The sequence below is a fragment of the Pinus tabuliformis genome, chromosome Q, assembly GCF_031772625.1.
Source record: "Pinus tabuliformis cultivar Carrire ecotype Pingquan chromosome Q, CPIR1, whole genome shotgun sequence".
NCBI classification, from domain to species: Eukaryota; Viridiplantae; Streptophyta; class Pinopsida; order Pinales; family Pinaceae; genus Pinus; species Pinus tabuliformis.
Genome location: NC_142296.1, coordinates 228,278,347 through 228,350,435, shown reverse-complemented (window position 1 = coordinate 228,350,435; position 72,089 = coordinate 228,278,347).

The window sequence follows — 72,089 nt, the reverse complement described above, 5'->3', positions numbered from 1 at the left end:
CTTAGCGAGTTACGATAATAGATTTTGCATGATTAGGTAGGTTTGATAACATTTAAATTATAATAATAATGTGAACAATGATTTTGTTTCTTCTTGTGTTTCTGATCATGATCATCATGAACACTAGTGTTTCTACGAGGTCTCACTGCTAATTCTTGTTGGATGAGGAATTATTGGCCTTGGATTCTCCCAACTGGGTAATGGATATGGGCGCTAGTGTTCATTTCCTTATATCCCCACTACCAACTTCTTCTACGAAACTCATGAATATAATTATGTACGTGAGATCAATGGGTTGGACCAAGATATTTTACCTTGGAGCAATTTTTTCTAATTAGCTTTGTTAACATTTCTTATAAATACGATATGTATAGAAAGAATTGCAAACTATGATATCCCAGTTATGTCTGAGATTTGTTTGTACTATTAATATCATTACGCAGGACTGCCCCATTAACTAGCATTTATGCCATGGATTATGCCCTTCCATGGTGATCAATTTTTTTTTGTTATAGACTCTATGAATAGTTTGATTTCTTGTTATCTCGTTATGTTCAGTGCCTTTTCTATCCCTATGATGATACATGTTTAATGCAAGGATTGTCTATTAATAATATTCCATCACCCCATATTAACTAGTAATATTTACTTATTAAATTTTTGCAATGGTTTACAATCTTTGTATCTATGGTTGTAAGGCTTAATATAGTACTACATTGTTCGAGTGTTTTCCAAATAACCTTGGCAGAGAGCTTTATGCCTAGCTCTGCTCAAGGCAGGGACTTGCTGCCTTGTAACTCTTTTTTTTCAAATAAAACAATTTCTAGTTAAGTTATTATTATTTATCATTTTAAAAAGTTGAAATACCACATTCTACCAAAACCAAACTTTAATCAAATTGCTTTATTTTTTCCTTTACCTAATGTCGAATCGATTCTCCATCACTTCACAACTTAATTATTACTTAATATACATTTAAAAAAAAAAATAATGCAGATCCAAAACCATACCATTACTGAGGGAAGTACAGAAGAAACATGAAGTCAATCATTTCTAAGCGTTAGTTCAAGGTTTTGCTGCCGCATCGATCCGCTTGAACCATACACCAGTAGCCAAGCACAAATCGTGAAAACTAGGAGCTATTCCTTTCACTCGAAATTAAGTTTACTCTTAAAACTTATCATATAACTTTTATTAAATAAATTTAGATGTAATGAGATCATATAAATGGAATTGAGACTATAACCCCCTATCTATTACAGAATTCGATGGACATGGACGAGGTTAGACAATTGACCTCGCCCTCCGTCGAATTTCTTGGGAATCGAGTTGAGGATGTCCGAATTTGACACTTCGAAGTGAGAATACTTTGAGACTCATGTGCTCCTAACCCACCTACAATCCTAACCTAACCCATAGTATCCATTATAATTTATGATATCTAATTTAACTGGTTGGATGCCAAATTTATAACTTAAATTTTTTTCAAACTGTTCTTTTTAACATGTTATTATTATAACTACATGTTTAATACAGTGTAGAGCTTAGCAAGGCTTCGAGTCTACTCGGGCCCTTATGGGTAGATTTGATTACATATCGCTTAACAGAACACAGATTCAAACCTAGGTCACAACTCATTGGAAATCGCTGATGGGATATTGCCCTACAATTAGCCTGCTTATAAATCAATGGGTTCATTTTAACTTCTTGGATGAGGGGGGCCTTCAAATGATTCTCCAACGTGCCTGGGTGCTTGGAAGGGGATAGATGTGGCTAATCCCTTATGGAAAATCCAAAATCCTAATATCTCTGGGTAAAATTGGTTAGCTTTCCACTTGAGCTATGGACCTGTCCGATATGATGTGAGTTGCAAATTGTATTAGTCATTTTGTATACTTTGATGACAAATCCTTGATGGCCTTTGATAAGAGGATTTTATGGGTTCTAGTGGAGATGGACTTGGCTAAGGGTTTACCTGCAGAATTTGACATCTCTATGGGGGATTTCTCATTCTACCAGAGATTGGATTACTTGAAGGTTCCTTTCATGTGCTTTTCCTATCACCAAATAGGTCATCTAAAGGCAGCCTATCGGGTTGTCAGGTCACATGGAGCTATAAACTCTGTCCCTGACTTCTCATTGTCAGTTGGTACCTCTCCGTAGGCTAGTGATGATTTGGAGGGGTGGTTGAAACCACAAAGAGGCTTCTAAGGTTACGCATTCCAGTGAACGGGCTAAATTTTCATATGGATTTACTTCTCCTATTGTTGTTTCCCCTTGGGTTGAAGGTGCATCGGTTGGCAGATAAAGATTACAGTGGTTGGGAATAGTGGATTCCTACATGACGAGGTTTCTTTGAAGAACCATCCCTTTATGAAAAATTCCAAAATACTATGGTGCCTCCTTCTAATGGGATTGTTGGGGCCTTTGCTTTTGAGGGTTTGGCAACATGTCTGATAGGGGTCCATCTATTCCCTCCTCTCAGGTTGTTTTTTCTCGTAATGTGGTGGCTAGTTCTCCTACAGATGGCTCAAACGCTACTCGTTGTGTGGCTTCTTCTAGCTTAACTACTATTATTTAACCAATGCATACACAATATATTATTGATTATATGCTCGATAATCTCTTAACCTCTCTCTTGGGTGATGACATTTCTTTATTAGATTGTCTTGCATGCAATTATTTTATTCCATCTCATCTCATTGTTAGTTCAATGGAGAAGCCCCTTTGCATAAACCTACACTGAGCTCCATGGGTTTGGAAAAATCCTCGCTTTTATCTTCTCCCTTCTTATTTGACTCCATTGGTCAACCCCAGTTTCAGACTCTATTCTTACTCATTCAATCTACCATTTGTTGTCTAATTCATCTAATGTGTTTCTATGGAGTAGAATCTAGGGTCTTTGGACCTGTTTCTTCTTTCTTCTCTAAATTTCACAACCATCCCTACCTTCCCTTCTTCTTAGGCCTCTCCATATCCCATTGATGCTTCCCTCCCCTCCTTCCATAATGTCACTGTCTAAAAGAAAAAACCATCTAAGAAGCACTTAGGTCGTGACAATATGCTTCCAGGTACCTACTCACTAATATCCATATCTCCTTGGAGTCTATGAGGGCCCTTAGATCACACCTTCCCTCCACCACAGGTTACCAATGATTCATATTTCTATGAATGTTAGAGGAGTTGGGAGCGCTCCTAAGGTTCATGCCCTTTATAGAATGGTTTTGGTCAATTGTCAATCTATAATCTTTTTCTAGGAAACCATCGTTCCTACTGCTAAAGCCAAAGATGTTCTATTGAGAATATGCCCGGATTGGTTCATTTGTGCGGTGGACGTTGATGGGCATTCTCGAGGCCTTGTTGTTATGTGGAATCCCAGGGATGTCACTCTTATGCCTTTCTCCTCTCTGGAAGGTGTTATTTTGGAAGGTTCTCTAACGGGGTTTGATGGTAAGGTCATTCTTGTTAATTGTTATGTCCCTTACCTCAAAAGAGAAAATTTTTGGAATATGTTATCTCGTAGTGGTATGCTCTGTGCACACAATATTATTTTAACAGGTGACTTAAACTTCACTATATCTGTTAGAGAAATTTGGGGCCAATCGGCTCGTGTCGATCCATTTGCTAAAGTGATTTCCAATTTAATCTTGCATTCTATTTTAGTTGATTGTCAACCCATCCCCATGGGTGCGACCTAGAGAAATGGCAGAACCAATGCAGACGTGGTGACCAAGAATTTGGAAAAAATCCTCCTTGTTGAATCACTAGTTTCTATGGTGGATAAATATTGATCCTAGATCTGTACTAATGTCATTTCATACCATTTTCCTATATGCCTTCAATTTGATTTCAATGACTCAAGGCATAGGACCCCTTTCAAATTCAACCATTCTTGGATAAAGGAGGAGTCCTTCCATGCATTGACTTTTTATTGTTAGCAAGGATGTCAGTGTGATCCCTCCCTTTCTTCTATGACTCTTTGGCATCATAAGATGTCACACTTAAAAGTATATGTTAAGCAATGGCCTGGAAATCACATTAGTGAGCAACAAAGAGAACTGGAATGTATTGAGGCTTGCGTTATCTCATGTTAATCTTATTTTATTTATTCAGGTTTTTCTGAAGCTCTTAAAAGTGATCTATGCTCTCTAGCTAAGAAGAAGGCTCATCTTATTAAAATTAAGGAGGAAAGGTAGAGCTTAAATAGTAGATCCTTTTGGATTCGGGAGGGTGATGGAAACACAATTTTTTTCAGAAAATTTCCTCCCACGGGAGAAATGAAAATGCCATTTGGGATTTGCAAGATGGTGATGGTAGCTGGATTTGTTCCTAGTGGGATCTAGGGAATGCAGCTAGGGTATACTGCTCTAGGATTTTCAAGGACCCATATGACTGCACACTGCAGGATCAAATTAGGGTCTTGCAAGATTTCCCCATGTTTTTCTCTTTGAAGGATTCACCTAGGATTAGTGCTCTTGTATCCTTAGATGAAATTAAGGGTGTTCTTGAATTATTTACTAAAGATAAGAGTCCAGACCCTGGTGGGTGGACTGTGGAGTTTTATTTAGTATTTTTTGACTTGATTGGCCAGGACATGATGAAGGTCGTGGAAGAGGCTTGCATCTCTGGTAAGATTTTAGGGGCTATCAATGCCACCTTTCTTGCAATTATTCCTAAATTCTCAAAGCCAACCTCTTTTGACAACTTTTGATGCATCTCTCTATGTAACCTGATTTACAAGGTTATCTCTAAAGTGGTGTCTAATAGGCTCATAAATGTTCTCTCTTCCACAATTTCACCTGAGCAGTTTGGGTCACTTCCAGGAAGACTTATTCACGATGCAATTGGGGTGGCTCAGGAGGCCATCCACTCCATCAAGACAAAAATTCAAAAGGCCCTGATTCTCAAGATGGATTTGGTGAAGACCTATGATCGAGTTAATTAAGACTTTCTGAGACTCCTCCTCCTACATATTGGTTTGGACCGAAAGGTGATGATTTGGATAATGGGTTGTATTATCTCTATAATTTTTTTGTGTGCTTATTAACGACTCACCATCAAATTTCTTTACAGATTCTCATGGTTTGCAGTAGGGATGTCCACTATCCCCTCCGTTATTCCTTCTGGTCATCGAGGGATTAAGTAGAATGATCAATCAAGCCAAAGCTAACAACATCATTAAAGGTGTAAGGCCATCCAAACACATTTTTATCACTCATTTGATTTTTGTTGATGATGTTCTGATTTTTGGTGATGGATCAATCTCATAATGGAAGGCTTATAATAATATATTCACTTCTTTTTGTGTTTTTATTGGAATGTTGGTTAGCTTGTATCATGTTGGAAATAATACTGAGAGGGTGTTGGCATTATGATGCTGGTTTGGCTCTATGGTACAGGTGTTGTACTTGATATCAACTCACTCAAGTGGCAAAACTCTGTTCAGGCTCTCAAAATGATGGAAAATAAGAGGTTCGCAGGTGCATGGTTCAAAAGGTGCGGACCCACAGGTTCGTCGTCCAGGAAGTGCGGACATACCCGCAGGTTCTCCATTCATAAGGTGCGGTCCCCCAGTTCACTCACTCCAATGCAGAGAAGCGTGCTCACATGGGGTTTCTTATGTTTGGCCCTTGGTATTTAGCCCGTCGTTCATGATCATATGGTTTTGGCTCATGGTTTAGGATCTAAATTATTTGAACCCCTGTTTGGATCCCTTGTATTGGTTTTCGATGGTTTTGTCCCATGGTTTGAATAAGGGCTTGCCTATAAAAAGGAAAAGAGATCACTTGGCTAGACACTTGTGAAATTTGAATATCTTAAGATCTGAAATTTTGGTGATTGGTTTAAAAAAGCTAGATCTAAATCAAGGAGAAAACTTAAGGCAAATCTATTGATAAGTCGTGATCTCTCGGGCGCATGATCAGATCTGTGGATCTAACTATCTGTGGCACATTGGAGAATTGTTAATTTGGCCCTAATCAGAGGTTCGCAGGCGATCCACAGCGTGAGTGCGGGGGTACGCAACGTAGGAGAAGGCGCAGTGCGGGGGTTCACAGTGCAGCAGAAGGCACAGTGCGAGGTACGCAGAACAGAAGAAGGCACGGTGCATAGGTGCGCAGGGAAGCAGAAGAACAAGTTGCGGAGGTACGCTGTCAAGCGAACAGTGCAGGTGCGGATCTGAGCAGAGGTACGCAGGGAAGCAGAACGAGTGGTGTGGAGATACGCAGAGCAATATACTGACCAGGTGCGGATCTGCGCAGTTTAGAAACAGAAGAGCTGTGGGTATTCGCAGGCCTCTATTGGTGAAGTTGCGGACCTATCTTGAAACATTTGTTGGTTGTCTTTTATCTATTGCTGCAGAGTTTTGGGTTTAGATTTCTGGTATTACTTTTCTGTTTACAGCATTCTGAGAAGTTGGGTGATTCATTGGTTGATTGTATAAGGAGATTGGGTGATTTGCATGTACTTGATGATTATTTGATCTTCTTGGATCCAGTTTGAAAATTAATGAAACGTGGTCCTTAAAAGAAGTAAAAGAGCAAAGGGGGTTGTAGCTCCCTTCCAGGAGAGACTGGAAAACGAGAGAGAGTTGTAGCTCTCTGCAAGTTGCAGCCTGCGTACTGGTAAAGGACTGCACCAGTACAAAATCCTTGTAAAAGAAGTTTCTAATTGAAAGAAGATAGAGACATATTGCAGCAGGTGGTTTTCACCCACATTGGGTTTCCACCTTATATCTGGTGTTCTTTGGTGTGCCTATCTATTTTTCTTGTTCTTGTTCATTATTATATGGCACTGACATACAAATTAATGATCAATATCTGAAGAATAAATTAAAGTATAAATCTGGAAGGTATATTGAAAACAATTTAATAATACTGATTCACCCCCCTCTCAGTATTATTTCCAACAATTGGTATCGGAGCAGGTTCTTTAGAAGAAGCTTGATCGCTTGAAGAAAGATCTTTCATCATGAGCAACTACGAGAGGGAAGCATCAATCAGGCCACCGATTTTTGATGGGACAAACTTCGTTTATTGGAAGGTAAGAGTTACTGCCTATCTTCAATCTCTTGGTACAGAAGTCTGGGATATCATAGATATAGGGTATATTTTTCCATCAGCAACTCCTACAGATCCGGCTGAGAAGAAGAAATATGAAACAAATGCAAAGGCGGTCAATACTCTATTAGGATGCCTATATCAATCAGAATTTGTCAAGGTAATGCAGTTTAAATCCGAAAAAGAGATATGGGACAAGATTTTTCTGAGCTATGAAGGAGATGATCAGGTAAAACGAGAAAAACTTCAAACCCTCAGGATTCAGTATGAAAATCTCAGAATGTATAATGATGAAAGTGTGGCTAACTGTTTTCTTCGTGTAGATGAGATTGTTAATTGTATGAAAACTTTGGGTGAAGAAATAAAAGAGGTTGTTGTGGTTGAAAAAGTTCTAAGATCTTTGTTCCCTAGGTTTGAATCTAAAGTTTCTGTAATAGAAGAAAAAGAGAATCTACAAAGCCTTAAAATGTCACAGCTGCACGGAATTCTAACTGCTTATGAAATGAGGAAAGGAGGTCCTTCAGACAGGAGAGAAGCTATCTTCAAGGCTTCAGGCAAAGGAGAGTACTATGAGTCAGGACACGTGTCAAAAGAAGAAGAAGAATCAAATTTTGTCAGAAATCTTCAACGGGGTACTGGTCGTTTCCAAGGTAAGTTACCTTTCAAATGCTTTGCTTGTGGAAGAGTCGGTCACTATGCTGCAAAATGTCCTCACAAGGATAAGATTGACAAAGGGAAGGAACCTGTTAGATGGAACAAGAAATAGAATGCAACTAAGAAAAGTTACTACACTCATGAAGATAGTGACGGCCTATCAAATAGTGACGAAGATGAATGAGGTAATGATTATAAACTTTTAATGGCCTTTGAAGATGATGATTACATGGACGCTATAGATGTAGATTATTTTTATGAAGAGATTTCTCGACTCAAAATATGTTTAGAAGAAAAAGATATGACCATTGATACTCTTCAATTCCAACTTGATGAAAAAGAAAAATCTCTTGAGAAGTTAGAATGTGAAATTGTTGGCCTTAGAAAAGAAATTGAGAAAACAAAGGCTCTTAATCTTAAATTTGTTAAAGGATCTGAAACTCTGGATGAGATTATCAATGTACAGCGTTCTCCACTAATCAAGACAAGTCTGGGTTATAATGGAGAAACATCTCAAGCATCCACCTCAAAGAGTTATCTTGATGCAGCAAGGAGGAATGAGCAAAAGCCCAATGGAGATCACCAAGTAAGGCAGGAATGAACTACATCAAGAACAAAAAAAGACTACCAGGTAAACCAGGGGTAATCCATCTTAAGGGTGAACAAAAGCTACAACCAGCCACAGGTAAAAACTTCTCAATTGGCTTCAAGAATGGATGACAATAGAAATTACAATCATTTGGCTGGTAGATTTGATAATCGCAGAAGTTCCTTCAATGGCCAATGTTTCTCTTGCCATAAATTTGGTCACAAAGCAGCTCAATGTGTTGCTTATAAGACAACCATGACTAGAGAAGCTCAAAAACAAAGAAGTATGACTAGGATTACGAAAAGGACCTATAACAACTTTTCTGCCCTTGAAAATGAAATTGAATGTTCTATTTGTAATAACTTTGGTCATGAAGATTTTGAATGCAAGAGCAGGTTTCAGCAGACAAAGGAACAAGCCTCAAGCACCAGAACATGGAGAATAAAGGAACCACAAACAGAAAGATGTGGGATAGCTTTTTATGCAAAAGGACAAGAAAATATATGGTACATCGATAGCGAATGTTCGAAGCATATGACAGGTGATAAAGAAAAACTTGAATCATATACTGCTTTAGAAAAGGGAAAGAAAGTTTCTTTTGGAAATGATACTCCTGCAGCCATAAAAGGAAAAGGAACTGCTCAGTTGAAAGAAAAGGTAAAAGCTGGAAATGTTTTGTATGTTGATGGCTTGAAGCATAATCTACTAAGTGTCAGTCAGATGTGCGATCAAGGAACAGAGGTAATATTTCGATCAAATGGATGTAGTGTTCGTGATCTTGATACAAGAAAAACAGTAATCAAAGGCAGAAGAACTCCAAATATTCTATACATATTTGAAGAAGGACAACAACAATGCTATTTGAGCAAGGATGATGAACATTGGTTATGGCACCGGAGGTTGGGGCATCTAAGCTTTTCACAAATAAGGAAAGCATGCAAGTACCAGGCAGTTCGTGGTCTTCCAGATATCAAAATTCCAGACAACACCATATGCAAATCATGTCAGTTTGGTAAGCAAACCAAAACTAACTTCCCTGAGAAGGAAGGATCAGCCAGCAGGCCTCTTGAACTAGTCCATACAGATGTATGTGGTCCATTTAGGACAAGGTCACCTCTAGGAGAAGAATACTTTATATTATTCATTGACAACTTCTCCAGGATGGTTTGGTTGGGACTTATGAAACACAAGGACGAAGCATTCGAAAAATTCAAATCTTTCAAAGCCTTGGCTGAAAACGAATTAGATCAAAAAATTAAGTGCCTCAGGTCCGACAGAGGTGGGGAGTTTACCTCAAATGAATTTTTCGATTTCTGTGAAGAACATGGAATAAGAAGGGAATTCTCTACAGCTAGGACTCCTCAGCAAAATGGAGTGGTGGAAAGGATGAACAGAATAGTCCAACAAATGGCTCGTGCTATGCTTGATGAGTCTGGTACTCCCACAACCTTCTAGGGTGAAGCTGCTTTTGCTGCGGTTGTTATTCTCAACAAAACAAATGTTCGAGTGAACAGCACTCAAACTCCTCATGAGCTCTGGTATGGTGAGACTCCTTCGGTAAAGCATTTCAAAATTTTTGGAAGCAAATTCTATATTAAGAATAACGATGAACAGCTTGGCAAACTTGAACCTAGAGCAGATGAAGGCATTCTCCTTGGTTATTCTCCCCACAGCAAAGCATATAAGTGTTACAATAAAAGACTTGGAAGAATTGTTGACAACATTGATGTAGTGGTTGATGAAAAAGGATACATTCATAGGCAAGTAAATTATGAAAATATTGAAGAGGATGAAGACTATTATCCAAATCAGATTGATGATGAAGAAGAACCTCAAGAGGCACCAGAGGAATAGGTAAGGATAGAAGAGAAGACTCCATCCAAGTACATTCAGAAGAATCATCCAGAATCTCAGATTTTGGGGCAGAAAGAGGTAGGTGTACAAACAAGAAGAACAATTGCAGAAGCCTCAAGCTATTTGGCATTACTCTCCTCCATTGAACCACAAAATGTAAGAGAGGCATGCAAAGATGAACGCTGGGTCAAGGCGATGGATGAAGAATTTGAGCAGATCGAAAAGAACAACACTTGGGAGTTGGTTCCTAGACCAAAAGATAAGAATGTCATAGGGACAAAATGGATCTTCAAAAATAAGTTGAATGAAAATGGGGAAGTAATTAGAAACAAGGCCAGACTTGTTTGTAAAGGGTATGCTCAACAAGAAGGAATAGACTTTGAAGAAACTTTTGCTCCCGTTGCTAGACTTGAGGCCATCCGAATGTTCCTTGCTCTCTCAAGTTTTCAGAAGTTCAAAGTATTTCAAATGGACGTAAAATCGGCCTTTCTGAATGGAGACTTAGAAGAAGAAGTGTACATTGAGCAACCAGATGGGTTCATCCTTGGGAATGATCCAAATCTTGTATGCAGACTAAAAAAGTCTTTCTATGGTCTTAAACAGGCTCCAAGGGCTTGGTACTACCGTTTGGACAAATATCTTCATCAACAAGGTTTTTCAAAGGGATCAGCAGATAGCAATCTTTATATAAAAATTGAAAATGACAAATTGCTAATACTTGTTGTGTATGTAGATGATATTATCTTTGGCAGCAATGAAGAAGCTATGAGTCAAAGCTTTGCCTTGGTGATGCAGAAAGAATTCGAAATGTCTTTGCTTGGAGAACTGACATATTTTCTTGGACTGCAAATTCAACAAAATGAAGGCGGGATCTTCTTGTCTCAAACCAAGTATCTCAAGCAGATTTTGAAGAAATATGGCATGGAAGATGCAAAACCAGTATGTACCCCATGGTCACAGGATGTAGCCTCAGTGCAAATGATGAATCAGCAGCATTGCATCAACCAACCTACAGATCTATGATTGGAAGTCTACTTTATTTGACAGGTACCCGACCAGACATCATGCATGCAGTGGGAATAGTTGGAAGATTTCAGGCAAATCCAAAGGAAACTCATCTTCAGGCAGTGAAGAGAATTTTCAAGTACCTTCAAGGAACTCAAAACTATGGCTTATGGTATCCTAGAGACACAAATCTCACACTTCATGCTTATACAGATGTAGATTGGACCGGAAGCGTGGATGACAGGAAGAGCACAAGTGGTGGTGCATTCTTTATGGGTTCCAGATTAGTATCTTGGTTCAGCAAGAAACAGAGTTTGATTGCTTTATCTACAGCTGAAGCGGAATATGTGGCTGCTGCATCTTGTTGCACTCAACTCCTTTGGATGATGCAGACCTTGCAGGATTTTCAGATCACTTGTACTCCACCTATCTCCATCTTATGTGATAATACAAGTGCAATCAGCATTTCAAAGAACCTAGTCATGCATTCAAAGACCAAGCACATACCGATCAAGTATCACTTTCTCAAGGAACAAGTGCTTGAACAAAAGGTCAAGTTGGAGTATGTTCCTTCTAAGGAACAAGTTATTGATATACTCACCAAACCATTTCCCAGGGAGACCTTTGAATACCTCAGGCAAAAGTTGGGGGTTGTTGATGCATCATCTTGTTGTTGATGCATCATCTTGTTGTTGAATCTCATCTGTTTCAGAGATTGTTGGTTGTACGCAAGTTTCATATGGGGTATACGCATACATTTGCTGGGTTGTGGATTGGTCGAAGATCGAATGGCACAGGTTTAGGGGGAGAATATATTCTTCTAATAATGAATTGTTGGCATTATGGTAGAAGATCTTGGAGAAGTACAGAAGGAGATCATGGATGTTGATCTGAATATTGCTGCAATATGTCTCTATCTCTTTCACGGTCATTTATGGTGTATGGTGGATTTTGGTTCTTCTTGAAGAAATTTTTCTTTTTCAGATCTGATCTTTAGTCAGGGGGAGCATGATCAGCAAAGCAAAGGCCTAAGCATGTTCTCAAGGGGAGCATAACCCTTTGCCCTTGATGTCAAAGGGGGAGAATGACATCGAGGATCTTGAGGTTGCCATCAAGTCCAAAGGGGGAGATTGTTGGCATTATGATGCTGGTTTGGCTCTATGGTACAGGTGTTGTACTTGATGGCAACTCACTCAAGTGGCAAAACTCTGTTCAGGCTCTCAAAATGATGGCAAATAAGACGTTCACAGGTGCATGGTTCAAAAGGTGCGGACCCGCAGGTTCACCGTCCAGGAAGTGCGGACATACCCGCAGGTTCTCCGTTCATAAGGTGCGGTCCCCCAATTCACTCACTCCAATGCAGAGAAGCACTCTCACACGAGGTTTCTTATGTTTGGCCCTTGGTATTTAGCCCTTCATTCATGATCCTATGGTTTTGGACCGTGGTTTAGGATCTAAATTATTTGAACCCCTGTTTGGATCCCTTGTATTGGTTTTCAATGGTTTTGTCCCATGGTTTGAATAAGGGCTTGCCTATAAAAAGGAAAAGAGATCACTTGGCTAGACACTTGTGAAATTTGAATATCTTAAGATCTGAAATTTTGGGTGATTGGTTTTAAAAAGCTAGATCTAAATCAAGGAGAAAACTTAAGGCAAATCTATTGATAAGTCGTGATCTCTCGAGCGCATGATCAGATCTATGGATCTGACTGTCTGTGGCACATTGGAGAACTGTTAATTTGGCCCTAATCAGAGGTTCGCAGGCGATCCACGGCGTGAGTGCAGGGGTACGCAGTGCAGGAGAAGGCGCAGTGCAGCAGAAGGCGCAGTGTGAGGTACGCAGAACAGAAGAAGGCACAGTGTGGAGGTGCGCAGGGAAGCAGAAGAACAAGTTGCGGAGGTACGCTGTCAGGAGGACAATGCAGGTGCGGATCTGAGCAGAGGTACGCAGGGAAGCAAAATGAGTGATGCGGAGATACGCAGAGCAGTAGACCGACCAGGTGCGGATCTGCGCAGTTTAGACACAGAAGAGCTGCGGGTATTCACAGGCCTCTATTGGTGAAGTTGCGGACCTATCTTGAAACATTTGTTGGTTGTCTTTTATCTATTGCTACAGATTTTTGGGTTTAGATTTCTGGTATTACTTTTCTGTTTACAGCATTTTGAGAAGTTGGGTGATTCATTGGTTGATTGTATAAGGAGATTGGGTGATTTGCATGTACTTGATGATTATTTGATCTTCTTGGATCCAGTTTGAAAATTAATGAAACGTGGTCCTTAAAGAAGTAAAAGAGCAAAGGGGGTTGTAGCTCCCTTCCAGGAGAGACTGGAAAACGAGAGAGAGTTGTAGCTCTCTGCAGGTTGCAGCCTGCGTACTGGTAAAGGACTGCACCAGTACAAAATCCTTGTAAAAGAAGTTTCTAATTGAAAGAAGATAGAGACATATTGCAGCAGGTGGTTTTCACCCACATTGGGTTTCCACCTTATATCTGGTGTTCTTTGGTGTGCCTATCTATTTTTCTTGTTCTTGTTCATTATTATATGGCACTGACATACAAATTAATGATCAATATCTGAAGAATAAATTAAAGTATAAATCTGGAAGGTATATTGAAAACAATTTAATAATACGGATTCACCCCCCTCTCAGTATTATTTCCAACAGACGGGGGGGGGGTGAATCAGTATTATCAAGTCAATTATTTCCTTTTTCAAATCCAAATCATATACGCTACTTCAGTTAGTGAAAACCGCGTATATACGCAACTACGTATAAGGAAACCCGCATATACCATGCAAACTTATAATTTACTTTATCTTACAAATGTTAATCATTAATCTGTGTATCAGAATCAAATAAACAGTAACCAGAAACTGTGAAATAGAGCAGAAGACAATCACACACAAGAACACAAGATATAAGGTGGAAACCCAATGTGGGTGAAAACCACCTGCTACAATTTGTCTCTATATTCTTTTTAATTAGAAACTTCTTTTTACAGTGATTCTGTACTGGTGCAGTCCTTTACCAGTACGCAGGCTGCAACCTGCAGAGAGCTACAACCCTCTCTCGTTCTCCAGCTTCTCCTGGAAGGGAGATACAACCCCCTTAGCTCTTGCACTAGCCAAGATACTAGTACATAGGTGCTGGCCTACAGAAGGATACAACCTTCTCTTTCTTCCAGGGACCACGTTTCATAAATTTTCAAACTGGATCCATGAACATCAATCAATCATCAAGAATTTCTGCATCAAACAATCTCGTTTTCACCAATTAGAACTGAATCAAGTAGACACTTCTCTGACAGTTGTACCCAAAACACAGTAACAGTAACCACACACCAAATTCTGAACCCAAAACACTGTAGCAATAAACAGAAGTAGCTAGAACACAACTCAAGAGATGTACACTACTTCAATAACCTGAAACCTGCGTGCATACGCTTCTGTGTTTGAACCAACCTACGTATACGCTATTTTTACACACAGAACCTACTGTATACGCGCCTTCGCCTCACTGAATCTGCAATCTATAAAGGATAATTCACTCTTTCAAATATTCAGACATTAATTAACCCAGATAACAAAATTTATAGATCAAGCATGCGCCACATATAACAGATCAAAATCATACAAAGATACTATTATTCAAGCCTTGAGATTATGACCCATCAATAGAATGTATCCTTCTCTTTGTGCTAAGGTTCCTCCTTCATTCAGATCCAGATCTGCACCATAACCCCAATCACCAATATTTCAGATCTAACACTTTATCAGATATTCAATTAATTCAGATTATTCTTTGCCAAATTATCTCCTTCCTCTTTTATAGTCTTAGGCCTTTCACAATACCACGGTCCAAAACCATAATAAAACAATACCATGGACCCAATACTTGGGATCAACACTTCTGACGAGATACCATGGCCCAAAAGCATAGGTTCAATTACCAAGGACTAAATACCACGGACCAAAAGTAAGTTCTCCAATATGTACGCGCTTTTCCTTGCGTGAAAGTGCATGTATACACATACGTGCCTTTGAAACGTCTAACCCGTGTATATACGCGTCTTCGTCTAGATGAACCTGCGTATATATATTTTCCTTCATTCTGAGAGCCTGAACTAAGATTTGTCACCAGAGTGAGTTGCCATCAAGGACAACACCTGTGCCATAGCTCCAAACATGTGCCATAATGCCAACAATCTCCCCCTTTGGACTTGATGGCAACCCCAAGATCCTCAAAGTCATTCTCCCCCTTTTTCATCAAGGGCAAAGGGTTGTGCTCCCTCTGAGTACATGCTGAAATCTTTTCTTTGCTGTGTTGACCATGCTCCCCCTAACTGTGGGCAAGATCTGCAAAAAGATGTTCTTCAAGAAGAACCATGACTTATACATCATAAAAGACCTTCCTATCACTAAAATACTCTATACATACATCCATCACCCAACCAAGTGGGGATCAACCACCCAACCAAGTGGGGATACATCAGAAATTTATATATGACAACCAAGAACATTACATCATTCATCCCAGGCATAGTGGGGAAACCAAAATAGGTCGTTACATGACCTTGACACCATACATGACATAGAGACGAAATATTTAAAGAAAGACTTATGAAAGTCACCAATAACTGATATCAGCAGCATATGTCAATCACTATTCAGATTAGCAACCATGTTTTCCTTCTGATCTCCCTCTGCATTTGTTCCACCTAAGATCAGCAGCTGTGAACCTGAACCAAGAGCTTCTAATGTAATGCCAACAATGCATTATCAGAAGTTTATCTGCTCCCCCTGAACCTGTGCCAGATGGTCTCTGTCAGACCCATATTAGACTTTCTTCAACCAAAATTTGTCCCCACTGATTTCTTTCAAACTGCCATATACGCGACTGTCTCTGCATAAACCAGCATATGTACACAGATCCTCCTCAGGCAACTCGCGTACACCCATTTTTCTCTGAAACAGACGCTTTTCAACAGCAAGATGAGGCATCAACTACTCCCAGCTTCTATCTGAGGTATTCAAAAGTTTCCCTGGGCAGTGGTTTGGTGAGAATATCAGCAACTTGTTCTTTAGAGGGAACATACTCCAATTTGACCTTTTGTTCCAACACTTGTTCCCGGAGAAAATGATACTTGATCGGTATATGCTTAGTCTTTGAATGCATGACAGGATTCTTTGAGATACTGATAGCACTTGTATGATCACATAAGATGGAGATAGGTGGAGTACAAGTGATTTGAAAATCCTGCAAAGTTTGCATCATCCAAAGGAGTTGTATGCAACAAGATGCAGCAGCCACATATTCTGCTTTAGCTGTAGATAGAGCAATTGAATTATGTTTCTTGCTGAACCAAGATACTAATCTGGAACCCATAAAGAATGCACCACCACTTGTGCTTTTTCTGTCATCCACACTTCTAGCCCAATCTTCATCTGTATAAGCATGAAGAGTGAGATCTGTATCTCTTGGATACCATAGGCCATAGTTATGAGTTCCTTGAAGATACTTGAAAATTCTCTTTACTGCCTGAAGATGGGTTTCCTTAGGATTTGCCTGAAATCTTCCAACCATTCCCACTGCATGCATGATGTCTGGTTGGGTACCTGTTAAATGGAGCAGACTTCCAATCATGGAACTATAAGTTGGTTGATGCACTGCTGCTGATTCATCATTTGCACTGAGGTTGCATCCTGTAACCATAGGGTACATACTGGTTTCGAATCTTCCATGCCATACTTCTTCAAAATCTGCTTGAGGTACTTGGTTTGAGATAAAAAGATACCGCCTTCATTTTGTTGGATTTGTAATCCAAGAAAATATGTCAATTCTCCAAGCAAGGACATTTCGAATTCTTTCTGCATCACCAAGGCAAAGCTTTGACTCATAGCTTCTTCATTGCTGCCAAAGATGATATCATCAACATACACAACAAGTATTAGCAATTTGTTATTTTCAATTTTTATATAAAGATTGCTATCTGTTGATCCTTTTGAGAAACCTTGTTGATGAAGATATTTGTCCAGATAATAATACCAAGCCCTTGGAGCTTGTTTAAGTCCATAGAGAGCCTTCTTAAGTCTACATACAAGTTTTGGATCAATTCCAAGGATGAATCCATCTGGTTGCTCAATATACACTTCTTCTTCTAAGTCTCCATTCAGAAAAGCTGATTTCACATCCATTAGAAATATTTTGAACTTCTGAAAGCTTGAGAGAGCAAGGAACATTCGGATGGCCTCAAGTCTAGCAACTGGAGAAAGCGTTTCTTCAAAGTCTATCCCTTCTCATTGAGCATACCCTTTACAAACAAGTCTGGCCTTGTTTCTAATAACTTCCCCATTTTCATTCAGCTTGTTTTTAAAGATCCATTTTATCCCTATGACATTCTTATCTTTTGGTCTAGGCACCAACTCCCAAGTGTCATTCTTTTCGATCTGCTCAAGTTCTTCATCCATTGCCTTGACCCAGCATTCATCTTTGCATGCCTCTTTTACATTTTGTGGTTCAGTGGAGGAGAGCAATACCAAATAGCTTGAGGCTTCTGCAATTGTTCTTCTTGTTTGTATACCTGCCTCTTTCTGCCCCAAAATTTGAGATTCTGGATGATTCTTCTGAACGTACCTGGATGGAGTCTTATCTTCTATCCTTATTTGTTCTTTTGGTGCCTCTTGCGCTTCTTCTTCATCATAAGTCTGATTTGATGTTGAAGGATAGTCCTCATCATCTTCGAAATCTTCGGAATTCACTTGCCTAGGAATGTTTCCTTCTTCATCAACCACTACATCAATGCTGTCAACCATTCTTCCAAGCCTTTTGTTGTAACACTTATATGCTTTGTTGTGGGGAGAATAACCAAGGAGAATGCCTTCATCTGCTATAGGTTCAAACTTGCCAAGATTTTCATCATTATTTTTAATATAGCATTTGCTTCCAAAAATTTTGAAATGTTTTACTGAAGGAGTCTCACCATACGAGAGATCATGAGGAGTTTGAGTGTTGTTCACCCGAACATTTGTTTTGTTGAGAATAACAACTGCAGCAAATGCAGCTTCACCCCAGAAGGTTGCGGGAGTTCCAGATTCATCACGCATAGCACGAGCCATTTGTTGAACTGTTCTGTTCATCCTTTCCACTACTCCATTTTGCTGAGGAGACCTAGCTGTAGAGAATTCCCTTCTTATTCCATGTTCTTCACAAAAATTGAAAAATTCATTCGAGGTAAATTCTCCTCCTTGATCAGACCTGAGGCATTTGATTTTGTGATCTGATTCGTTCTCCACCAAGGATTTGAATGATTTGAATTTTTCAAAGGCTTCGTCTTTGTGCTTCATAAGTCCTATCCAACACATCCTGGAAAAATCATCAATGAATAATATAAAGTATTCTTCTCCTTGGGGTGACCTTTTCCTAGATGGACCACATACATCAGTATGGACAAGTTCAAGTGGCATGCTATCTGATCCTTCCTTCTCAGGGAAGTTAGTTCTGGTTTGCTTACCAAACTGACACGATTTGCATATTGTATTGTCTGGAATTCTGATGTCTGGAAGACCACGAACTGCCGAGTATTTGCATGCTTTCCTTATCTGTGAGAAGCTAAGATGCCCCAATCTCCTGTGCCATAGCCAATGTTCATCATTCTTGCTTAGATAGCATTGATGTTGTCCTTCTTTGAATATGTATAAATTATTTGGATTTCTTACGCCTTTGATCACTGTTTTTCTTGTATCAATATCACGAATACTACATCCATTTGATCGAAATATTACCTCAGTTCCTTGATCACACATCTGACTGACACTTAATAGATTATGCTTTAAGCCATCAACATACATGACATTTCCAGCTTTGACCCTTTCTTTCAACTGAACAGAACCTTTACCTTTTATGAGAGCAGGGGTGTCATTTCCAAAAGAGACCTTCTTCTCCTTCTCTAAGGCACTATATTACTGAATTTTTTCTTTATCACCTGTCATATGTTTCGAACATCCACTGTCGATGTACCATTGATTTTCTTGCCCTTCCGCATATAAGGCTATTCCACATATTTCTGGTTGTGGTTCTTTTATTCTCCATGATTTGGCACTTGAGGCTTGCTCCTTCTGAGTTTTCTGCCGAAACCTGCTCCTGCATTCAGAATCTTCATGACTGAAATTGTTACAAATAGAACATTCTGTTTCATTTTCAAGAGCAGAGAAGTTATTTTAGGTCCTTTTCATGATCCCAGTCATACTCCTCTGTTTATGAGCTTCTCTAGTCATGATTGTCTTATAGGAAACACATTGAGCTACTTTGTGACCAAAGTTATGACAAGAAAAATATTCGCCATTGAAGAAACTCCTGTGATTATCAAATCTACCAGCCAAATGATTGTAGTTCCTATTGACATCCATTCTTGAGGTAGATTGAGAAGGTTTTACCTGTGGCTAGTTGTATCTTCTGTTCATTCTAAAAGTAGATTGCCCCCGATTTATCTGATAGTCTTTGTTCATTCTTGAGGTGAATTGTCCCTAATTTACCTCGTGATTTCCATTTGGCCTTTGTTCACTTTTCCTTGCTGCATTAAGATAACTTTTGGAGGTAGATGGTTCCTACGCTTGAGTTGTTTCTTCATTATATCCCAGACCTGTCTTGATTAGTGGAGAACGTTGCACTTTGATAATCTCATCTAATGTTTCAGATCCTTTAACAAATCTAAGATTAAGAGCTTTAGATTTCTCAATCTCTTTTCTAAGTCCCACAATTTCACATTCTAACTTTTCATGATGTTTTTCCCTTTCAGCCAGTTGGAATTGCAAAGTATCAATAATCATATTTTTCTCTTCTAAACAAATTTTGAGTTTAGAAATCTCTTCATAAAGACCTTCTTCATCTATAGCATCCATGAAATCTTCATCTTCAAAAGCCATTAAAAGTCTATATTTATTACCTTGTTCATCTTCATCACTATTTGAAAGTCCATCACTGTCTTCATGAGTGTAATAGCTTTTCTTATTTACATTTTGTTTCGTGTTCCATCTAATAGGTTCCTTACCCTTGTCAAGCTTATCTTTATGAGGACATTTGGCAGCATAGTGACCGACTCTTCCACAAGCAAAGCATTTGAAAGGTAACTTACCTCTAAATCTTCCAGCACCCCGTTGAAGGTTCTTGACAAAATTTGATTCTTCCTCTTCTTCTGACATATGTCCTGACTCATAGTAATCTCCTTTGCCTGAAGCCTTGAAAGCAGCTTCTCTCCTGTCTAATGGTCCTCCTTTCCTCATTTCGTAAGCAGTCAGAATTCCATGCAGCTGTGACATGGTAAGGTTTCGTAGATTCTCTTTTTCTTCTATTGCAGAAACTTTAGATTCAAACTTAGAGGACAAAGATCTTAGAACCTTTTCAACCACAACAGCCTCTTTTATTTCTTCACCCAAGTTTTTCATACAATTAACAATCTCATCTACACGAAGGAAATAGTTAGCCACACTTTCATCATTATGCATTCTGAGATTTTCATACTGAATTCTGAGGGTTTGAAGTTTTGCTCATTTTACCTATTCATCTCCTTCATAGCTCAGAACAATCTTGTCCCATATTTCTTTTGTGGATTTATACTACATAACCTTGACAAATTCTGATTGAGATAGACATCCTAATAGAGCATTGACAGCCTTTGCATTTGTTTCATATTGCTTCTTACCAGCCAAATCTGTAGGAGTTGTGGATGGAAAAGTGTACCCTATATCTATGATATCCCAAACTTCTGTACCAAGAGATTGAAGATAGGCTGTGACTCTTACCTTCAAATAGACGAAGTTGGTCCCATAAAAAATTGGTGGCTTGATAGATGCTTCTCTCTCGTAGTTGCTCATGATGATGGATCTTCCTTCAAGCGATCAAGCTTCTTCAGAAGGACCTGCTCTGATATCAATTGTTGGAAATAATACTGAGAGGGGGGGTGAATCAGTACTATCAAGTCAATTATTTCCTTTTTCAAATCCAGATCATATACGCTACTTCAGTTAGTGAAAACCGCGTATATACACAACTACGTATAAGGAAACCCGCGTATACCATGCAAACTTATAATTTACTTTATCTTACATATGCTAATCATTAATTTGTGTATCAGAATCAAATAAACAGTAACCAGAAACTGTGAAACAGAGCAGAATACAATCACACACAAGAACACAAGATATAAGGTGGAAACCCAATGTGGGTGAAAACCACCTTCTGCAATTCGTCGTTATCTTCTTTTTAATTAGAAACTTCTTTTTACAATGATTCTGTACTGGTGCAGTCCTTTACCAGTACGCAGGCTGTAACCTGCAGAGAGCTACAACCCTCTCTCGTTCTCCAGCTTCTCCTGGAAGGGAGCTACAACCCCCTTAGCTCTTGCACTAGCCAAGATACTAGTACATAGGTGCTGGCCTACAGAAGGCTACAACCTTCTCTTTCTTCCAGGGACCACGTTTCATAAATTTTCAAACTGGATCCATGAACATCAATCAATCATCAAGAATTTCTGCATCAAACAATCTCCTTTTCACCAATTAGAACTGAATCAAGTAGACACTTCTCTAACAGTTGTACCCAAAACACAGTAACAGTAACCACACACCAAATTCTGAACCCAGAACACTGCAGCAATAAACAGAAGCAGCTAGAACACAACTCAAGAGATGTACGCTACTTCAATAACCTGAAACTTGTGTGCATACGCTTCTGTGTTTGAACCAATCTGCGTATACGTTGTTTTTACACACAGAACCTGTGTGTATACGCGCCTTCGCCTCACTGAACCTGCATACATACCTATAAAGGATAATTCACTCTTTCAAATATTCAGACATTAATTAACCCGGATTACCAGATTTATAGATCAAGCATGCGCCACATATAACATATCAAAATCATACAAAGATACTATTACTCAAGCCTTAAGATTATGACCCATCAATAGAACTTATCCTTCTCTTTGCGCTAAGGTTCCTCCTTCATTCAGATCCAGATCTGCACCATAACCCCAATCACCAATATTTCAGTTCTAGCACTTTATCAGATATTCAATTAATTCAGATTATTCTTTGCCAAATGATCTCCTTCCTCTTTTATAGTCTTAATCCTTTCACAATACCATGGTCCAAAACCATAATAAAACAATACCATGGACCCAATACTTGGGATCAACACTTCTGACGAGATACCATGGCCCAAAAGCATAGGTTCAATTACCAAGGACTAAATACCACGGACCAAAAGTAAGTTCTCCAATATGTACACGCTTTTCCTTGCGTGAAAGTGCGTGTATACGCATACGCGCCTTTGAAATGTCTAACCCGCGTATATACGCGTCTTCGTCTAGATGAACCTGCATATATATCTTTTCCTTCATTCTGAGAGCTTGAAATGAGATCTGTCACCAGAGTGAGTTGCCATCAAGGACAACACCTGTGCCATAGCTCCAAACCTGTGCCATAATGCCAACATATCAATCCTCTTTTTACAACACAATACTCGTGTTGATATTTGTGATACCATTTTCTCCTTCCTTCCATACAAGGTGGCTCATCTGGAACTTGGTCTCACCTATCTTGGTTTCCACCTCAAGCCAAACTGTTATTTTGTGGAGGACTAGATGTGGCTTCTCAAGCGTATTAATCAACATATTAGCAACTGGTGCTACAGATGGTTGTTTCTTGGTGGGTAGATGAAACTAGTGAAATCAGTCCTAGAAAGTATTATTGTTTACTAGCTCTCATTGTCTAAGGTCACAAAAAATTCTCTAAGGAAGATCATACAGTCTATGTTTAATTTTATTTGGGTGGGCCAGAAACAAAAGAATGGCATTCATTTGGTTAAATGGGAGATCTTTTTGGAGCCAAAAGGAATTGGAGGTTAGGTCTTCATGAACCTTCACTAGTTCGTGTAACAACCCTGGTCAAAATTCCATGTAATAAAGTTAATAAAGGAAAAATAATAACCAAGGTCATGGGACACATATTCCGAACTAAATGTTGGAAAAAATGTCTTAGTGCAGTCGTTCATTTGGTTTATAATGGCTAAGAAAATTGGCAAAGGCAATGGCAAAGGATTTGAAAAGGCAAGAGGCAGTAATTGAAATTTTATTTATGAAAATAATGAAAATTAGGAAAAAACGAAGATGAAAGGTCACATGTTGAATGTGAGGAGGAAAATGAAGAAAAATAATGGAAAATGAAGAAAATAGAAACCTCATTAATAAAAATACTTCTCAAGATCAGTTGGTACCTTTTTTCCAGTTCAGTTTTGGAGCTCTCTCTTTCTCTCTACTCTCTCTCTCATACTCTTGGACACTTAGAGAATTCTTGGAGCACTCTAGCGTTGGATCAAGGAAAGCGAAGGAAGGAAAAAGAAGGAAAAGGGAAGCAAATATCAAGCAAGGAAGAGCAGGATCAAGCGACTACAACGGGATTACTTGCACATATCGAGTTGGATGTATGATTTCCTTGCTAGTTTTGGTATGCATGGTACATGTATATTTGTATGTGGTTCTCTTGTTGTCATGGACATGGGTTTTTCTAGGTGTGATAATGGTTTTCAGCCTTTCCTTCCCATTTATGGATAGCCATGGTGTGATGGAGTTCTCTTGTTTTGGTTGAGCTAGATTGTCGGATGGAATCAAAGCTGAGTGGGGTGGTCTCAAGATTATTCATAAGGCCTAGGAATCCCAGGATGGAATACACGGTAACGCCTAGTTGTGAACATCTCTATTGAGCCTAGGAATCCTCGACAGGTGAATGGCAAGATACATGGTAAAGCTCAGAGGTGAATACCTTTGATTGGGCCTAGGAGTAAATCCCAGAAGGTGGTGACCTCGTAGGCTTATGAATCCCTTGACTGGTAATGGAGGGATACATGGTAAAGCCAAAAGGTTGAGGCTGACAAATTCCTCATGGTTTAGGTGGAGAGATGTAGAGGAATCCATGCTTGTTTAGGGCCTAGTGATCCAGTGGGGATTGCGGTAAAGCCTGGTTATATTGATGAGGGTTCAAGCCTAGGAATTCCTCGGTGGGATATATAGTAAAGCCTGAGGAATCCCTGGTTGGTTTTGTTATGAGTGCCACATTCATGCTTGGAATATGGCACAAGGGTGATTGGCTAAAAGAAAGATTTGGTTCAACCCAATCCATGGTTGGGTGGTTCATGGAAGTCCCTGACTTGGTTGGCATATGCATTCATTAATAGAGCTCCTTCTCCTTGGTATTTCATGTATAAATGTATTGGTTCATATGTCATTCTTATGGTTGTTATATCCTTCTTATTTATGTTGGTTATATGTTGGTTATGAGTATGTTTTATGACAGACTTAATGCATGGCTCTCGTCATGTTTTGATTAGAAAATGAATGTATAATGAATATATGACCTAATAGATGATAATGCAGTTTATTTTGATAAGGCATCAATGCTTCTTTACGAATCTCAGTTAAGTATGAGACCCCTATGCTCAGACATGTTGTTTGTAGATTACATATTTGTGACATGTTTGACGAAATTCATTTCATGTCTAGTAAGGGTCAAATCAAGTACTTGTACCAATGATTGCATTAGTAACCTTATTCCAATATTATTTACCATTTCTGAAATTTTCATGAAGTTTTGGGCAGTGGCCTCGGACCTAGCCCTAAAAAAGTGGCTTAGAATCTGGGGTCACTAGCTCAAAACTAGCTGAAAAAATCCATAGTCACTGGTATGCCTTGTTGTGGGAGTGAACAGAAGGCCTCAGTCACATGCATGGCTGGTCATGGGAGAAGTTGAGGGTCCATATCAGTTAAATGTCAACTTGTCTCAGGGGTTGGTCACCTCGAAGGGTTGGTTGGCTCCTGAAGGTTTTGTAGCATGTGTGGAAGGTCATAATGGTTTTGTCTTGTCGGTTCCACTTCCTTAATTATACATGGGACATTGAATTAGATCATAGTAGCCTCTTGTCACATGTTTACCCCAGCGTACTAGTTAATTTGGGTAAATGTGGGAAGCAGGTGTTATAGAGTGGTATCAGAGCATGGTTCACCCCTTGGACTAGATGGGTGGTGTGCATTGGACATGCATACATATCGGTTGCATATGTGTTCCTTATGCTTATGGTTTATGTGTTTGTTGTGTATGCATGGTGGTGGTCATGTTTGCATTTATTTCTCCATGTGAAATTTGATGGTGCTACTGTTGGATGTGTTCATCATGAGTGTATGTCAATTATGCATTAGTTATGCATGTAAGTGCTTACATGTTGTTCTACATACATTGACATGGTGATAGTTGTCATGTGTGAGGTCCTGGTATGTGGTCGGTATGGTCATGCAATGATAACTGGATAATGGTTGATCCACTTTCAAACATTGTATCTGTCTTTGTATGCTTAGAAGTTATCCTTATGTTAAACAATTCAAATCTTTTATCCTCATTTGAAGGATTTGTGTTTGATGAAGATGCAATAGTTTTTGAACTTGAATCAGTGTCAGAAGTTTTACCTGTCGTAACCATGGCAATTATCCTCCTTTCATCACCTGAATCTGAACCTAGATCTTTTTGGACTGCTACAATTTCCTTCTTTTCATCCTTCTCCTTAAGGAACATTCGGGGCTTAAGTTCTAGATGAAGTTTCCAACACTTAGATTCATCATGACTGATTCTCTAGAAATGAGAACAAGTAGGTCTTTCCTTCTGAGCTATCGTTGATTTCTTTCTCTTCGAATTGTTCTTCCCCTTACTGTCATTGGAATCTTTGATTTCCAACTCTTTGGATGATTGCGATGAAAACTTGAATGGTTTCCACCTGATTCAATATGTATTGCCTAAACACACACTTCATGAAAATCATTAGGATTAAACATCAATAAAGTATGCTGCAAATATGAATGTAAATTATCGATGTATTTTAATAAATTTTCACGTGTATCCAATGAAATACCAAAGCACCAATACTTTCTTTCTGAAATACCAAGCGCCAATGCTTTCTTTCTGAACTCCTGAGTAAACTCCCGAACCTCTACCCTTTACCTTGCCTCAGATGTTGCCAATCGATAACAGCTTTCTACATGTATCCTAAAGGATAGAATTGTTTCCTAAGAGCTTTTAAAAACTTAGACCATGAAGAGATGACTTTTCCTTTCTACTTTACATCTATCTAAGTTTTACTTTCCCACCAGATTAAAGTTGTTCCCCCCATTCGAAGTGTAGCTAACTGAATTTTTGTTTTATCATCAAAAATGTTCTAAATACGACAATACACTTCTAACTGATTAATCCAGTTATCTAGCTTTTCAGGATTCATTTCGCCATCATAAATAGGTAACTCAAATTTTACATCAAGTTTCAAAGGAGATGTTTTCGTAGGTTTCTTTTCTGTTTCAAATTCTGCACTGGAAGAAGAAGAATAAGAATGGGATGATGGAGATGATGGAGGTGAAGGTGGTTTATTATCCTTGCCTTTACCTTTGTCCTTCTTCGATGTCTTTTAAGAAGAAGATGCATCTCTCGCCTTCTTGTCTTCATATAGTTCTCCCAACATTTGCTGCATAGTCAAGAATTCTTGCTGAAACTGTTCATCACTCATCTTAGTTTCAGTATTTTCACCTACATCAGATCCTGTCATGGTCGACTTATGAACGACTCGTTGTTTTCCAATCTCTGGATCAATCTGCTCAAGGATTCCTTCTCCTCGTTGCGACTTTGACCTGGTTAACATTCAATGGAAAATTCTACAAACACAACCTGCTCTGATACCAAATTATATGATCTGAAATGATCATAAGTTAAAACTGATGTAGAATTGATTAGCCATTATTGAATTGATTGTTAACTGAAAGTGCGGAAATTGAGAGAACTGCTTGAGAAGAAAGACTTTACGACAGCTGATAAAACATAAGTAAGATGCAAAACAAAAGTGAAAACAGCTAAAACATAGCAATACCAGACAAAAATATTGATTACGAAGTTTTTCCCTGATGGACTACGTCTCTGGGTCTGCTTTCAAGATGGGCGACCGCTTTATTAGGATTGAAACAGAAGAGGTCAATTACATAGAAATTTGACCAAACTGAATGTGTACATAGGCACTTCTGGTCACTATCAAACGATAGCTCTCTAAACCATATTTCCAACGCCTATCACAGTTCCCAATTCTGACTCTGAATGCTCCTGTTACACTGAAAACCAAAACGACTATGACCTCCAAAACCTGCATACAAAATCCAAAACCACCAATGTCCACTTCAATGAGAAAAACCTCCTTTCAAAACCCACCAGGTACATTAAAACCTCCTCAGTCTAAATTTTGGATGAACATGCTACAATCTGGGGATGGTTTGGTCTCTGTCTAGTCATGCAATGACACTTAGGATAGGTTGCATGGTCATTGAATTAATTTGTTTAACAAAACTCTAACAAAAAACCCATAAAATAACATTATATTTAACCATAATCCATTGGCGGTTATGTTGACTGCGCAGAGGTCAGATGGATCATGTGAATAGTGCTATTATCCCGTGGTTACAGCCCGTCGGTTCCGCTAACCGTTTACTGTGACTTTTGGAGGTTGCGGCTAACCCGGTGCTCACGTAGCACTACCACCCGCCTAACCATAACTATCCACCAAAACAGCAAAGATAAACCCTGACTGCACAATGAATGAGTCATTTTTCACATGCTGAGTTTATTCCCCGACGCAGTTATGGTTAAGAGTTGTTCCGATTGTTTACAATCCTCGAGCAGTTTCCAAGCCGGTGGTTAACTTAAACTTCGCTCACATGAGTCACGGTCCTGTTGTGGTTAGGGTTGGCGGTTTAGGACTAATATGTTATTTTCAATGTTTTATATTGTAATGTTTTATGTGTTAACATGGCTGAGAGTTTATGTGTTAGGTTTTATGTATTGCTTAACACATAGATTTAGGTCTAGCACTTAGGGTTAGACTTTAGCATAGGTTTAATGCATTTTGATGCATGGATTTGATAGGTTAGGGTTTAGGATTAGGTTTTGGATTAGATGTAGTTTTAGGGTTTACTACATAGTGTTCATCAAAAACTGATTACCATCATTTGTCACAAAGTGACATTCAACCATACACACATCTTCGTCACAAAGCCACTTTTGCGACGACATCACATGACGACAAACGATATCGAACCCCCTACATCGGATGACACACCCATGTCGATGATCAACCTTGGCGGAACTATCGATGAACACTTGTCGACAACCAGATACAAAACCATCACCATGAAAACCCTGAACCATAAACAACACTGTCGAAGCTGATGACACTGAACTGAATGCTCACGATGACACTAAATACGACAATGAACTTGCGCAACGGATCTAACGAAATCCTCTTAGATCAATCTTCTCCACTTGAAAGCTTTTGGACCTCAAATGTTTGACTAAACAAATAGTCGATGAGGGTAGATCTCCCTCACTTTCCACCTTGCCCTGATGATGTACCAATACATTCAATCAACCACCTTAATGTGATGACCCTGATGATGTTGACCCTGGCACATTTTGATTCGTTGACCTGTTCCATCTATCTGCAAGATGTACAACTTGTGACGATGGTCAAACAACCTATTATGAACATGGCAATTGATTTATTTCCATGAAATACCATGAGTTAGTGATTCATAATCATCTTTGAGAACAGTCTCTACAGGATATTGTTCAATACCATTGACATGTATTAAAAATCTATTTTGCGGAATAACAAAGACAATCAAATATGTTTTTGACATCAAACCAGCTACTTGACTTGACATATTTTCTTGCTTCCTGATTACTAAGTGAACTTGATGCCATAAACCCATCAAACTATAAGGTGAAAATTACTGCAACTTAGTTTGCCTTTGAAAGTATTGAATTAGCTGTTGATTTGTTTGAATCACTTTATCTTCATTCATTAAATTATGTTTCCATTGATTAGCACTTTCCCCTAATTCATAAGTTTCCCTTAAATACTTTGACACTACTTTAGAAAAGGCTTTGCTATGAAAACAAATAGGTTTCCTCTCCACTTGAAAAGAGGTTTCCAAACTGTTTGAAATATGAATAGGTGACACAATGTAAGATAAATTTAACACTGACTTTCCCCAATATTGACCTGTATCCCTGTAACTGTTAATTTCCAAACTTTGACTGAAATGATTCATTCTGACATTAGGAAGAGGAGCTTTAGACATCAACTGTAATTCATGTTGTATTCCCTACTTATGAGTAAGATGTTTGGTTTTACATAGAACTGGAATAGTTTCTATCTCTTTGATCAAACTATCTTTAAGCTGAGACTCATAACCTGAAAAAACATCATGTTGATTTTTATGTTGTTCCTTTACACACATGATTACAAATCTCTTATTTGAACTTATTAATCGCTTCATCTGATTAGCATTAATATTCAAATGATTTTTACTTTGATGTGCCCTGACAATAAATTCAACCCCATCTTTCTTAAGGTGATATTTATGTTCTCTCCTATAAAATACTGCATCACGATCATAAAGATAAGGACTTCCTAAGACAACTCCACATATGTCTACTGGAACCACATCTAATTCCACTTCATCAATGTAATTAGTTGTAATGGAAAATCTTAATCGACACTGTTTGGTGACTTTTATCTGAGTTGATTTATTTAGCCATCCTAATGGGTAAGGTCTTGGATGATTCTGTGTTTCCAAACCCAAACTCTTAACTAAATATTCAGAGATTAAATTCACCTGTGATCCACTATCAAACATTGTATATATCTTTGTATGCTTAGAAGTTATCCTTATGTTAAACAATTCAACTCTTTTATCCTCATTTGAAGGATTTATGTTTGATGAAGATGTAATATTTTTCAAACTTGAATCAGTGTCAGAAGTTTTACTTGTCATAACCATGGCAGTTATCCTCCTTTCATCACCTAAATCTGAACCTAGATCTTGCTGGACTGCTGCAATTTCATTTTTTTCATCCTTCTCCTTAAGGAACTTTTTGGGCTTAAGTTCTGGATGAAGTTTCCAACACTTTGATTCATCATGACCGATTCTCTAGCAATGAAAACAAGTAGGTCTTTCTTTTTGAGCTATTGTTGATTTCTTTCTCTTCGAATTTTTCTTCCCCTTACTGTCATTGGAATCTTTGATTTCCAACTCCTTGGATGATTGCAATGAAAACTTAAAAGGTCTGCCACCTAATTCGATATGTATGGCTTGAACACACACTTCATTAAAATCATCAGGATTAAACATCAATAAAGTATGCTGCAAATATGAATGTAAACGGTCGATGTATTTTAATAAAGTTTCACGTGTATCCAATGAAATACCAAGTGCCAATTCTTTCTTTCTGAACTCATGAGTAAACTCCTAGACACTCCACACTTTACCTTGTCTCAGATGCTACCAATCAATAACAACTTGCTGCATGTATCCTAAAGGATAGAATTGTTTCCTAAGAGCTTTTAAAATCTTAGACCATGAAGAGATGACTTTTCCTTTCCGCTTTACATCTATCTGAGTTTTACTTTCCCACCAGATTAAAGTTGTTCCCCCCATTCTAAGTGTAGCTAACTGAATTTTCATTTTATGATCAAAAATGTTCTGAATACAACAATACACTTCTAACTGCTTAATCTAGTTATCTAGCTTTTCAGGATTCATTTTGCCATCATAAATAGGTAACTAAAATTTTACATCAAGTTTCAAAAGAGATGCTTTCTTAGGTTTCTTTTATGTTTCATATTTTTCATTGGAAGAAGAATAAGAAGAAGGGGATGATGGAGATGATGGAGGTGAAGGTGGTTTATCAACCTTGCCTTTACCTTTGTCCTTCTTCGATGTCTTTGAAGAAGAAGCTACATCTCTCGCCTTCTTGTCTTCATACAGTTCTCAGAACATCTGCTGCATAGTCAAGAATGCTTACTGAAACTTTTCATCACTCATCTTAGTTTCATTGTTTTCACCTGCATCAGATCCTGTCATGGTTGACTTATGAACGACTCGTCGTTTTCCAATCTCTGGATCAATCTGCTCAAGGATTCCTTCTCCTCATTGCGACTTTGACCTGGTTAACATTCAATGGAAAATTCTACAAATGCAACCTGCTCTAATACCAAATTATATGATCTAAAATGATCATAAGTTAAAACTAATGTAGAATTGATTAGCCATTATTGAATTGATTGTTAACTGAAAGTGTGGAAATTTAGAGAACTACTTGAGAATAAAGACTTTACAATAGCTGATAAAACATAAGTAAGATGCAAAACATAAGTGAAAAAAGATAAAACACGGCAATACCATACAATAATATTGATTAAAGAGTTCATCTCTGATGGACTACGTCTCCGGGTCTGCTTTCAAGATGGGCAACCGCTTTATTAGGATTGAAACAGAAGAGGTAGATTACACAGAAATTTGACCTAATTGAATGTGAACGTAGGCACTTCTGGTTATTGTCAAAGGATAGCTCTCTAAACCATCTTTCCAACGCCTATCATGGTTCCCAATTCCGACTCTGGATGCTCCTATTATACTGAAAACAAAAACGACTATGATCTCTAGAACCTGCATACAAAATCCAAAACCACCAATGTCCACTTCAATGAGAAAAACCTCCTTTTAAAACCTACCAAGTGCATTCAAACCTCCTCAGGCTAAATTTGAGATGAACATGCTACAATATAGGGGTGGTTTGGTCTCGGTCTAGTCGTGCAATGACACTTAGGATAGGTTGCATGGTCATTGAATTAATTTGTTTAACAAAACTCTAACAAAAAACCTATAAATAACATTATATTAAACCATAATCCACTGGCAGTTAGGCTGACTGCGCGGATGTTGGATGGATCATGTGAATGGTGCTATTATCCCGCAGTTACAGCCCGACAGTTCCACTAACCGTTTACTATGACGGTTGGCTGTTGCAGCTAACCCGACGCTTACATAGCACTACCACCCGCCTAACCGTAATTGTCCACCAAAACAACGGAGATAAACCCTGACGGTGTGGTGAATGAGTCGTTGTTCACATGCTGAGTTTATTCCCCAACGTGGTTACAGTTAAGAGTTGTTCCGAGTGTTTACAATCCCTGCATGGTTTCCAAGCCGGTAGTTAACTTAACCTCTGCTCACATGAGCCGTGGTCCTGTTGTGGTTAGGGTTGGCGGCTTAGGACTGATATGTTATTTGCAATGTTTTATATTGTAATGTTTTATGTGTTAACATGGCCGAGAGTTTATGTGTTAGGTTTTATGTATTGTTTAACACATAGATTTAGGTCTAATGCTTAGGGTTAGACTTTAGCATATGCTTAATGTATTTTGATGCATGTATTTGATAGGTTAGGGTTTATGATTAGGTTTTGGATTATATGTAGTTTTAGGGTTTACTACATAGTGTTTATCAAAACCTGATTACCATCATTTGTCACAAAGTGACATTCACCCATACACACATCTTCGTCACAAAGCCACTTTTGTGACGATATCACATGACGAAAAACTATATCAAACCCCCTGCAATAGATGGCACACCCATGTCGATGATCAACCCTAGAGGAACTATCGATGAACACTTGTCGACAACCAGATACAAAACCATCACCATGAAAACCCTGAACCATAAACAACATTGTCGAAGCTGACGACACCGAACTGAATGCTGACGATGACACTGAATACAACAATGAACCTGTGAAACTGATATGATTATGTTTATACATGTATTTCACTATTCTAGTTGATATTGTAGATGAGATATCCTCCTCCAAACTATACTGAGGTATGTTGATTATGTTATGTTTTGTTTTAAGCTGACATGGTATACTTGCAGTAAGAAGATCAAAGATGACTATAAAAATGGTAGACTATAGTTCATGAGACTCTCCCTATGGATCAAATGAGCAACATGGTGTTGGACACTCTTCTGACTTAATAGACACCTTGAGAATTTTGAAGGAAGAAATAAGAAGTTGCAAGGCGGATAATGACAAAATCATTCTAGCACAGGAGAAACAAACATAAGTCAATGTAGTAATCCTTCAAAGTTTGTCAAAATTACAGAGAGAGGGACCGCTTCGGATCATCCATGGGCAGGAGGACGAGACTAATGGGGCATATGGGAGTATATCTCATGGTGGGCACAAGTCGTATGGGAGAGGTGATGGACACATGTTCTATTCTAGTTCTGGTTATGACAAGAACTATGATCATCATCATTATCATCCTTACAAGAGGAGTGACAGGGCATATTTTCCAAATGATTTCAAGAAAGCTAAGCCACCTACCTTTGATGGATATTTGAAGAAGTTGGAGGATGCAAAGGCATGGTTACTTGGGATGAAGAAATTATTTTAGCTACATGAGTACACAGAGAATATGAAGGCCAAAATATATATCTTCAACCTCAAAGGGAAAGTAGACATCTAGTGGGAATATGTGAAGTGGGTTAGAGACATCAGGACAAAAGAGTTAAGTTGGCATGAATTCGAGAGACTTTTCTGGAAGAAATATTTGTTAGAGAGGTACTAAAACATCAAAGCCAAGGAATTATATGAGCTAAATATGGGGTCGATGACAGATGAGGAGTATACAAACATTTTTTTGGAGTTATTGAGGTGAGTACCATATCTTAAAGATGAGAAGGAAAATTTTCATATATTTGTCAGTGGATTTCCATTAGCATTTAGAGATTGGATGGAGTATGATTATCCTCGGTCGCTTGAAAAAGTTATTAGGAAATTGAAGCATTGTTATGAGTAGTGAAAGCATAATACAGAATCGCAGCAGGACTAGAAAGGGAAAGACAAAGCTAATGGTAAATGGAAGCCGAAAAGAACAAGGTCTCAGGATGCAGGTGAGAAAGAAAATGTTGCACCTAATAAGAAGTTCAACATAGTTAGACGGGGACATGGGTCACAGCCTAGAGGGTAGAAGAATAGAGGCGATGGTATGGGACCATTGCAATGTTGGATATGTAGCAAGGAGAATCTCAAGAGAGATTTTTCAAAGTATTAGGGTGATAGGCCTCAGATCTACAGTGCACATGAGGCACATATTGTTTGGGATGTTAGGTAGAGTATTCCTCATATCTATGCAACATTGGATAACAAGTAGGTGGATCACCAAGAAATTGTTATCGAGATGGACAGTAAGTTTTGTGATCAGGTTGTTTCTATTTTGAGTGACCCTAAATCTAATTATTGTTATGTTAGTCCTGACCTTGTGGATAAGTGTAGTTTGAATAAAGAATTGCATGCAAAACTCCGGTTAGTGTAGTTGGCCACAGGTACAAAAAAGGGAGTGCGTCACTAGGTAAGATCTTGTGCATTTGAGTTGAATGGTATGCCCACCTCAGCACATTTGAATGTATTTCCACTGGGATCATTTAGTATCCTTTTGCGTATGGAATGGTTGTATCTTCACAAGACTAAGGTGGATTGTTATGATAAATCTATTGAGTGCATGGATGAAAATGGAGAACAAATAATCTTGCAGGGTAAGAAGAAATCTACATCAGTCAAAATGGTTACAGCTATGCAGGCAAAGCACTGTCGCAGAAAAGGGTGTGTGTTATTTGCAATGCATATTTCTAGTGATAAAGGTAAGGATGTTGAGGATGCAGAAGTTATGAAGAGGTACTCGATATTGTAGCAGTTTCAAGATGTGTTTCCAGCAGAAATTTCATATTTTCTGCCTCACAAAGAAGTGGACTTTTCCATTGAGTTGGTACCAGGGGAAGCACCAACATTGAAGGCACCATACAAGATGAGCACACCAGAGTTAGTGGATTTTAAGTTGCAATTGAAGGAAATTCTTGAAAAGGGATACATTAGACCAAGTGTATCGTTGTGGGGTGCACTAGTGTTGTTTATGAAGAAGAAGGATGGTACTCTCAGGCTATGCATTGATTACAGGCAGTTGAGCAAGGTGACAATCAAGAATAGGTATCTGTTGCCAAGGATTGATGAGTTGTTTGATCAATTGAAGGGAGCAATAATGTTCTCAAAGATTGACTTGAGATCAAGATACCATTAGGTATGAATTAAGGAAGAGGACATTTACAAGACAACTTTCCTGACCAGGTATGGGCATTATGAGTTTGTTGTAGTTCCATTTGGTTTGACTAATTCTCTAGCTAATTTTATGTGCTTAATGAATAGTGTGTTGTGTCCTTATCTGGACAAGTTTGTTATTGTAATCATTGATGACATCTTGATATATTATAATAATGAGGAAGAACATGCCGATAATTTAGCAATAGTATTGAGATTGTTGAGAGAGCATCAATTGTATACTAAGATAAAAAAATGTGTTTTCTTTCAGACAAAGGTACATTACTTGGGACATGTTGTTTTCAAAGAAGGCATAATAGTAGATCCAGAAAAGATAAGGGCTATCATGGAGTGGACAACATCTAGAAATGTGGATGATATAAGATCATTGATGGGGATAGAAGGGTATTATAGGTGGTTCATCAGGAAATTCTCTTGCATTGCATATCCTATTACGTCATTGTAGAGGCAAGGTAATAAATTTGAATGGAATGAAGAATGTGCAAAAATTTTTGATCAATTGAAGCAATGTTGACGAATGCTCCAGTTTTAAAGATTGCAGATCTGGACAAAGAGTTTGTGGTGTGTACAAATGCTTGCAAGAGAGGACTTGATGGATTCCTTATGGAGGAAGGATGGGTAGTGTGCTATGAGTCATGGATACGGAATGAGCATGAGAAAAATTATCCGACACATGATCTTGAGTTGGCATTAATCATCCATGCATTGAAGATGTGGAGGCACTGTCTTCTTGGCAGGAGGTTCGTATTTACGAGTGATCATAGTGGATTGATATACTTATTTGACCAACCAAATTTGAATGCCAAGCAAGCTAGTTGGTTGGCCATGATTAGTGAGTTTGAATTTGATATTAGGTACATTAAAGGTAAAGAGAACATGATTGTAGATGCTCTTAGCAGGAGGATATATGTGAATCATATAACATCTGTGAGTTCTTATGGGAAAGGTTTAAAGGATCAGATCTTACATGCATGACAACGGGATGGAAGGTACATGGAGCTTATGCACAAGTTATAGTAGTGTACAGTTGAGCAGGATGTGGACTATCTTCATACAATACATAGTTTGATCTTGTGATAGTTTCATGCAAAGCCGTATTCATGACACCCAGGATACCAGAAGACATTGACAATAGTGAAGAAGTTTTATCATTGGCCGAATCTAAAGAAGGACGTGGCAGAATTTGTGGTTATATGTTTGGAGTGTCAGTAAGTGAAAGAAAAATGTAAGCATCCAGGTGGACTACTACATTCGATTTCGATTCGAAGTGGAAGGGAGGGGGTTATTTCCATGGATTTCAACCACTAGTTTGTTGAGCACATCTAGAAATCATGATTCCATCATGGTTGTGGTAGACAGGTTGACAAAGGTAGCGCACTTCATTCCAGTAAAATCTACATATTCATCTAGTGATGTGGCATAGGTATTCATTAGATATGTAGTGAGGATGCATGGTGTTCCAAGGAAGATTGTGTCAAACAGGGATGATAAGTTCACTTCCAAGTTTTGGAAGTAGTTGTTTGTAGTTTTGGGGACAGATTTGGCCTTCAACACAACTTATCATCCGTAGACAAATGGATAGAAAGAGAGGGTCAACAGGATATTGGAGGACATGATGAGGATGTATGTGATGCATCAACAGAGGAGATGGGATGAGTACCTTTCGTTGGTTGAGTTCACGTATAATAATTGTTATTAGGAGTCAATGAGGATGATTCTGTTTGAGGCACTCTATGGGTGGAATTGTACTATTCCCATCAGTTGGAGTGATCTAGTGAATAGGGTGTTGATAGGACCAAACATGTTGGTAGAGATGGAATAGGAAATGCATGTAATCAAGAAGAATATGAAAGCATCATACGACATGTAGAAAATTTATGCAAAGCGGAATAGGTTTTTTAAGGAGTTTTAGGTTGGGGAATAAGTGTACTTGTGAGTCAAGCCCAAGAAGAGTTCCTTAAGGATTAGATATTGTGCCAAATTGGCACCTCGGTTTTGTGGACTTTTCAATATTTTTGAAAGGATTGGACCAGTATCCTATCGACTTGCACTACATCCGACTGTGAAACTCTAGGATGTTTTCCATGTGTCATTGCTTAAGAAGTATGTTAAAGATGTTGATCATGTGATTGACTGGTCTGTATTGCAGGTGGATCCAAAAGGATAATTCCAGTCGAAACATTAGTGTATATTGGAGAAAAAGATGCTCATGCTCCAGAAATGAGCAATCAAGTAGGTTAAAGTGTAGTCGAAGCACTTTGGGCCCAATGAAGCTACATGGGAGATGGTAGATTAGATGCGGGCTATGTATTCTTCACTATTCATTGGTTGAGCGAATGTTTTTAGTACATGCTTTGGTGTGATGTTTTTGGTATACGTACATATGTATATGGATGTAAATACCACCATGATTTTTGTTATGAAGGTCCAATAAGCGGTATGGGTGTCATGTTGTTATGGTTGTCATGTTGGTTTACTTCTCAACAGTTTGATCATTGTTAATACTACATTGAGCTAAGTTATAAAGCTCCATGGGCAATATGTTTTTCTTTTCAGCGGTCTTACTTGTTGTAGATGTCATTGAACACTGAGGACAGTATTCCCCCAAGGGGGAGGGTTCTATAAAAATCCTAGTCAAAATTCCATGTAATAAAGTTAATAAAGGCAAAATAATAAACAAGGTCATGGGACACGTATTCCGAGTTGAATATTGGGAAAAACATCGTAGTTTTGGTTTTCATTTGGTTTATTATGTCTAAGGAATTGACAAAGGAAATGGAAAAGACTTTGAAAATGCAGGAGGAAATAACTGACATTTTATTTATGAAAGTAATGGAAATTAGGAGAAAAGGAAGGTGAACTATCATAGGTTGCATGTGAGGAGGAAAATGAAGAAAAATAATGGAAAATGAAGAAAATAGAGGCCTCATTAATCAAAATGCTTATGAGGATCACTTGGTACCTTTTTCCAGTTCAATTTTGTAGCTCTCTCTCTCTCTCATAATATTGGACACTTAGAGCATTCTTGGAGCACTCTAGCATTAGATCAAGGAAAGCGAAGGATGGACAAAGAAGGACAAGGGAATCAAAGATCAAGCAAGGAAGAGCAGGATCAAGCAGCTACAATAGGATTACTTCCAAGTATCGAGTTGCATGTATTATTTCCTTGCTAGTTGGCATGCATGGTACATGCATGTGTGTATTTGGTTCTCTTGTTTTCATGGGCATGGGTTTTTCCAGGTGTGACAATGGTTTTCAGCCTTGCCTTGCCATTTTCAGATAGCTATGGTGTGATGGAGTTCTCTTGTTTTGGTTGAGTTAGATTGTCAGATGGACTCAAAGCTGAGTGGGGTGGTCTTAGGACTATTCACAAAGCTTAGGAATCCTGGCATGGGATACACGGTAAATCCTGGTTGTTAACACCTCGATTGAGCCTAGGAATCTTAGACCGATGAATGGTGGGATACACAGTAAAGATCAGAGGTGATCCCCTTGATTGGGCCTAGGAATCACTTGAATGGTAATGATAGGATATACAGTACAACCCAGAAGGTGGTGACCTTGAAGACCTAGGAATCCCTTGACTGGTAATGGCAGGATACATGGTAATGCTGAGAGGTTGAGATGGACAAATTCCTCATGGTTTAGGTGGAGAGATCTGGAGGAATCCATGCTTGTTTAGGGCCTAGTGATCTAGTGGGGATTATGGTAAATCATGGTTGTATTGATGACGTTTCGGTCCTAGGAATCCTTGGTGGGATATACGGTAAAGCCTGAGGAATCCCTGGTTCGTTTTTTTGCAAGTCCCACATTCATGCTTGGAATATGGCACAAGGGGTGATTGGCTGAAAGAAAGATTTTGTTCAACCCAATCTATGGTCGGGTGGTTCATGGAAGTCCCTAACTTGGTTGTCTTATGCATTCATTAATAAGAGCTCCTTCTCCTTGGTATTTCAGGTGTAAATGTAAGGGTTCATATGTGTTTCTTATGGTTGTTATATCTTTGTTATTTTTGTTGGTCATATGTTGGTTATGAGTATGGATTTCATCATTTTTTAATTAGAAAATGAATGTACAATTAATGTATGACATAATAAATGATAATTCAACTATTGTTATAAGGCATCAATGCTTCTTTATGAATCTCAGATAAGTATGAGACCCTTATGCTTAGATTTGTTGGTATGACTTGTAGATTACATATTTGTGACATGTTTGACGAAATGCCTATCATGTATAGTAGGGGTTAGATCAAGTACTTGTACCAATGATTACATTAGTAGCCTTATTCCATTACTATTTACCTTTTATGAAAGTTTCATGAAGTTTTGGGCAATGGTATGTGACTTAGCCCTGAAAAAGTGGCTTATAATCCAGGGTCGTTAGCTTAGAACTGGCTGAAAAAGTCCACAATCATTAGCATGCCTGGCTATGGGAGAAACTGGAAGGCCTCATTCGCATGCATGGAATGTCATGGGAGGGGCTAAGGGTCCAAATTAGTCAAATGTCAAGTTGTCTCAAGGGTTGGTCACCTGGAAGGGTTGGTTTGCTCCTGAAGGTTCTGTAGCAAGTGTGGAAGGTCAAAATAGTTTTGTCGTGTCGGTTCCACTTCCTTAACTATACATGGGGATTTGAATCACATCATAGTAGCCTCTTGTCACATGTTTACACCAGTGGATTGGTTAGTTTAGGTAAATGTGGGACGAGGGTGTTACAGTTCAGTTTAGCCTTAGCCATGAAAAAACTTTGGAGGGTGTTATTAGGTTCAAGCATATGGAGTAAAATTATGGATAATAAATATTTGAAAAATCATTCACTATTTTATTGGATTTGGTCAGCTTGACCCATAATTAATGTTATGAGATCCAACATCTAGAGGGGCTTGATTTCTGAACTCCCATGGATCACAAAGTGGATGGATGTGGAGACAAGGTATGTCTGGGATCTAACCCCTTTATTGGGGAGAGTCCTTTTATAAGATGTCTCTAGATCTAATTGTACAATTGAATGCTCAAGGTATTTACAGGCTTGGGCATGCCTTCTTTTTTGGATATTTTGACTAGAAAAATGGTAGGTGGAAGCATTCCCTTGATCTCATCCTACGAGGCTCTTCAGCCTTTGAGTGGGATGGTTTATCACAAACCTATTCCATAGTGGACTGATGCTCAGAAATAGGGATAACTCTATTGTTTGGCTTTGGAATATCTTCACTAGCCAAGTTATGGCCAAACTGGCATATGAAGCGATTACTGCAAATGCTAACATATTTGGGGTCAGATGGTGGAGTTTCAAAATCGGGAAGTGTTTGATTCCTCTGAAACTCAAGTGTTTCGCTTAGTTGGTGTGGATAACAGGATTTTTTCTTGGGATAATTTGATGCGGCAAGGATTAAATGGTCCAAATTTTTGTACCCTCTGTATGTGGTTTTCGTAATCAATGGACCTTCTTTTCTTTCTCTGTGATTTCTCTATTGCCTTGTGGCATGAAATTCTTTGTGCACTCTGTTACCCACCATTTTGTCGGTGATATCCCTAGGAGAAAATTTTTCTACAAGATGGTCCTCAGTCGGCAGCTAGCAGCCCCTTGTAGCCACCAACTAGCTCATTATGCCATTTCTCCACCACCTAAGCTAGCCATGTGGTCCCTCATCCATATGCAATGATCGGATGTTTGAAGGTGGGCATCCCAAACCTAAAGGTATGCCTTGTAATTTCGTAATTAAGTATTGTAGTTTGCTTATCACGGACACTTCTAGGCATGGATTAATGGGAGGATTCAATGGAAAGAATGGGCTAGGTCTGTGCGCTTGTCCCCTAGAACCATTTTGGATATTAGTCTTGGATTCTAGTCTCGTGGGATCTCTTTTACTGGCCATTTGGATTTAGGGATGGTGTTTGCTGGGAAACCCTGATTTTGGTTGTGTGGTCCCTCTCCCCCATCCACACATATTTCCTGCTTCCCACTCATTATAACCCCATTCATCACTTCTCCCACCTAGGTCCACATTCCTCCACTGGATCCACATAGGGCTAGCTCTCCTATTAAATTACGGTATGTTCTATGCTTAGAGAAGTTTACTTATCTTTCTTATTATTATCCACAGATTAGAAATCACTTGTACATAAGTAAAGTGCATATAGAACATTAAACGATCAATAGAAAACAAGCCAAGACAAGAGACACAAGATGTGGAGGCTACCCATGACAAACCCTAATATGGGGAAACCCTTTGATCAAATCTTCTTTGATCTTCAATAATTCAACAGAGAGAAATAGTACAAAAGTCTTATTTATATCAGCAACAGCAAACCCTCAATCAGTGGCATCAGAATCATCAGCATCAGCAATATCATTATCAGTGGCATCAGCATCCTCGGTATCACCGACATCAGCATCATCGGCATCACTAGCATCAACATCATCGGTATCACTGGCATCACTGGCATCAGCATCATCGGCATCACCAGCATCAGTATCATCGGTATCACCAGCATCAACATCAACATCATCGGCATTAGCGGCATCAGCATCACCGGCATCAGCCCTAAACTAGGGCAGTCAATATCTTCCAAACCAGAGGTCAGATCACCTTGATTCTTGTGCCAAAAATTGCAGATTTCCAAGGAGAGTCAGCTTCACCTACTGCACAGTCAAGAGAGAGAATGTTGGTCAACGTTGGTCAAATTTTCAATCTTCAGTTTGTAAACCCTTAGAAAACTGCATCCTTCCTTCCCACGTGAGAGAGAGAGACCTATCTGCGTAGGAGAGAGAGAGAGAGACTCTTTTCTGCGCAGAAGAGAGAGAGAGAGATGGATGAGAAGTGTGTCCAAATGAGGAGGAGACATCATGTATTTATATGCAAACGTTGATGATGAATAGATGTGTCTATTGGGCTTCTGAACCTACATAAGTTGCTGGCTGACTTTAACAATTTGTCCATAATCAAAATAATTTCATATCTCCATAAATACTTATCGAAATCGGATGATCTTTAGATCAATCCTACACCTCTCAATGAGAGGAATCTAGATAAAATATTATCAGCCATGAATAAGGTGATCCTCATGGAGTTTGGCCCTAGTTTCTAATTTTAACACTCCCTCTCAACTAGGGAGAACTCCATCTGCAATTAATCTGACCGTCGCTAATATTCATCCATCAAATGCACTTCCCTGAATAGCTTGACCCCTGCTCTGCTCTACTTTTCTCTACCTTGCTATACTCTGCTCTGCCTTGCTATGCTCTACTCTGCCTTGCTATTCTCTAATTTGCCTTGCTATGCTCTGCTTTGCCTTGCTATGCTATGCTCTGCTCTACTCTATTTTGCTCTGCTTGAACTATGAAGAAGAAGAAGAAGAAGAAGTGATCAAGAATGTATCATACCATCCTCCACTGACCCGAAGTCAGTCTCAGAGTGTGTACCACTAGTCCTAGACCAGTCATCTATTAACCCGAAGTCAGTGTCATAGTGGGTACCACTCTCACTGGTCCCATACCAGTATCATTGATCGTTGATCAATGTAGGTCATCCTAGCATAAGGAGTACAGTAGATACAACGATGCGTCCATCGGTACTACTATGGTCCCTATCCTCATTTCCTTGCTCATTGATTAGATGAGAGGTACTTCCCATGAGTCCTAGACTACATGGGTAGGATGCCTCGACAGGAGAACTAATCATCCTGTCCACAGGAGAGAAAATCATCTTGTCCACAGGACAGCGAATCATCCTGTCCACAGGAGAGTGAATCATCCTATGCCACAAGAGAGTGAATCATCTTGTCCATAGGAGAGTGAATCATCTTGTCCATAGGAGAGTGAATCATCCTGTCCCACAAGAGAGCGAATCATCTTGTCCACAGGAGAGCGAAACATCCTGTCCATAGGAGAGTGAATCATCCTGTCCCACAAAAGAGCGAATCATCTTGTCCATAGAAGAGTGAATCATCCTGTCCACAGGAGAGAAAATCATCATGTCCCACAAGAGAGCAAATTATCTTGTCCACAGGAGAGCGAATCATCCTGTCCCACAAGAGAGCGAAACATCTTGTCCCACAAGAGAGCGAATCATCTTGTCCAGTGGATGCCACGGAGAACTAATCATCTTGTTCCATAGTCACCATGGAGAACACATCATCCAGGCCCACAAGAGAACTAATTATCGTGTTCCATCTGTACCGATATGTTGGAGCCTTATTGCTCCTTGCTGCATCATATCTCAAATATAGTGGTACCTGATATCGATATGCTTCGCGCGTGATTTTCTGATAAATGGATCATGCTCTGGTTGTCACATAGAATCACGGTGGTATCCAATGTAAATTCAAATAGCTCACTGAAGAGTTTTCGTAGCCAGACTGCACAGGAGGCCATACTAGCAGCAATATACTCTGCCTCGGCAGTGCTCAAAGCCATTGACTTCTGCTTCTTGCTCATCCAGGATATCGAAGCAGATCCCAAAGAGAAATAGCACCCGGAAGTGCTCTTTGGTCCACCACACTGCCTGCCCAATCAACATCAGTATACCCAAGTAGTCTCACATCTCCAACAGTGTATCTTAACCCATAAGTAATTGTGCCATGAAGATATCTCAACAGATTATTGGCACCAATAAAATGTATGTGGCGAGCTTCAACCATATGTTGACTCAACGTGTTCACTACAAAGCATATATCTAGATGGGAGTTCACTAAGAACATTAATGCTCCAACGAGTTGACAATACTCGGTGGCATTTTGTAAAATAGGTCCAGATGCACTACTGCTTAACTTTTTGAAGTTAAGCTCCATCGAGGTAGTTACAGGCTTGCATTCCACCATACTGAATCTTTCCAATATCATCACCACATATTTTCCTTGAGATAGGAAAATTTCCCCTGGCTTCTGCCAAACTTCAAGTCCTAGGAAATAGTGCATCAATCCTAGGTTCTTCATTTCAAATTCAGAAGCCAACTCCCTCTTACATTTGTGAATGAGAGGGTCTACACCTGTTAGAAAGAGGTCGTCAACATACAACACCAGTATGAGAGGTTTTTCATCTTCAACCTTAAAGTAAATGTTGGGATCGGCTTCACTCCTAGTGAATCCCAGCTTCATCAAGTAGCTATCGATCCTCTCATACCATGCTCGAGGTGCTTGCTTCAGCCCATAGCGGGCCTTCTTCAACCTGCACACATGAGATTTTCGATCATAAGTCTCAAATCCTTTGGGTTGCTCCATGTAGACCTCTTCTTTGATCGAACCATGCAAGAACACAGTCTTAACATCTGTCTAATGTAGTTTCCATCCTCGTGAAGCCACAAGGGCTATGATCAAGCGGATGGTGGTATATCTGACAACAGGTGCAAATGTCTCGTCATACTCTTTTTCTTTTGGTTCCCTGGTGTTAGCTTCTTGAGAGCTCCTCACTGTAGGAAGATTGTTCACCTTGCTGAGAGCCATATCTTCGTCAAAGGTGACATCATGACTAATCACGACTTTCCTTTGATTGGCTACATATATTCTATAGCCCTTAGTATTTTCACTATAGCCCTTGAAGATTCCTTTCTTTCCAGATACCCAATTTATTCCTTTTCTCTTTCAGCACATGAAAATATACAGGGCTTCCAAAAAATTCTAAAATGAGATATATCAGGTTTCTTATCGATGAACATTTCTTCAAGAGTTTAGGAACCCAATGCTTGATGGGGGCATTGGTTTTGTATATATATGGCGATGTTTGCAGCTTCGGCCCATAGAAACTTTAGAAGTCTTTGATCATGAATCACAACATGGACAACTTCCATAATCATACGGTTCTTCCTTTCCACCACACCATTCTGTTTAAGAGTGTATGTTGTAGTAGTCTCCCTCTTAATGCCAGCCTCTTTACAAAATTCATGTAAGTCATTAGATTCATATTCAGTCCCATTATCAGTCCTTAAGATCTTGATATTCTTTTCGGTTTGATTCTCGATCAACGCTTTGAAGTGTCGAAACTAGGAGAACACTTCATCCTTCTTTTTCAAGAAGTATATCCAAGTCTTGCAAGAATAGTCATCTGTAAAAGTGAGGTAATATGAATATCCTCCGAAGGAGTTCACAGGCATCATACCACATATGTTTGAGTGAACCAACTGTAATATATCAGAGGTATTACTTTGGCTAGAGGGGAATGGTCCCCTTTTGAGCTTTCCTTTGGCACATCCTGGACATACACCTTCTTTCTCTACTCGGAATTCAGGCATCCCTGTCACCATTTGTCTTACATTGGTAGAGCTTTATAATGAAGATGAGAAAACCTCACGATGAGCCCCATAAATGGGTAATTATATGGGCTCATTTTGCCTCCTAACATAGTTAAATCAACCATTCTCTTAGCTTATTTCATGTTTTTAAATTATATTTATGCTTATGAAGTGAGTTGAGTTATTTATGATGCCATGTGGTCTAATATGTGGTTAATGCAGATTTTTGTTGAATTTTGAAGACAAAGTCATAGATTCAATGGACAATTGGCAGCAATAATTTGAAGTGGACAAAGGAGAGGATTTATAGGAGGAATGCCCCTCATTTATTACTCCCCACTTCAAATTCCCCTTCATGCAGCTCGGAGTACAAATAGCCAAATCAATGAACTAGGAGGCAGCTGAGCAAGTGGAGGATAACTGATGTTTATCTCGAGTTTTGGGAGCCAAGCCTCCCTAATTTTAAGGAAGTTGTTGGGAGCTTCAGTTGTATAAGTAGAGAGGCCTAGGGCCTCACTAGGATCATTTTTTGTTGTACCTTTTCTATTGTAAACTCTGCTCAACTTCGAGCTTACTTTTGTGGACAGTTTCATGTAATCCTATTACTGTTTTGATAATAAAGATGAGATCCTTTTTGAGCTAGCACTGGGTTACCTCAGAGGGCTAAAGCTCTTAGGTTAGGGCCCAATCCAAGCAGCCAAGCTCCTCTTTGTTTGTATTTGTATTCTTTGTTTCAGTTTATGGATTAGTTGTTGTTAGATGAATTTCTTTCTTGGTTAAAAATAGGTTGTTTTTGATGGTTTAGTAGTTTGCTTTCATTTGTGTTTTCTATAACAAGTTAAGCAGTGATAGAAAGAAGATTCAAAAGGCTAGAAACAATGCCTTGGCATCTTTTCCTCCCTTTGGGACTATGAATTGAGGCAAAGACCCTCTTTCTGCCCCAAAAACATCGATTTTCCTTCTCCATAAGATTTCTACTGTTTGCAAGTGTGTTAGAAGGTTAATTCTTTGCTTTAGATCTCTTCCACCATGCTCATTTCTATATTTGCAATAATTCTTCTTCCATGCTTTCTTTTCTTGTAGCATTGCTCAGCATTCACTTCCATGGATCATAGTTTAGACTAGCTTGATGCAAAATTCTGTTTTTTAGATGTACTCACTTCCTTGCTTGCTTGATCTTATTGGTTGACTGTTAGTTCTTTTGCAGCAGATCTCTCCTCACAGCAGGTCAACCTATCAACCATCACATTCTCTCTTTGATCCATGCCCTACAGGTCGCCCAAAGTTCACCTCAAATCTGCCTTAGTTTTCTGCATTTTTCCATAGGACTTCTTCCTCTCTCCCAATCATCTTTCCCTCTCCTAGTGATTCTTGGTGGACCCTAGGTGCCCTAACACATCATCCAAACCTTCACCTACCTTTTCCACCCACTCTCACACCCTCAAAACCTTCAAAACTGCTCTCAGCATCCTCCTGTAGACCTCCTGTAGATCCCCTATGTCCTCCTATAGATTTTCATGTAGGCTTTCTTTTGAAGGCCGAGTGTGGGAAAAGCCTCCAAAAGGCCACCCAAGACCTCTTAGGACCCATCCACACCATCCTACATCCCCACAAAGCCCAAAGTCACCCTTCAACACCACCTATTCGCTTCCACCTTCGCACACAATAAAATACATGCCTGTCAATTTCACATAAAAATCCAAAAAGATTTTTTTTGCTCATTTACTTCTGGAAATAGCGTGAGTAGATGTTGTTTACTTCCTTGAGTAGGTAATGGCATTCATTTCATGGTTTTCATAGTTCTTTCTGCAAAAGTAGGATTATTTGGTTAAGTAGGGTTTGCTAGGTCTACTTTACATTTCAGTCTTTTTCCTTTCTGCAATTAAAATAGCCTTTGTAGAGTAAGCTTTCATTTCTTTCATCACATATAGAGCTTCTTCTGGAATCCATAGAAGTTGGCTTGAGCTCCTAGTGATCTTGTGCTAGCTAACCAAGTGACAGCCTACAGTAAGAACTAGTACTTGTGCATACAACACCGTCGCTTTCAAGTTTGTTACAAACTACCAGGTTGATAAGAGTAAAGTAGGTAACCCAAGAGTTGCAGCATTATTGCTGCAATATTGGTGCTCACCATCTTTTTGGCGCAGTTGCTGGGGAAGCATCAGAGTATTTTGTGATTATTGCTTTCTTATATTTTCTATTGCAACATTCTGTTAAATAGTTTATTTTAGCAAAAGTAGAATAGTCATTTCTTTCAGCTTCTGCATTTCCTTGCTTTCCTTTTCAATTCTGCAAATTTCATTTCAGCAAGAGTAGGCTAGTCATTTCTTTCAAGTTCTACATTTCCTTGCTTTCCTTTTCAATTCTGCAAATTTCATTTCAGCAAGTTCATTTTAGTTAGTTGCAATTTGTTTTGTTCAATCCATTTCAGTTTTGTAGGTACAATCAGTGGGAAAAAACAAAAACCAACCAAAAATATTTCCTTTCATGCCTCGTAGGAATAGAGATAATTCAGGAAAATTCTTGCCCAACACCCCCACTACCTCACACAGCCAACCTTCTCTCTTCTTTGTGGCAGTGATCAAGAAGAACCTTTAGGTGAACAACCAGAGATATTTGAAGAACCTATAGGGAAAGAAGAAGAAGAAAACATCCCTCCTGAGCCAATGGCTGAAAACAGAAATGCTAGGGGGAATGAAGAGAGAATAGAGGGTACCTTTCCCATTAGGGGGACCAATGGGGACACCAAAATGAAGAATATAAGCCCTTCAGCCCTACCTCCCTTCCATGGTTTGACTACAGAAGATCCTGACACCTTGTTTGAGTTTGGTGACATCTGTCGAACCTATGACTATGCAGAAGACGAGCAAAAGTTGAAGCTATTCCCTTCTACTCTCAAGGACATAACATTGCACTGGTACATGGGGCTACCTGGCAATAGCATCTCAACTTGGGCTCAGATGCAGCAGGCCTTTAATGACAAGTATCGAGACTACTGTAGGTCAAAAGATACCAAAGAAGAAATCTTTTGAATGACCATGGGAAGTGATGAATCCTTGGAAGATTATGAAGATAGGTTCCAGCTCAGCTACAAAAGGGCCAGGTACACACTTGACCCTGAATCTCTGAAGTTGGTCCTGCTCAAGGGAATTCCGGAAGACCTTCTAGACACCCTCCATCTGCTAGTTGGGGGAGACATTTACCAACTATCTTATGAGGACATAAAGATTGTTTTTAAAAACCATTCTAGAGCAGCCAGAAATAAAGGTAGGGGGAGTCAACCCATAGCCAGTACCTCCTCTTCCAATTCATCCATTAAAGGTGAAATTGGAAACATGCTGGAAGACTTCAAAAGTGAGATGTTGCAGACTCTTGTCATGCAAATGGATACCTTGCATATCAAAAGAAAACGAGAGGAAGCAGAGAGGGCTTTGGCCATCTTTTGTCCTAGATGCACCAGGAAGCATCCTAGGAACGAATGTCCATTGAACTCTATAAAGGTGTGTTCAGTCTGTGAAGAAGATCATTCTACAAATAAGTGCCCTTCCTTGCCCGGACTTAAAGTTGTATACCAAGGGGCCAAATGAGCCACTAAACCACTCTATTTCATGAACCAAAGGAGACTGCATGGACCTAGACCATACCAGCAGGGGATGCATGGGACATCTCAGGCATACTACAACCCCAACCAAGTCACTTCCAATACCTTCTTGGGGCCCTCCTGCTCATCCTTCATGGTCCACACCTCCTCCTTGGTCCTTCCCATCTCAATATGATGCCCAACTAGCCGCTCATTCACTTCAATCCTATGTTCAGCCGCAACTTCAGTGGAATGCATCTCATCAGGGGTGGAGGCCCCAGTACAACTCTCCTCTAGCTCTTTTGCCTCCACCACCTGCTCAACCACAACCATTACCTTCTGCTCCACCAAGGCAACCCAAAATTCCTACCTAGCCGAACCCAAACCCAAACAACAGACAGCCTCAGCAAGTATATAATGGGGAACCATCATGCCCAACTTATGCTGTAGAGATTCAGGAGATTAACCTGCGATCTGGGAAGGTTCTCCCAGATAGCCAGCCTCCACCCAGGGAGGTTGAGGAAGATAAAGAGGAAAGTGAACCTAAAGGAATTCCACCCTTTCCTGAGAGACTATCTGGGACAACACATCCTACCCCAGAAGAAACTGAACTTCTGGGAGAATTGAAACAATTATGTGTGAAGATACCACTTCTCCAAGCCATAAAAGATGTGCTTGTCTATAATAGGTTGATCAAAGAGAAATTCTTTAGGCATCCAAGAAGGTGCAAAAGAGATGCCCCAACCATCAATGTCATAGGACAATTTTTCTACCTGATGTTGGGGCAGGTAATCTGTCTGAAATATCTGGACCCTAGAAGCCCAGTATTTGATGTCCACATCAATGGCACCATGATCCCACACACCTTGATTGATTTGGGAGCCGCCATTAATGTGATGACAAAGGACACAATGCTCAAACTTAACCTCCAGGGATCCTTGAGGAAGACCACGACAATATTACAACTAGCAGACTGCTCCACGGTGACCCCTGAAGGGATTGTGGAAGATGTGATGGTCTCCATTGATTCTTGGGAGTACCGTGTTGATTTCTCAGTTCTCCATCCGAAGCCAAAGCTCACTGGGTATCCTCTCATCCTGGGAAGACCCTGGTTGGCTACTATCGATGCCTACATCAGTTGTCGAGCTGGGAACATGACCATAAAGAACAGGCATATGTCCAAGCAGTTAATCCTATACCCTCCTGCCCAACCCTTGCTAGAACATGATCTACCTCTCTGGTTGGAGGAGGAGGATGAGGATGAGGTCTATTCTGCACCACTTTGTGCATTAGAAACCACCATGGGGGGAAAACTGCAAGATGAGGATGATATGATTGAAAATTTGATTCAGAATCCACCCCCCAGTGTCTTACCATTAGAGGACATAGTGAGAGAAACCCAAAACAACCCCTCAACTGATCTCTATGTGGCTGACCCGACCTCTCTTCGTGTTAAGAATATAGAGTTCGGCCCAGAAAGAACCTTGAAAATCAATCCATCCTTATCCACTTTGTGCAGCTTATTGAGAAAGCATTTAGATGCCTTTGCCTGGAGTTATAAGGAGATGAAGGGAGTGTACCCTTCAGTATGTACTCATAATATATACATTAAGGAATATTGCAAACCAGTCAAGTAGCCTCAAAGGAGGATGAATCCAGCACTTAAAGACATTGTTAAGGAAGAATTGCAAAAATTGCTTGATGCAGGATTCTTCTACCCCATCTCTGATAGTGAATGGCTCTCTCCTTTGGTGCTAGTGCCAAATAAAAATGGCAAGTGGAGAATTTATGTCGACTATCGGGAATTGAACAAAGCCACTAAAAAGGACCATTTTCCTTTACCGTTCATAGATCAAGTGTTAGATGGTCTAGCGAGGAAAAAGTTTTTCTACTTCCTAGATGGGTTCAGTGGGTACAATCAAATTCAAATCAGCCTGGAAGACCAAGATAATACCACTTTCACTTGTCCTTGGGGTACCTTTGCATATCGGGTCCTTCATTTTGGTTTGTGCAATGCTCCAGCCACTTTCCAAAGAGCGGTATTGAGTATATTTTATGAATTGGTTCATGATGCAGTGGAAATATATATGGATGATTTTACTCCTTATGGTTCTGACTTTCAGGAAGCTTTATCTAACCTAGGAAAAGTTCTAGACAAGTGTATTGAGATGAACCTATCCCTCAGTCTGGAAAAATGTGAATTTTTGATGACTGAAGGGATCATGTTAGGTCATGCAATATCTCAACAAGGACTGCAGGTGGACCCCAACAATATTGTCATCATCCAAAGGGTCCCACCTCCTCAAAAGGTGAGAGATGTCATAAGTTTCCTAGGCTTAGCTGGATATTATCGAAGATTCATTAAAGATTTTAGTAAGCTATCCTCTCCTTTGTTTGGCCTTTTAGACAAAGATGTTGAGTTCATATGGTCCAAAAACTGTCAAGAAGCCCTAGATACCATGAAAAGCAAGTTAGTAACTGCCCCAATTCTCAGAGGCCCAAATTGGGCCCTACCCTTTCACATTCACACAGATGCCTCGAACAAAGCAATAGGAGTAGCCTTAGGACAAATTGATGAAAAGTTGCCTTATGCCATATACTTTATAAGCAAAAATTTGTCAAAGGCAAAGTTAAATTACACAGTGACCGAGAAGGAACTCCTCGTTGTTGTGCATTCCTTAAAAAAATTCAAACATTATATTACAAGCTATCAAACCTTCATGCACACTGATCATGCTGCAATTAGATATTTGATGAACAAACCAGATGTAAATGCTCGCATTATTAGATGGTTGCTTTTACTGCAGCAGTTTGATCTAACCATTATTGATAAGCCTGGTAAAGAAAATGTTGTTGCTGACTTTTTGTCTAGAGTAAATTTGCCTGCAGGTGAAGAAGGAATGGTGGATGACCAAATGCCAGATGAACATCTGTTTTCTATTTCAGTACTCTCTCCATGGTTTGCTAATATAGCAAACTACTTGGTTTCAGCACAGTTTCCACCACACTTGTCCTCAAAAGAGAAGAGCAAGATAGTAAGGAAAAGCACCCCTTTCACCTGGATTGGGGGTAATCTCTTCAAACTTGGCCCAGATCAGATCTTGAGAAGATGTGTCAGGGAGGAGGAAGTCTTTGACATTCTCCTAACCTGTCATGACGGGCCTTGTGGAGGTCATTTTGCAGCAAAGAGAACTGCCTTCAAAATATTGCAAGCAGGCTACTATTGGCCCACTCTTCATCAAGATGTGAGGAGATACACCAACCAATTTGATCGGTGTCAAAGGATGGGGAAACCTACTCCAACGAATGAGATGCCCATGCAACCTCAAGTGACCTTTGAGCCATTTGAGAAGTGGGACATGGACTTTGTGGGTCTTATCAGCCCTCCTTCAAGATAGAAACAATACATCATTGTGTGCACCGATTACTTGACAAAGTGGGTAGAAACAAAAGCAATCAAAGCAGCAACAGAGGAAAAATTAGCTGAGTTTTTGAGAGAAAACATATTCTACAAGTTCGGGTATCCAAGAGAATTGGTCACAGATCAAGGCAGTCAGTTCACTTCCAATTTGATTGAAGACCTGCTCACACATCATAAAATCAAGCACAGGACTTCCACCCCTTACCATCCACAAGCTAATGGGTAGGTGGAAGTCACTAACAGAGCTTTGGAAGGAATTCTAACCAAGGTAGTGAGCAGCAGCAGAAAAGACTAGGCAGACAGATTAGTTGAGGCCACCTGGGCCTACAACACAACATGGAAGACCACTACAGGGTTCACACCCTATGAACTAGTCTATGGGAAGAAGGCTTTGCTGTCAATAGAATTTGAATTCAATACACTAAGGATGGCAACTCAGCTGGACCTAGACCTCAGCCATGCACAGAAGGAAAGGTTACTCTAGCTCAATGGATTGGATGAACAAAGATTGCAGGCCCTTCTCCACACAGAGGTAGTTCAGCTTCAAAGGAAGATATGGCATGACAAAAATATCAAGGAGAAGTAATTCCAAGAAGGAGATTGGGTACTACTCTATAATTCAAGGTATAAAGACTTCAAAGGCAAGCTAAGGACAAGATGGCTGGCACCCTACACTGTGGAAAAATGCAATGACAATGGTTCAGTCCTGATCAGAACCATTGATGATGAAGCCATCCCCATGCTTGTCAATGGACATCGGTTGAAAATTTATAAGAATCCCCTCTCCAAGCGAGAGTTCATTGAAGATTTGAATAAGACAATGATGGTAGTGGAGCATGTCTTAGCCTCCACTCCACCCACTCACTGAAGGAAAAGAAAAAAGAAAAAATAAGGACTCGAGTGAAAACCTCCATGAGGCACTTGAAGTTCCCTCATTGGGTTGAAAACCTCTCTTGAGGCAGCCCAATGATGTCAAAAAAACAAGGTGAGAACAAGATCCCTGGGTGAAAACCTCCCTTGGAGGCACCCAAGGCAGGAAATTAGGGTGAAAACCTCCTTGAGGCACCCCAGTTGTTTTAAAAAAAAAAAAAACTGAATTTTAATGTGCATTGCAGGTTTTTAAGAAGACCACAGAGATCAAGAGGAGATGCCACAGAGCCATGACATTCACACCAGCACCTATTTCATCTCCTCCACACTCTTCTCCACCATTTCTGACCTTTCTTCCACCCCACTGTGTTTTTTCCAGAAACTGTGTGTTCTACAAGAGGCTCTATGTTTTCTACAGGAGGCTCCTGTAGGAATTACAGAGAGCCAGAAATGGTTCCAAAAAGCAGTTTGAGGGGCTAGGAAGCTTCATGAAGAACATATAAACCCTCCTACAGCTATCAACCTTCCTTTCCATCCATTCCACACCTGCATCATATCATCATCATCATTTTTTTCTTCCAATCCCATAAAAACACAGAAAAAACCGTTTTTAGTAAAAAAGAGAAAAAAACAAAAATAAGAAAGGAATCAGCACCTAAAATCTCACCTGTATCTTCCCTATTACCTCTCCATCTCCATCAGCATCTCTGGCATCGTCCTCATAGCCCCCAGCACAGAAATAAACTGAAATTTTAAGGGGAGAAGCAGCTACAGGAGCTCCTGTAGGAATTCCTGTAGCAGTTGATCCCATTAAAATCAAGCCACAACAGCAAAATAAGTGCAACCATGAGGATTGAAGGATACATCTGAAGCTTAGATCCAGCTAGAGGATACCTACACAAGACAAATAGCCACACATCAGAAAGCAGAGAGCATGCAGCAGTAGAAGGAGCCAAAATACCTCGCGGCACATATATTCGACTCACAGTAAGTGACTAACCCGCTCCTTTGTTTGCATTTGTGTAATTGAAAGATATGCATGAGTAACAAGATGGTTGAGGTTGAACAAGGAAAAGGTGGCCAGTTAACTTGGCCACCTTCATCTAGTTGACTGCACTCATCTGAAGATGTCACCCACACGTGCGCATAGTCAACTCAGAGAAAGATACCAAGGACAGGTAGTGGAGGGTATGTAAACTCCGATGCAATAATGAGAGGTGATTGCAGGAAGGAACCATGATGACAAGGTAGGTGGGGACCAATGGTCCAAATATGGCCAACATACATTTTTGCCAGCTCACCCCCATCACCAGAAATATCTAAAAGAAGTAATAAGTACTCCTCCTCGAGCACTCTCACCACCTTTTCCCTCATTCTCTCCTCGTAAACTTAGCTGCAACAAACTCCTTGTCACCCCACAGCCTTGAAACCATCATTTTCCATCAATCTCACCCATCCTCCTGCTCTTGGCGTTGTCTACAGGAGCACTTACAGGTTCTACAGGAGCACCTACAAGCAGTTCTATAGGAGGGGCAGTGAGTCGTTTTTAAGAAGAAAACATGGATTTTTTGCTCGATTTCTGGCTTGAGGAGGTAGGTTCCATGCATACCCACCTTGATTATCAGCATATGCAAGAAATTATATCATTTTAAGGAGGAATTGAGTCCATAGAAGAAGAGGAATTACATAAAAAAATTCTGCCTTTTTAAAAAAAAAAACACAGTTTTCCTCTGTTTTCCTATTTCTTCAAAATTATTGTCTCCATATCTACATTTGGTGTTAAAAAGGGGTATAAGCACAGTGACAGGAGGATTCATGAGGAAGGATCCCACTAATTCCACCAGGCTCCATGAACATCCCCAAGTAGTAGCCATATTCACAAGGGCAAATTGGATGAACTTTTTTGAGAGATTCTGAGGGTTTGATGAGGAAATTGCCCAGGAATTTTCCCTCTCTTTAGTCCCTCACTTAAGAACACATGCCACTGTCAATTTCAGAGGTCTTTCCATGGAGATAACCCCTGAATTTATCAGTAGGGTTACTACCCTTCCTCTTGGATTACCTTGGAGCAAAGATGAAAAACCAATTGGACAGGCTACCAAGAAAACTTCTTCCAAAACAATGAACATCCTATAGAAGATAAAAATGGCATTAGAGGGCTAGCATACCATACCCTTGGGATGAGGTTAGCTATCAAATCATCAAATACATTTCCTATGAAGGGAGGTACAGCATAGTCTATGGCTACCATTTTAGAATCCTTCATGAGCTGAGATATGGTATGGACACTCCAACACCCTTGAAACTCAGCATCCCCTATTTCCTCCTGCAATCCCTCATAGACTCCAGCATTAAGTTTAAGGCAGGGAGTCCAAATCAGCTGGCTCACGATGGGTTAATCAAAATTTTAGTGGAAGAAGCCCTCCATACATTCACACTCCCTATAACATGGGAAGTGTTCAGGAACATGACAGTAGAAGATGACATAAAGGCCCTCACCTATGATATCAGTCCTTCTGAGAGTGAGGAAGAAGAACATAAATGGGGAGAAGGGGAAGCAACTGATGACTCAGCATGACAAGAAAAGGAGGAGGAAGAAACTAAGATAGAAGAGGAGAAGGGGGAAGAAATAGAACAGGAAGAAACAAAGCAAGCAGAGATAGAAAAGGAGGGAGAAGAAGGAGAAAAAGAGGCAGCGGGGGCAAAACAAAGTGAAGGGTCCCCTAAGACCCTGGAAAGGGAGGCAGCAGCTGCCCTCATTACCCTGAGCACATCAATTAAGCCAAAAGAAAAGAGAAAAAGGTAGGCCTCCATGTATTTCAAGGCCAGGAAAAGAGGGAAACCCCAGCCATCTTCAACAATGCCCATTATAATTGAAGGTTCACCCACTGTCAAAGGGGAAGAATCTCCCTCTAAAACCCCTATCACATATGAAAGAGGGACTCCTAGATCTTCCACCTGGAAGGTAAAAGTGCAACTATAGGACCTAATAACAGTCCTACTGGAGGCACAGACAATTCTATAGGAGACACTGTCAAAGCTACAGGAGACCCAACAGCTGGAGAAAAGAATAGAAGAGCAGCCAAAAGGGAAGGAGGAAGCTACAGAGCCACAAGAACTTGATCCCCAACCCAGCCTTGCCTCCTATTACCATCTTCTTGAAGGAGGAAGGATAATTCCACAAACATTTGCAATTCCACTATTCTTTGAACTAGAGAAGGAAAGAATAAGAACACATAGGTGGATGCAAATAGCCAAATCCAAGGGAGTTGAGGATGTTGGCCATATGGAGAATAGACTTAGAGAAATGGGTAGAGAGTTAAGTGTTGTCAGACATAGAGAAGAAATTGCAAGAAACCAACTTCAAACTGAAAATGAATTGCTAAGGAGGCAGCTAAAGGAGAAAGAGACCCAGCTAGCATGCATGGCTAGCTTATCCATGGAGGCACTGCAATGTAGAACACCAACAAAATCCTATGGATTATACCTCAAGGACCAATGGCTACAATTTCAGATCAAGACTTTGGCACAAAGAGGCACAATGCCTTTTCAAGATTACAGACAGTTTATGGACCTATGTGATCAAAGCACAGCAGAAGATAAGGCAAAGATGGTATAATTTTACCTGCATAATATGGCCCTCACAGACATGAATGTGTGGGACCCCAATGCTAGGCTAGGGGACCTACAACTAATGGCCATGGCTTCCTGGATGAACCATGAAGAGTTAAGGGAAACAGAAGTAAAAAGGTTAATGATAAGGGAGCAGAATGAGCCATTAATGATTAGAGCTAAGCCATCAAATCCCATGGCTCTCATTAGCACACACCAGTTGCTTGCCAATAATCCTCAAATTTCCCCTAGATATATAAGTGATCAAGCACAGGCCATTGCACATTTTGAGGACATGGAAAGGTTACTTGGGGATGACTGTGTGCATGCATGTATGAGGAGATGGAACACCTTACCACATAGTTTGAAGATCAAGAAATATCTTTCCCCAATGAGGATGAAGGAGGGACTAAGGAGAGTTCCAATGTACAAGCACTCAATGCAAAGGCTGCAGGTCAATTGGATTGGCCTCAAAACGAGTCCACCACTGTTGTTAGGCATGCTAGAAGGAAGGACAGAAGAAGAAGAGTAGAGGCAGTGGGAAGATATAAACAGAAAATTAGGCTTCTATGACAAGGAAGAGGAAACAACATCAAAATCTTGGGATGCTAGAGAGGCCACCAAGGCCATAAAAGATGAGGAGATGGACTAAGTTGCTCAGAGGATGAGCAACACCTTCAGTAGGGAGGTGATGATGAGCCACATAAATGGGTAATTATATGGGCTCATTTTGCCTCCTAACATAGTCAACGATTCTCTTAGCTTATTGCATGTTTTTTTATTATATTTATGCTTATGGAGTGAGTTGAGTTAGTTATGATGCCATGTGGTCTAATATGTGGTTAATGCAGATTTTTGTTGAATTTTGAAGACAAATTCAAAGATTCAATGGACAATTAGCAGCAATAATTCGAAGTGGACAAAGGAGAGGATTTATAGGAGGGAATCCCCCTCATTTATTACTCCCCACTTCGAATTCCCCTTCATGCAGCTTAGAGTACAAACAGCCAAATCAATGCACTAGGAGGCAGCCGAGCAAGTGGAGGATAACTGATGTTTATCTCGAGTTTTGGGAGCCAAGCCTCCCTGATTTTAAGGAAGTTGTTGGGAGCTTCAGTTGTATAAGTAGAGAGGCCTAGGGCCTCACTAGGGTGGGTTTTTTGTTGTACTTTTGCTATTGTAAACTTTGCTCAACTTCGAGCTTACTTTTGTGGACAATTTCATGTAATCCTATTACTGTTTTGATAATAAAGATGAGATCCTTTTTGAGCTAGCACTGAGTTACCTTAGAGGGCTGAAGCTCTTGGGTTAGGGCCCAATCCAAGCAGCCAAGCTCCTCTTTGTTTGTATTTATATGCTTTGTTTCAGTTTATGGATTAGTTGTTGTTAGATGAATTTCTTTCTTGGTTAAGAATAGGTTGTTTTTGATGGTTTAGTAGTTTTCTTTCATTTGTGTTTTCTATAGCAAGTTAAGCAGTGATAGAAAGAAGATTCAAAAGGCTAGCAACAGTTCCTTGGCCTCTTTTCCTCCCTTTGGGGACTATGAATTGAGGCAAAGACCCTCTTGATGCCCCAAAAACATTGATTTTCCTTCTCCATATGATTTCTAGTGTTTGCAAGTGTGTTAGAAGGTTAATTCTTTGCTTTAGATCTCTTCCACCATGCTCATTTCTATATTTGCAATAATTCTTCTTCCATGCTTTCTTTTCTTGTAGCATTGCTCAGCATTCACTTCCATGGATCATAGTTTAGACTAGCTTGATGCAAAATTCTGTTTTTTAGATGTACTCACTTCCTTTCTTGCTTGATCTTATTGGTTGACTGTTAGTTCTTTTGCAGCAGATCTCTCCTCACAGCAGGTCAACCTATCAACCATCACATTCTCTCTTTGATCCATGCCCTACAGGTCGCCCAAAGTTCACCTCAAATCTGCCTTAGTTTTCTGCATTTTTCCATAGGACTTCTTCCTCTCTCCCAATCATCTTTCCCTCTCCTAGTGATTCTTGGTGGACCCTAGGCACCCTAACACATCATCCCAACCTTCACCTACCTTTTCCACCCACTCTCACACCCTCAAAACCTTCAAAACTGCTCTCAGCATCCTCCTGTAGACCTCCTGTAGATCCCCTATGTCCTCCTATAGATTTTCCTGTAGGCTTTCTTTTGAAGGCCGAGTGTGGGAAAAGCCTCCAAAAGGCCACCCAAGACCTCCTAGGACCCATCCACACCATCCTACATCCCCACAAAGCCCAAAGTCACCCTTCAACACCACCTATTTGCTTCCACCTTCACACACAATAAAATACATGCCTGTCAATTTCACATAAAAATCCAAAAAGATTTGTTTTGCTCATTTACTTCTAGAAATAGCGTGAGTAGATGTTGTTTACTTCCTTGAGTAGGTAATGGCATTCATTTCATGGTTTTCATAGTTCTTTCTGCAAAAGTAGGATTATTTGGTTAAGTAGGGTTTGCTAGGTCTACTTTACATTTCAGTCTTTTTCCTTTCTGCAATTAAAATAGCCTTTGTAGAGTAAGCTTTCATTTCTTTCATCACATATAGAGCTTCTTCTAGAATCCATAGAATTTGGCTTGAGCTCCTAGTGATCTTGCGCCAGCTGACCAAGTGACAGCCTATAGTAAGAACTAGTACTTGTGCATACAGCACCGTTGCTTCCAAGTTTGTTACGAACTACCAGGTTGATAAGAGTAAAGTAGGTAGCCCAGGAGTTGCACCATTATTGCTGCAATACTGGTGCTCACCACCTTCAATGCCATAGTTTAGACTGAAGAGATGTGTCACAAGACATGACACCTAGCGGACTTCCTCTAACCTAATATAATGAATCAACTTGAAACCCAAGAGTGAAGGCATCTTTAATATTGTTTTTTTCATACACGTACCTTGCCATCGCTGAAGGTCACCTTGTAGCCTTTGTCTTCCATAGCCAAAATGGACACTAGGTTATTTTTAAGATCAGGTACATATAACACATCTTGTAGGTGGATTGTATTACCTTGATTCAATTTAAGAGAGACATTTCCTACACCTTTCACGGGATATTTCATATTGTCTCCAGGGACAATTTCTAGGTTGGTTTCTTTCTCTATCAGATTTTGGAGAACTTCTTTGTAACCAGTGAAGTGCCTTGAGGCACCACTATCAATAAGCCAATTTCCCAGCGAGTCTGGAGGGGCAGAGGTAGATAGAGCAGCTTGTAGATAATATTCATCTTGCTTATTGTTAACGGTGTTAGATTCATACCTGGAATTTCTTGCCCTTTTGAATGGTTGTCCTCTTCCTTGATTTATGGCACTTCTCTTGCCTTTGCTATTAGATCTACCATTCCTTTGATTGCCATGAGAGGGATTTTGATCATTGTCCTGGTGTGAGTCCCTTCTATTAGGGCATTCCCTTGCATAGTGACTTGCTTTATTGCAAATATAACATCGTCCTTTCTTTCCACCCTTAGGTCCGACCTTTCCTTTGAATTTAGCCCTAGAATTATTTCTTTTCTAGCATTTACTTCCCCCTTGGTCCATTTGTTCCTAGTAGCAACAGATGCATTTGATGGAGGTTCAACAATTCTGCCTCTCACATGGTCCAACACTTCCTATTCTTCTAATGTTAGATTGAGAGACATCTTCCATCCGCGGTAGTCAGACTTCTCTCGGACTTTATCTTCAGCAGGGAAGTGTGTTGAGGACCCCATGGTTTCTTTTGGATAGCTTTGCCAATATTCTCTTCGGTGATTGCTCTTGCTCTTGCTCAAGCTTTGTCTTCACCTCAGCTCTGAAACCATGTAAAATTACGGTATGTTCTATGCTTATAGCAGTTTACTTATCTTTCTTATTATTATCCATAGATTAGCAATCACATGTACATAAGTAAAGTGAATATAGAACATTAAACGATCAACAGAAAACAAGCCAAGACAAGAGACACAAGATGTGGTGGCTAGCCAAGGACAAACCCCAATATGGGGAACCCTTTGATCAAATCTTCTTTTATCTTCAATAATTCAGCAGAGAGAAATAATACAAAATTCTGATTTATATCAGCAGCAACAAACCCTCGATCAATGGCATCAGCATTAGTGGCATCAACATCATCAGCATCAGCAGCATCAGTATCATCGACATCAACGGCATCAGCATCATCGGTATCACCGACATCACCGGCATCAACATCATCGGTATCATCGACATCAGCATCATCGGTATCACTGACATCAGCATCATCGGCATCACCGGCATCAACATCATCAGCATCACCGGCATCAGCCCTAAACTAGGGTAGTGAATATCTTCCAAACTGGAGGTTAGATCACCTTGATTCTTGTGCCAAAAATTGCGGATTTCTAAGGAGAGTCACCTTCACCTTCTGAGCAGTCAAGAGAGAGATAATGTTGTTCAACACTGGTCAGAGTTCCAATCTTCAGTTTGTAATCCCTTAGAAAATTGTGTCCTTCCTTCCCATGTGTGAGAGAGAGACCTATCTGCGCAGAAGAGAGATAGACACTCTTTTCTGTGCAAAAGAGAGAGAGAGATGGATGAGAAGTGTGTCCAAATGAGGAGGAGACATCATGTATTTATATGCAAATGTTGATGATGAATAGATGTGTCTATTGGGCTTCTGAGTCTACATAAGTTGCTAGCTGACTTTGACAATTTGTCCATAATCAAAATAAATTCATATCTCCATAAATACTTATCGAATCGGATGATCTTTAGATCAATCCTACACCTATCGACGAGAGGAATCTAGATAAAATATTATCAACCATGAATAAGGTTATCCTCATGGAGTTTGGCCCTAGTTGCCAATTTTAACACCCTTCCCCTTGCCCACACCTTGGGTTGGGCTTGGAACGATGCATCGAAGTTTGATGCACCCAAAAAGAAAAGTAAAAGCATAATTGGCCACACTCAACAGGAAATGTACCACAAAATGTAAAATATGGTCAGGAAAAACACATTTATCACGTGGGAAAAAGCTAATACATGAGCTTTACCCCATCATCATGGTCATCAACCTGGTTCTTACAAGTTCTATGAGCCTCCCTCATCATATAGGAACCCATGATTGTCCCAACCCCTGGTGGGCAATGAACTACCCTACCTTAAAAGGGGGTATCCACTGCTATATCTTACACATCATGATCTTACCCCTTGATCCCCTAGCAGTTAATTACAGAAAAATCATAAAAGGAAAAAGGTATATAAAGAAGGGTTTATAAATCAAGGTTGGGACACCTCATGTATGATGATTTCCCCCTCCTATACATTATATACCCAAGTATGGGTTTCCCTTTTACTAGCTACCCTTTTACCCCAACATGTGGTATAGGTCTGCCCCTTTTCGTTCCCTACTCCATTCATGTCTTTACCACATGATTACCACCTTTTAAAGGATGTACCTTGCACATATTATCCCCTTTAGAAGTAGAAACCACCTAATGGGATACTTGGTTAACCCCATTTGGAGCTTGGAGACATTAGCACATGCCAAAGCTCATTATGGAAGGGCAGACCATTATGAAGTCCCCACTTATGGTCCATGGCTTTTAAGCTATTTTACTCGATTTCCTTGCTGACTTGTTATATTGGAAGGCTAGGGGACACATTGGACCTTATGCAGGATTGCAAGTGGTCTGTGTCTTGGGTTTGGTCTCCCTATATAGGGTTCTAACCCTCCAGAGGGCTACATTCGCACATGTAGGGTTTGTATTGAGATCCATGGGCCTCCACATCAGTAGAAAACACTCCATGGATCCCTAGAGATGTTCACAGATTGCTCAAGATTCACCTATTAGACGAGGAACATGCACCTGTATCACCTTTGCCCAGCCAACACCACAGTTATACCATGAACTTGGCAAATGACTCAGGACTTGTATGTTGATGTGGTGATTTGGTGGATGTTGGTGGCCACCCGCCCATTCCACTAGGACCCCCACCACTATCTCTTTCAGTTTTTCAATTTCCTTAATTGTAGCACAATTTACTATTTTTGGTAGTTTTTCGGGTCCTAAACATTTGGAGCCGTTTTGAGGCCTTAAACAATGTTTGTTGGGAAAAACATGGCCAATAGGGAGCTCAAACTTGTATTAGCCACTTGGAAGTTGTATTCCTTGGATAGATCTTTCGAATGAGGTATTATGCGCGCCAAACTAAGATCGTATGCCAAAGTTACAACCCCGAGAAATTGATGTACCAATTTACCCTGTTACACAGTAATTTGTCACCGTCCCTATTACCCCTTCTCCCGCACATTGGAGGACTTATTCTGGGACCTGTGAGAAGTGACATAACCTGAAAACACTTGCATTGTATCCCCTTGAGTATGTACTTCATATGCCCTGAAGACACCTTCTGCAAAATACCCATAAAAATAGCCCTTTTTCCATTGGCGCGGTTCCACTATGTATCACTCACGCCAATGGGGGAAATCCTCCAAAGAGGGCACGCCAGCTGGCGCTCTGTCTCAGAGTCGCACTCGCACCAGCCCAGCTAGGTAAAGTTTTTAACAAACCAACTTACGAAGGTTCTTCCTAACCCACTCATGAACTGAATCTATATTGAGTTGGGTCAGTTTGGCTTCGAATCTCCATAGAAGGGAAGTGGTTCTCCGCCTCTAATGGAAGCTTCTTAGTGATAAAGCCAATCCCATGAATCTTGTGGATGACCCTAACTCCTTCTCCTCTATCTATAAAAGCTTGTCCTTTTTCCTTTGACAAGTTAGAGTCTCCAAGTTCCAAATTCTAAGTCTCAAAGTCTGAGAATTGCCAAGTTCATGCTACAAGGAGCATTATTCATTCCCATGAGGCTAAATATAAAGTGAGGAGATTCTTGTCCAAGTAACCAAGGAGAGAGAGGCTTGTTCCCCATTCCCAACAAGCTTTGCAAGGCATGTGCTACTGATCACCCAGCCAAAGGAGGATTTGACGTCAGAACTATGGTTGTATTCTTCTTTGTTGTTTATCAATAATAGACGACTATCATTATGGTTCCACTCTTATTGTCTTTGTAATGATGATTGAGTTATATCCTTTCTGACTGATATATAGTTGCATCTATTGGATTTTATGCTTGTGTTTGTGTCGTTCTTTGCATGTGCAGGTGTCCGTTCACGAGGATTGTGGGGATTGTGACCAGCCGGAGCAAAGGAACGGGAGCGACGACTCTTCTACAAACATTAGCGTTGGAATCCAGGTAGGCCCTCATCATCAGTCTTTGATTTGCAATTAGGAACCTGCATGTTAGCATTGTTTGATTGTTGCTAGACCCTATTTGGGCTAGTAAGGATCGCCTCTGTCCGCAGAGGGGATTTACCTCCACAACAATTTGGCGACTCCACTGGGGAATAGTAAGGCTCTGAGTGTCAGGTCCTCAACAGTGGGGATATCCACTTTCGCGCTGCCCGACCCATATCTTGCAGTTGGGCAAACTCGAGCCTTCACCTCTTCCATCTTCTCTCCAGATGGCCTGCTACCAGTCAATCGGGGCACCGGCCCTCGTCGCGACAATCCAGTAAGGAAGTAGACATCAGATACATCTAATTCCAATGTTTGGTCCCGTATTTGGAACACCTGTTCCTGTTCATCCCATAAGTTAATCAAATACTACAAGAGCTCTGGCTGAGCTCGTAAATAGGACAGTAGGAAAAATTTCTTGAGCCCACAAGCTCTGAGAGCTTCCATGCAGCCCTCATCTGCTAAAGCCAATTCGTCTACCTGGTCATGCTCCCTTTCCTTCCACTGGATTGCCATTTTGATCGTTTCTCTGCGTTCACAAGGTTAAAAGACTGAATTGGATCCTTGGAAAATTTTTAAAATGCAGTGAAAATTGTTGTGGAGGTAAATCCCCTCTGCGGGTAGAGGCGATCCCTACTAGCCTAAATGGGGTCTAGCAACAATCAAAGAACGCTAACACGCAGGTTCCTAATTGAAAATCAAAGACCGATGATGAGGGCCTACCTAGATTCCAACGCTAATGTTTGTAGAAGAGTCGTCGCTCCCGTTCCTTTGCTCCAGCTGGTCACAATCCCCACAATCCTCGTGAACGGGTACCTGCACATGCAAAGAATGACACAAACACAAGCATAAAATCCAATAGATGCAACTATATATCAGTCAAAAAGGATATAACTCAATCATCATTACAAAGACAATAAGAGTGGAACCATAATGATAGTCGTCTATTATTGATAAACAACAAAGAAGAATACAACCATAGTTCTGACGTCAAATCCTCCTTTGGCTGGAAGATCAGTAGCACATGCCTTGCAAAGCTTGTTGGGAATGGGGAACAAGCCTCTCTCTCCTTGGTTACTTGGACAAGAATCTCCTCACTTTAGATTTAGCCTTATGGGAATGAATAATGCTCCTTGTAGCATGAACTTGGCAATTCTCAGACTTTGAGACTTAGAATTCGGAACTTGGAGACTCTAACTTGTCAAAGGCAAAAGGACAAGCTTTTATAGATAGAGGAGAAGGAGTTAGGGTCATCCACAAGATTCATGGGATTGGCTTTATCACTAAGAAGCTTCCATGAGAGGCGGAGAACCACTTCCCTTCTATGGAGATTCGAAGCCAAACTGACCCAACTCAATATAGATTCAGTTCATGAGTGGGTTAGGAAAAACCTTTGTAAGTTGGTTTGTTAAAAACTTTACCCAACTGGGCTGGCGCGAGTGCGACCCTGAGACAGAGCGCCAGCTGGCGCACCCACTTTGGAGGATTTCCCCCATTGGCGTGAGTGATACACAGTGGAACCGCGCCAATGGAAAAAGGGCTATTTTTATGGGTATTTTGCAGAAGGTGTCTTCAGGGCATATGAAGTACATACTCAAGGGGATACAATGCAAGTGTTTTCAGTTTATGCCACTTCTCACAGGTCTCGGAATAAGTCCTCCAATGTGCGGGAGAAGGGGTAACAAGGATGGTGACAAATTACTGTGTAACAGATGCCCCCTAAAGCATGAGGCCCGAGAGAGAGAGGGGTGAAATGCTTTACAAGAACATGGCCAACTAAAAACACTACCGCCGGAGAACCTGCATGAAGAAGCACAACTGATATCTCAAGTACATGATATATGTGGTATGGGCCCAGCCATCCATAGCAGAGTACATAAAAATCTGGATCCAAGGTATGGGCGCAGCCATCCAATAAGGATTGATAAGTAGACTCAGGCATGGTCGCAGCCATCCAGTGAATGATTCATGTAAATATCATAATAATCCACAAAATCGCAACCTAGATCTCAACAGACAAAATCCAGGGTCTTGCGCTCCATCTCGACCCGAACAAAGTACAAGTTCAAGCATGCGAATATGGGAGTCGAAGTCAAACATGCAAGAACATCGTCTGATTACCAGTCAATAATGAAAACTGTTAACAGACGCGAGAGGTACCACCAATAATGACAATGGTCCTCAAGGTACTATAGGTACAATCTACGACGTGCGAATCAGTGAGCCGGCATCGAACACCCGTAGAATCATTCGATCAGAGGCCAATGATGAAAACCTCGCGTCGAACACGAAGAACCTACCATTGAGGCATGCAGGCTCCAAGGCACCTGAAGGGAGTCTCTAGGTTAACTTCCTGGATAATGAGCTGAAGTCGACAGGAAGTGACCTTGATCAAAGGTGGGCCATAATGTTTCCCACATCATCGACACGAGACAGAGAAGGATAAGATGTTTTGTGGGAGGTATCAGAGGAAGGTTGAGTATTCTGCAGAGGTCAACTTCTCTTGAACATATTGGCGGCACGTCAGTGGACTTGGCAGTATTTGACATCAAATGATTAGGGGTCATGGTGACAGGGCGATGAGCAGATGAGAGGTCAAACAGGATAACCCAAACCCACAGAGGCAAGTGTAAAAACAAGATGATATGTCCCCACCCAGACACGAATGCAGACAAGTGCCATGTTCAAGAGCGACATACTACCGACACGACAATAATTGTGGTTCCATTTTTCCCCACTATTTCTGGCGAGTACCCCAGTTATTTTTATCAACAAGCTTGACGGGGATAGCATATGCTTGACAGGCATCATTTCGACGGAATCCGATGTCATTAAGTTTTAACGAGTCTGACAAAGGAAAAACTCGGCGTCTTTTCATGTTTAGAGAGTTTGAAAAGACAGCAGAAAAGGAAACTCCAAGGGGGTCCTTTTTCGTAAAGTTGTGTCTCTCGAGCCCGAAAAAGTATAAAACAATGCTCGAAAGAACCGCCCGATCATTACGATCGAGGAGTACTTTTCATGAGTAGTGATTTCGACCTGAAAAAGTAAAAAAGCGATCGAAACCACATTGCTTCGTAACCGTTAACGAACCTGAAACGACAAGGGTCCGATGATCTTTTCATCTTTACACGGTCGGAAAAGAGTTTAAAGACGACCGCCTCTCATTCACATTTAACGAGTCGAGAGGAAAAACTTGACATTCTTTTCACGTTTAGAGAGTCAGAAAAGAGAAGAAAGATGACTCCAAAGTGACTTTTTCGTGTATTTACCGAGTCCGAAAAAGTATAAAATACAACTTGTTTCGTCGCCTAAGCCACACAAACACCTGTCGCTGCACAAAAACCCAGTGTAAAATCCATTTTCCACACAAATATATATTAAAATATTCGTAAAATGACTTTTAAAACCTATTTGAGGGTCAAAAAGTTATAAAATGGGTGAAAATGGTAAAACAAAAAATTACTTTTCACTTTTACCTTTGGAGAGCGACATTAGGGCTTTTGGTGTGCGATCTTCAAGCGTCGATTGTGACAGATCCAGTTGACCATTCGGAGCGCTGCCAGTGACAGGTAAGAGGCCTCTCCCTTTGCTCCATTTTTGTCCATTTCAAATTTGTTTTAAATTGCATTTTCATCCTTTATGGGACGGATTTAAAAAATGAAGGTTGTGCCCATTGGCACGGGTTCCGGGCACGGACCCGCGCCAATGGGGCAACTTTCCCAAAAGGCACGCACCCATTGGCGCAACTGTTTTAGAAACAGTCGTGCCAACGACCGCGCGGGTTTTTTGCTGAAATTTTAACGATTTAAAACAATTTTCACTGCATTTTTAAAATTTTCCAAGGATCTAATTCAGTCTTTTAACCTTGTGAATGCAGAGAAACGATCAAAATGGCAATCCAGTGGAAGGAAAGGGAGCATGACCAGGTAGACGAATTGGCTTTAGCAGATGAGGGCTGCATGGAAGCTCTCAGAGCTTGTGGGCTCAAGAAATTTTTCCTACTGTCCTATTTACGAGCTCAGCCAGAGCTCTTGCAGTATTTGATTAACTTATGGGACGAACAGGAACAGGTGTTCCGAATACGGGACCAAACATTGGAATTAGATGTATCTGATGTCTACTTCCTTACTGGATTGTCACAATGAGGGTCGGTGCCCCGATTGACTGGTAGCAGGCCATCTGGAGAGAAGATGGAAGAGGTGAAGGCCCGAGTTTGCCCAACTACAAGATATGGGTCGGGCAGTGCGAAAGTGGATATCCCCACTGTTGAGGACCTGACACTCAGAGCTTTACTATTCACCATTACACGAGCTGCGGGGGCACAGGCGCCCCACGAAGCTATGAAGAACCACCTGATCTTGGCGATAGAGTGCCTTAGTCCGACGATCTTCAATTGCGCGTCAGCTGTGACGACCAATATGAAGAGGCAGTTAACGAAGGCCAAGTGCGGCAAGCTGTAACAGTTCGGGTACGGCTCCATCTTGGTGGCGTTCTTGTTGGAACGTGTGCCACTCTTCTAGGGCCAAGGGGCCCTCGTTCTTGACCTGGCAGCTCGAGAGCCGAGGCTGGCTCGTTGGGTGGCACTGATGCCAAGAGGGGGGGGGGGGCGGTCAGCAGTTGTCATTCAGACCAGAGTTTTTTGGGTGGCTTCACCACCAATTGATCATGGTGTAGGACTGGCCGTATGCGGGGACAGACTTCATCGGTGACCCTGACCTTCCACTTCCAGAGGGGGAGGAATGGGACGAGGAGATAGGTATGACCTCATTTTGATTTTGTGTTTTATGGTTTTTTGTTAATACATGTTCATTCTAACAACAGTTATTTGTGTATGCAGATGTTGGCCCAGCACGCCCAGTTGGCATGTCTCCTATTGCAAGGAGAAACCAGCCTGCAGCTGACCCTCAGCTAGAGGGTGTCGAGGGAGGAGAGTTGATCCAGAACCTTGAGGGGCTAGCCCAGGGGATTCCAGACTATGCCTGGCTGGCAGATGTCCCACCGGCGTACCAGAGATATACAGTGGGAGTGCCCACTCGCATCCACCGTCTCTTGAAGCGCCTAGTGCGTGCGGTGACGTGCTATCATGAGCACCACAGGGATTAGACATCTAGGGTTTATTTTCATGCATATTTTTTGAGAGACATGTCGTCTCCGGATGTATTAAGATGAACATGTATATTTTTTGAGCTATGTGATGCACGTTGTGCAAACACTTCGACACATATATGTATATGCCTATTTTGGATGATCTTTTACATGTGATGATGTTTTTATATGCTATGCAGATGTCTAACACAAATGTAATCTAATGTATCAGTTGCATAACAAATGACCCAATGCGAAATGTATTTAATCACATATTTTATTTTTACGCAAGCTTAAAATCACACATGACAACACATATGCAAACTATGCTTGGAAATGGATTTTATTTTTATGCAAGCTTAAAAGAACACACACACAACACACCTGCTAGAAGCACACGTATGTACAAAAATAGAGTGCACGCATGATACTTGTTCAAGTCAAGCCCATTTTGGGACTTACCCTATTGCATCGTCTCAGCCTGTTTTGTAAAATGATCAACGGCACCGATGATCTGCCCATGCCCCCCGGCCGAGCGAGGGTTACCGGCTAGATAATCAATGCCCCCCTTGGCAAAGGGGCTGAGGGTAGCGACAGTGTGCAATGGGGAATCAGAACGAGCGGAAATCAAACCGATCGAGGCAAGATTCGGAGGTGGGAGTGAGAAGACACCCATGAGGGCAGGGTCTTTAAAGAGCCCGGCTCCCACACTCTCTACGGGAATGGAGGTATGCTCCACAAAAGGCACGTTACCTTCGGAAGAGGAAGCGAAGAAGGAGAGCTGGTCTACCGTGACAATTTTCCCCTGATGAGGGAAACGAATGACACGAAAGAGGGACGAAGCCACGGCACGCATGGCATATGTCCAGCTCCGGCCCAAAAGGAGGTTGTAAGTAAGGTTAGCATCGACAACTTCAACTTCCACTTCAACGGTCTTCCCTTCCAAAGTAATCGGCAATCATTGGAGGATACCGTAAGGGCGAGATTCTCTCCCGTCAAAGGCTTCCAGTGTCGTTGGAGACTGACTCAAAGTCAGAGACCCAATAGCCTTCCAACAAGCAACAGACATAATGCAAGTTGACGCACCTTCATCAATAACTGTATGATGAATCATTTTCGAATTGATGATGACCTGAATGAGGAAGGCAATCTGGTGAGGCAATCTCAGTACATGGCTCTCAAGATCAAACGTGATCAAATCCGAGTCGGCCGGGTCGATGCCACCGATGGCCGATAGCAAGGACTTCCTCTGGGGGGGCAGTTCTGGAGAACTTCTAAAGCGGACATAGCTGACGGAGCCTGAGCTAAGTCCTCAACGATGTTGTAGTGCTGGGCAGCACGAGCATTAGGGTTGTAAGATGATCTCTGGAGTACACCTTTAGGAGGGGGTCGAATAGGTGTCTCAGTGCTAGGTCTCTCGATATGGAGCGGACCAGAACTGGATGGAGGAGCGCTTGAGGGGACCTCAGGCTCCTTCCCGGCGGATGACGGATATTCCTTTGCTCGAGTCATAATATGAACGGGAATTGTTCCAGCCATGAACACTTGGGAACCAAAGGGAGAAGAAGACGAGGATGGGTCAGCCACCATTTGCGTTTGCTGTGAGGGAAAAGGCTCTTTCAGAACCGCAGGAATCCCAGAAGCACCTTTCAATAAACGACTAACTTCGAACCTCCTTGGGCAGTCTTTAGTATAGTGATCCTCGCCACAGATAAGACAAGGATACTTTGGTTTACGTTTGGCTCCTTCCTCAGGTGGAGATTTAGGGGAGTCCTGTCTGGGTTGCTCATATTTATCCTTTGCTTTCCTCTTCTTTTTTCCTTTCGAGGTTTTATCCGCCATGGTGGACTAGATGGCGTTGACCTCGGAAGTATTTCCGGAATTAGATACACCCTGAGAAGTGTTTTCGCTTGAAGCATTCGATTTTTGCTTCCCAGGGTTCGCAGATGGATTTCTTCGAAGACGGATTTACAGAGCCAATAACACTCAACAGATGGCTTTGGTGAAGCTTTGGATGTTCTGGGTCTCGGGGCATTAGGAAAATAATCATATAAGGTATCCGACTGAGAATAAACTAAGTCGAGGTATTGAGCACGCGCGATAGCTTTCTCTTCAGTTACACAAGCTCCCATAGCAATGTCTCGCGCGATTGCGGGGACAAAGGAGGTCGTAAACCAATCGGTCAGGAGCTGATCAAGAATCCAGAACTTGATCAAACGACGATGTCATCTCCATTCATGTATATGATCGGATATGTGTGTGGCCGTGTCCTGTTTAAGAGACGTGAGGAGATGCGTTCCCGTCTCATACCGAATGGGCAACTGAAAGTGAGTTAGAAATGCCATTGCCAACGAGTTGAAATCTTGAAAGGATCCGTGATTCAACTCAATGTACCACTTAGCAGCCGAGCCGGTGAGAGTCCTTTGGAAAAGGCGGAGCCGGATGGAATCATCAAGCCACGAATTTGACGAACACCAAAGGTGATAAGTCATAACGTGGGCTTGAGGGTCTTCTCCAGCTTTGCCATCGAATTTGGGACAATCACCGGGTATCTTGGTTGGAACTGGTGGCCAGAATGGATTATGAAGGATAGGATCATTAGTCAATTTGGACACATCCGGCAGTTCCAATGTTGCTAAGAAAGGTAACTGAGGATTGAAGGACATCTGTGGCCGTGGATAAGGAATAGCACCAGGGTTCCAACCAGTTGTTGGTTGCCCCCATTGATTTTGTCCGGACGGACCTGGCCCATAAGGGTTCTGTCCGTAGGGATTCTGTCCATAGGGGTTG